Source organism: Euphorbia lathyris, chromosome 10 (genome assembly GCF_963576675.1).
Source record: "Euphorbia lathyris chromosome 10, ddEupLath1.1, whole genome shotgun sequence".
Classification (NCBI taxonomy): domain Eukaryota; kingdom Viridiplantae; phylum Streptophyta; class Magnoliopsida; order Malpighiales; family Euphorbiaceae; genus Euphorbia; species Euphorbia lathyris.
This window is the reverse complement of record NC_088919.1, coordinates 62,960,399-63,032,487: the sequence shown is the minus strand read 5'-3', so window position 1 is coordinate 63,032,487 and position 72,089 is coordinate 62,960,399. Positions and strand designations below refer to the sequence as shown.

Sequence of the window (72,089 nt, the reverse complement as noted above, 5' to 3'; positions counted from 1 at the left end):
TTATTTGTGAATTGTGATCATTATTTTCAGATATTTTTTGTTTAATTGTGTTATCTACTTATTTGCATGATATGGTTTAAGACTTTAAGAACATTGTTTTATAGCTTTTGGTGAATTATATTAGTTGTGAACATTTATATTTTATTTGTTTGATTTGTTTCGGTAATATTGTTAATGAAATGTTGATGTTTGCATAATTTTAAAGATATATGTTACAATTATACGTGTTTTTCTATATTAAATAATTTTATATTATTATTTGTAGATTGTATAATGCATATTTTAATTGAAATTTTATTAACAAATAAAAAATATAAAAATACAAATATGATTACTCTCTGCTTAATCTCCTACTAATCCACGATTAATCTTCGAGGGCTCTGCCCGTCCGACTAACGTCTTTTACAATCTTGATAGTTTTAATTATATAAAGTGCCATGCAAGTAAGCAAGAGAGTGTCATAGAGCGTCACCAGCCCTCATGCCCACCAAAAACCCTAAAAAGGGTGGTCTGACATGCTCCACCCCTATCTACTACCATGGTTGGGAGCCATGACATCTCATAACCCTGAAACAATATAATATAGGATGAAGATATGGAGGAAGAAGATTAGGATTTGGATCCAAAACAACCATATATGATATCGTATAAAATAAATTAGAACATGTGGCGCTCAATGGGCCCTTAGATCTAACTCCACGTGTAATAACACAAGCCTTCAGATCCATTGAAAACTTCCATAGAACGTTTCCCACAAAGGGAACCCTATGCCGCTGAAATAATGACATCTTCTAGTAGAAGACTTTTCCTAAAAGAAGACTTTGAACAGAAGAAGGATTCCTAATATAGCTAGGACTTCTATAAGAAGAGAGATCAGCAGAAACTCTATAAATAGACAGGCATGACCTCACTATAGGTACGTTAACATCATTATCTCACAAGAAACCCACTTTCATCAACCCTTCCAACACCCATTAACTTGGGCATCAGAGCATGTTCACCGTACTCTAGCCCCTCTCCGAGCTTTTGTTCTGTCTACATGTATCTCACTTGAAGGTTCGATAAGAAGTCCGGATATATAATTACAAGTTCAAATACCCAAATAACATTGGTGCAGTGAGCATAGACATCGAAAAAACACATACAATTTAGAAAAAGCATATGGCGGAAGGAAATCGTATCTAGTCGAAAATCTATGGAGAAAACAGAGAAGAATTTAATTTTGAATCTAGACGCCAGGAGAAACTAGAGCTATAATACCAACGATTAGTGGATGAAGTCACCAGTTGATTCTACCTAAACCTAGGATCAATCCAGAAAGAGATGGATGACATTAGGGCGGTGCATGGAATAGAGATGCCTGAGTTAAAAGAAAAACTAAAAAAGACTGAAGAGACCTTGTAAAACAATCAAAACAATATAGGAGAATCTAGTCATCGACCAGCACGAACACTGAGAAATTATGCATGAAGCCCATCCATAAAAAGAAGGTATTCTAGATCATAAAGTCCATCCAGATGAAGGGAAGATTCAGAAATCTCTAGGGAAAGGCCCAGACACCATTCAGAAAAAAGAAGCAAATGTGGAAGGCTATCCCCTCATAGACATCAGTCAACCCACAAGAAAAATGGTGAGAAAAATAAACCAAATAAAGAGAACGAAGATAAGCCCATTAGTAAAGTCATTAGGAAGGAGGTTTTGGAAAACAATTATAAAGTCGGTACATACATCGGACCTTCCGCCCTAACAGACACATGCACACCCTTTTCTAGAGAAATCCAACGCCAACCAATGCCCAATCGGTTTTGTATCCCTACTTTCAGTCAGTACGAAGGTAGTGGAGATTCGGTGAATCACGTCAAAAATTTCAGAAGGATCATGGAAGCAACAACAACTACAGATGTGGTCTTCTGTCGCCCATTTCCCACAACTATGAAGGATTTGATCGCCTTCTGGTACGAGCAACTCCCCCCGGCTCTATCCACAACTTCAACCAAATGGTGGAATCCTTTATAGATCACTTTGTAACTTTCATACCATAAGGGGGAAACAGTGCAAGACCTAAATAGAATGGTCCAAATTGAAGGAGAAACCTTAGCCCAATTCATCGAGCAGTTTCAAGCCCTGGCCATTCGGGTGAAAGAATTTAGTGTGGGAGGAGCTATCGACGCCATGACAAGCAATTGCAGAAGTCAAACATTTCAACAAAGCATCATTACCTCTAGAACTAGTGACTTTCAGGAGTTGATGAAAAAGGGCTTGAAATTACACTCATTAAGATGAACACAAGCCAAATCCTCTACTTAAAAAGGAACTAGGTTCAAATAATGACAAATCATCGAAGAACATGGAGCGAAAGGATAGAAATCCACAAAATCTTTGGGAGAAAAGTGACATCACCTTCAATGCCCTCGGGAAAGAAATGCTCTTCTGGGTAGAGGATAACAAAATGAGGATCAAATATCCACCCAAGCTTAAGAAGGGCAGAAGCAATGGAAAATATTTTCACTTTCATAAAGTGAAAGCCATGAAACTGAAGATTACATGCAATTAATCATAGAACTCGAAAAGATGGTCGAAAACGGTAAATTACTTTTCTACCTAGTTTCCGTGGCTACCCGGGGCTCCAGCCCCGGCTAGCCCACCCCTCATTTTGCCACTGGCCCCTTAATTATGGATTTTTGCCCACCTGACCTTTGATTATAACACTTATTTTTTCTCTTATCTATTATATATATTTATTAAGGGATAAGATGCAAAAATACCTTTAACATTTATAGTTAGAAGCAATTTTATCCTTAACATAATGTTAGCCATAACGTTGGCAGCGAAGAGCAATATCCGTAATTGATAAGCTGGGTCAATTTGAGAAATAATTCATCAAATTGTTTTCTTGGTCATTAATCTTGTCATCTACACTTCGCATGTGCATCATTTTATAACTAATTAGTAACATATTACAAACATATAGTTAGACGTGAAGTTTTTTTAAAAAAAATACACTGTATATTGTACGAGTTGAACAAAAAAAATAGAATTTTTTTAAGAACTAACATATATGCAATCGGTGTAGAATAAGAAACACAATATTTACCTGTGTTTTATAATAATATCTAAAATCGACCTAGCTTGTCAACGTGAGAGATAAAATTGTTCTTGACTATCAATGTTAAAGGTAAAATTACTTCTAACCGTAAACATTAATATATTCTTCACCTCTATCCCATTTGTTTATCTTTTTCTAATATTACTTCAATTAATATGTTTTTTTTTAATATGGTAGAAGTTAAAAGGTTTCTATAAGAGAAATTCTACATGGACTCTAACAACCATTTACAGAGCTTGATAAACTGCTGAGAAGGTTTTTTTTTTTTTTAATCTTTTCTTACTAAATTAAATCATCATGATTTTTTTTGTATTTAAATTGATGGTGCCGATCCAAACATGATTTTTCTCTACCTTACAGGGGTGGAGCCAGAGGGTGCGTGGAAGGTCAGCCGATCCTTCGATCCTGCTGGAAACCTCATATTTAATTTTTTGAAATAGTATTTAATTTTTTTTTTACACGGTCTAACCCCACGACGTTAGAGGTGCTAGTTCCACCATTGATACAAGGGCCGTAAACGAGCCGAGCCGAGCCGAGCTTTGACCTGCTCGAGCTCGGCTCGGCAGTTTCTTATCGAGCTCGAGTCAAGCTTCGAGCTCAATTTGTTGTTCGAGCTCGGCTCGTTTAGCAGCTCGATTGTTCACGAGCTGCTCACGAGCCGAGCTCGTTTATCGAGCTCACGAGCTTGCTCACAAACAGCTCGTTTTATTTGTTCGTGAGCAGCTCATTCGTTGTCTCGCGAGCTTTACTCATGAGCAGCTCGTTTATTTTTCTATGAAAAGCTCATTTCTTGTGCTCGTGAGCTTTGATCACAATCAACTCGTTTGTTTTGCTCACGAACGAGCTCGTTTATGGTGTTCACGAACAAAATAATACCAAATTCGGTACATCAAATAATATTAATTGTATACACATTAAAAGTGCCTAAATTAGCAAACTATGATTTATACACATTACTAAACTTTATTTTTAAATATATAAATATTATAATTGAGTTAGCTCACAAGCTTTTATCGAGCTTGTTCATGAAGTTGTTCACAAGCCTCTAATCGAGTTTGCTCGTGAGCTTTCGAGCTAAGCTTTTATCGAGCCGAACGAGCGGCTCGGCTCATTTACAGCCCTAATTGATACCTTTCCATGTCTATAAAGAAAAATAAAACATATAACTAGCATCAAATAACATAATCTGATGGCTCATTTGGTTTATTTACTGTTTGCTGTTTTTTTTGTTACGGTTTATTGTTTACTGTTGGAAAATGCTGTTTTTCCAAAAAGCATGGATTCCTGCTTCTAGAAAAAAGTACTTTTATAAAAGCTAAACATCTAAAACTCTATTTTTTAATATGAAATACAGACCGGAAGTAAAAATAAAGTAAACAAACACCCATGAGTTATATAACAATTTTACTTCAATAATAATTTGATAGGAAAATAAAATAAACTCCTTTTCATGTGCACAACTCCATAAAAAAAGGTCTAAAAAGCAATAATATAGAAAGTAAACAATAGACAATAATTTCAATTTCAAACAAAGTTTTCTGTGCTATTCTTTATCTATTTTTGACAATTTTTTCCAAAAAGAGAAGTACAAAATTATAGAAAACTTTGTTTGAAATTGAATTTGTCAAAAATAGATAAAAGAATAGTATAGAAAACTTTGTTTGAAATTGAAATTGTTGTATGTTGTTTATTCTCCTATATTTATTGATTCTAGACCTTTCTTTTCTATGGAGGTGTGCACACACAAAGGAGTTTATTTTATGGGATAAGGGTGAAATTTAATTCATGTATCGTACGGATTTAGTCATAACGTATGAAATAATGTAAATTTAATCCTAATGTTTTCAAGTAAGATCAATTTTAACCATTCGCTATCAAAATTTTGAAAAGTCTGGTTTAACTGTTATTTAACTGTCACATTGAACCTTCCAAATAAATTTATAGATAAATGGAAACAGTTTCTCGTTGATTTTTTTAACTATGTACACACTAAATATTTTAGACAGTTTGATAAAAAAAAAGTTTAAAGCATTTTTTGGCCCCTGATCTATCCAAAATTTATGCATTTGGCCCCTGATCTATTATTTGGTCACGTTTGGCCCATGACCTATCAAATTAGATAAAATTCAACCCATATTGAATGGAAAATTAACTTTGTTAGAAAATTAACAGCAGTCACCAATACAAAAACGACACATGATACATAAATAAATTTAATTTTCAACTAGAGATGACAATAGTAACTATTTTACACAGTAAAAAAAATCCTAAAAACTTTCTAGTGTTTCGATAGAGTGAAAATTAATTTTATTTATGTGTCATGTGTCATTTTTATATTGGTTACTGCCGTTAATTTTCCAACACAGTTAATTTTTCATTCAACATGGATTGGATTTTATCTAATTTGATAGATTAGGGGCCAAATATGACCAAATAATAGGTCAGGGACCAAATGCACAAATTTTGGATAGATCAGGGGCCAAAAAGTGCTTTAAGCCAAAAAAAAATTATTGTTAACTTATATAGCAGATTTAGTTTTTAGTATTTTAACAAAAAAAATTGTGATTTTATAGTAATGCACTAAATATCATAGACATAATTGATATTTGGAAGGTCTGAAGTGATAGTTAATTACCGGTTATAACAGTTTTTTTTCGATAATGTAGAACTAAAATTTATATTGTTTGAAAATGTTAGAATTAAATTTACACCAAGTTAAAGCTAAATCTGTATTTCCTTTAAAAAGTTAGAGTTAAATTTGTTTTTTTTTTTTGTCTCCAACTTTTAGATGCTTGAGAAGTATGTTTGTATGGCTATTTATAAGCATGCAACATCAATTTAGTAGTTGAATTTTGTGAGAGAAAAAATGCCTATACATGTCTAAATTTATAACCATAAAAATTTAATTATAATTTATATCATGTATATCATTAATAGAATTTGCAAGTCCCTTTTATATAATTAATAGAATTATTACGTGGACGGATTAGGACCACATATTCTACCTAATAACAACTTAGAAGTTCTCTATAAAAGAAAATCTGGAATTATCACCAGATATTTTTTTGATTTTGTACATCATAGTGGGAGGTCACGTATAAAATTGTAAATGTTAATGTGCAAAATTGAAAGTTATTGATGCGAGAAAAAAAGTTATACATCACGTATGTAATTAATTCAGACAATTGAAATTGAAATTGTCAAAAATATAAAAAGAATGGTATAGAAAACTTTGTTTGAAATTGAAATTGCTGTCAGCTGTTTATTTTTCTATATTATTGCTTTTAGACCATGTCTTTTCTATGAGTTATGCACACGCAAAGGAGTTTGATATAAACAATCTTACAGATGAGAATGCGGAATATATGATTGGTTCGTTGGAGTCAATTTTAAACGTGTAATATAGAAAAAATTGCTAAATCAAACTCGCTTATATATATATATATATATATATTATTTGAGTGGTTCTGAACCAATTTTTACGTTCCACTATAAAACTTATCAAAATTAAGCTAGATTAGAACTATAGATTGAGTTGTTTTGAACAAACTTAAGAAAATTTACCGTCTATCATATATTAAACAAGTTGGATTTTGTAATTAAATACAAACTTAATGAGTTAATTAACCAACTAAATCTTAATTTATCGGAAATAGGAGGACCAAAACTATCTATAATTGGAATACTTTCAACGGTCAGGGGAAAGGGGAGGAGGCGAAACCATCAATGGTGAGTGCTTCAGGCGGCCGGGCCTCTAGACCCTGCCTCTGTCTCCGACCTTGCGAGCCTCGTGAGCACAATTTTAAACAAACTCAACAAGGTGGCGATTTGTTGAGAAGATTTCTTTTAGGTTCATTTGGTTTTTTTTGTTTGTTGTTGCTCATAAAAAGTAGATCTTAATTGATTTTTTTTTTTTTTTTTTTGCTTAAACCGCTATTTGACTCTTGGTTTATCTAAAATTTTGACATTTGACTACTGACTTATTATTTAGTCACATTTGGCCATTTATCTATCTCAATTGCTGAAATTTTCTCAATTGAGATGGAGACTTAACAGAACTGTTATCCTATTAACACATAACGATATTTTGATACTTAGACTTAATAAATTTTAGTTTAGGGATTTGTTTTTATTTTTCTTTTCTTTTATAATCTAATTAATTATTTTCACACAAGAAAGTCTATGTGTAAATAAACTCTAAGACGTGCGACATGTTAAGTCAATAGGTTAAAATATCACCACATATCAAGAGAATAACAATTTATCAAGTCTTTGTCCAAATTGGGTGAAATTTCACCAATTGGAATAGTTCATGGGCCAAATATGACGATATAATAGGACCGAACCCAAATGACAAAATTTTAAATAAATCATGACTAAATAAGACTTTAAGCGTTGATTTTCCTAGGGGTGTGCATCGGTGCGGTTTAAATCGCATATCGAACCGAACCGATTGAATTTGGTTTTTCGGTTCGATTTCTTTGACAATTCGGTTTGGCGTCGGTTTTATTTTTTTGTGTATTTCGGTATTCGGTTCGGTTTGACAAAAAAAAATGTAAAAAAACCGAACCGCGTCGAATTACACATATTCCATATCATTTTATATATATAAACACACATATTTACAAGTTTAATTTTGTTTATTATTGTAGAGATAATAAGTTAATATGAATATATTTTGAAAGTATTTCAATTTTTTTTATTATTGAGGTAAATTTAATGATAAAATATAGTGATTTTTATTTATTGTTTTTATTTTTTAATTAAATTCGGTTTGTTCGGTTTAAAACCGAACCGCACCGAATATTTCGGTTCGGTTATATTTTGGTTTTATATGTTATTCGGTTCGGTATCGGTGTGAATTTTTTTGATAATTTTGATATTCGGTTTTTTCAGTTCGGTTCGGTTTTGAACCGATGCACACCTCTAGATTTTCCTAAGATATTTTATGAAACACTTTTCATCGCCTACTTAAAATTAAAAGGCAACAAATAGTTTCGAAAGTTGAAACCAAACAGACACAGGTGTGTTTGTTTTAGCTTTTCGGATGAATGTTTAGAGTTTCACTCTAAAACACAGGAAATATAACGTTTGGTTAGGTTTATATAACTGCAACGTCTAACATTTTCTCTGGAAACTGCAGCGTTTTAGAGTTTTTCACAAAAATCTTCTTCTTGAGGCTTTTCATGAACAACAATTTGTAGTTATTTGTTATTTACAAAATTATCTTTCTTATTTCCATAAAATATGTTTCTTCTTTAACATTATTTCTATTTCTATAACATAATTACCGAAAGAACAAAGTTTTGTTACGTTCAATTAAAAAAAAAGTATTTTTTTATTTTTTATTTAGATTATTTTTATTAATTTGTGTAATACATTTGTTTAATTTATAATTTATTTATTGATTAATTTAAAACATGTCCATATTAGACATTTTAAATACTAGGCCTAAACCATACGCAGCGCCCAGAACTTGTCACTTTTAGTCATTTTTCCCCCTGAACTTACGGGAACTCATTTGCCCCTTCAACTATTTAAAAGTGGTATTAACAACCCCCTGTTTTCATTATAACGGAAACAATTATGACATTTCTCATTGCAAGCACCAATATCATAATAAAAAGGGTTGTGCACTACTAAAACAAGCTGCAAATGAGGTTAGTATAGATAATATACAAGTTCTTTTGTAAAAATTGCATATATGGTTATGCACTACTAAAATAAGCTGCAAATGAGGTTACATATATGCAGGTTGGTTCCAATACTTCCATGAACACTTGTACTAATGTTGGAATTTCATTTTGTTTCCGTTATAACGAAAATAGGGGGTTGCTAATACCACTTTTAAATAGTTGAGGGGGCAAATAGGTCGTCCCGTAAGTTCAGGGGATAAAATGACTAAAATTGACAAGTTCAGGGGCTGCGTATGGTTTAAGCCTAAATACTAATAGCAACATTTTAATGTAATTTTACCAAACACTAATAATTAACGGTTAACAACAACAGTAAACAGGTTACTGTAACCACAAATATTTAACAGCAACATCAACAATTATTACCTAACAGTTGAACCAGATGAATCATTTATGTGATGGATTTCCTACGTGGCTGGAGTATAGTGTAGAAAAGGAAGATTCTACTGTCATAAGAATATCATTATGATTTTATTTGGGATTAGTGCAGAAATATGGAATATGTATTTTGGCTTGAAACGGGTAATGGATCTTTCGTCTGCAATTGGGACTCATCAGCCATCGGTGTCTTAGGTATTATCTTAACTAATGTTGTTCTTTTATTGTTTGTATTCTTGTTTACTTAGGTATCAAAATATAATGTCTATCCTAACTAATATTTTTTTTTTAGCGTTTTTACTGTTTGATACAGTTGTTAGCTGATAGTTGTTGTTGTTGCTGTCCCTTTTGGTGATAACTGTTATCTATTGTAATTAGTTGTTTGTTGTTACAGTTTTTTGAGTGAAACTGAGTTTCAAGGAGAGAAGGAAGAAGGTTAATCCCAACTAGGTTGGCACCAACCAATCGACTAAACCCCGACCAAGAAACCAATAAACTTTATTAAAAGGAAAAAAGAAAAATACAATATAATCAAGGCAAAGGTCTACTTAACAAAGCGAAAATACTCTGTCCGTTTGTTGTTACAGTTAACTGTTAGATGTTAGTTATTTGTTAGCAAATTAATTATTATTGCTTGATAAAATTACTATAAACTGTTGTTGTTAGTATGTAAAATGTTTAATATAGACCAACTTTAAATTAATTAATAAATAAATTATAAAAATAAAAAGATCAAATTCTAAATATAACTCAGTTGCCTATAATTTTGTAAATGTGGTACTAGACAAATTTAATTTTTGGAATTTTGTAATTTGAGGTAATCAACGGTCAAAACTGACAGTATCAATCTAAAAGTTTTTAGTTTTGCTAATGACGGTGACCTTAACCCCAAGGGCGAATCTAGGATTTCTCTCCCATGGGGACAAACAATACAACTAAAATCATTTTTATCCAAAAAACAATAATAATAACAATACAAATAAAGTATGTCAATTAAAATATATTAAAATAAATTACATAACTTAATATCCTTCATAATTGTCCTCTACTTTTCTTCATATTTTGAAAGTCGTTGAATAATTTTTTCATTATCAATGCTAGCAAATATATTTTTCTCAACATATGTAACTAAACAATCATTCAAAAGTTCATCCCCTAAACTGTTTCGTAGTGGTGTCTTTATCAATTTCATTGCCGAAAATACTCTTTCCACCAATGCAGTTGCAATTGGTAAAATTAGAGTTAACTTCACAAGTAAATAAACCAGAGTATACAAAACACTCTTCCTTATCTCAACTAAGCTTTTCCCGAATCTCCAATTCCTTTAAGCTCTAAAAACTGACCATCAAATCTCACATCAAAAATATAAATTTCCAATTGATCTTCAAGTATAACAATCCACACTGTAGAAAAATCAGAAGGATAAAGTTGAGCAAGTCTAATCAGCTTATGTTTATCAAATGCGGTAAAAGAGTCAATTAATTATAGAAAACCAGAGATCAAAGCTCAAGTTCAATTAATTATGCAAAAGACAAAATCATGCAATTTCAATTCAATTAATTATAGAAAACCAGAGATCAAAGCTCAAGTTCAAGTAAAATAGTAGTAGAAATATAAAATCAAAATTCAAGTAGCAACAAAAAAATACCAGAGCAGAGACGCAAAGATCGGAGATGGAGTGCCGGACCAACGATTAACGATCTGACTACGGAGGGATTAGCTGCCGATTTTGATTTAATCTTAGTTAGGATTACGGATTTCAATTTAGAAGGAGTTTGTTTCAGCTTTTCGGAGGAGCGTTTAGCGTTTCACTGCAAACCGCAGAAAATATAGCGTTTGGTTAGGTTTATATAACCGCAGCGTTTAGCATTTTCTTTGGAAACTGCAGCGTTTTGGAGCGTTTCACGAAAAGCTCATATTTGGAGCTTTTCATAAACAGTTGTTTGTAGTTAGTTGTTATTGACAGAATTATCCTTCTTATTTCCACAAAATATGTTTATTCTTTAATATTATTTATATTTCTACAACATAATTACCGGAAAAACAAGGTTTTGTTGCGTTCAATAAATTTTTTATTTTTTATATAGATTATTTTTATTAATTTGTGTAATATATTTTTTATTTTATAATAGGATAAGGTGCAAAAATACTCCCAACATTTATAGCTAGGAGCAATTTTACCCTTAATGTCTAAAATTGTGCAATTATACTCCTAATTTTGGCAGCCAAAAGCAATTTTACCCATAACATAGATAAGTTTGGTCAATTTGAGAAATAATTTATCAAACTGTCTTCTTGGTCATGAATATTGTCATCTACACTTCACATGTGCACAATTTTATCATCGTTAGTAACAGATCACAAACATATGATTAGACATGAATTTTTTTTAAGAAAATAAAAAATATATTGTCTTTTGTACGATTTGGACAAAAAAAATCCCAATATTTCATCGAGTTTATAAATATTTATTTTCAATTTTATTATTAAATCACTAAAAAAATATGAAATCTCTTTTTTAGAACCACTAGTATGTGCAATTAGTGTATAATAAGAAATAAAATATCTATATTTTCTAATAATATCTGAAATCGACCCAACTTGTCAATGTTAAGGGTAAAATTGCTCTTAGCTGCCAGAGTTATTGGTAAAATTATACCATTTTAGATATTAAGAGTAAAATTATTCCTAGTTGTAAACGTTATGGGCATTTTTTCACATTTATCTTTTTATAATTTCATTGTTGATTAATTTAAAACATGTCCATTTTAGATATTTTAAATCTGAACAGCAACAATTCAATATAATTTTACCAAACACTAGTAATTAAACAGCTAATAACAAACAACTAACAGCAACAGCTAACAGCTTGCTACAACTGCAAACAGCTAACAGCAACCGTAACAGCTATTAGCTAACAGCTGAACCAAACAGACCCTTAGGCTTAAGAAGAAAAGAGAATTGAGGAAGAAGAACTAAAGAGATTAAAGAAAGTAAGAGAGACTGATGGTTTGTTTTAGAACCTATTTAGTTTTACATTTAAATATTTACTTTTTATTTTTTTTATTTTTGTTGTAAGCAAAACGACGTAGTTCTAATTCAATAAAACGACGTCGTTTTGCTTTAAAGCATAATTAAAAAAATAAAAAGAAAATATTAAATTTAAAATCATTCTTCATCCTCAATTATAGAACGAGTAAACCCTAAACCTCCATTGATGAAGGGGGATAAAGGTCTGAAACTTCAAAATTAATACCTAGGTTTTTAAAAAAAAATACAAATATATTACTTCCGTTTCATATTACATGTCTTTCTAGACACTATTTTTTGTTTCATTATACATATCATTTTATATGATCAATACACGTTAAGTCATCTTTTTTCCTGCTATAAAATGTGGGTTTATAAAAATTAATTAGAATAATGAATTTATTATAGAATAAATAAATAGTGGAATCAATAAATAAGGTGCAACAATATCTTTTCTCTAATATCCTTAACTTCTATGCAACTCTCTAAAACGACGTGTAATAACAGAAGGAGTATTAATTTTGGTTTGATTTAATAAAATTAATACTGTTATTGTCTGTGACCCATAATCTAGTGACTTCTACGTAGGCTATATTTATAAAATTAATGCCGAATGTGTGTATATATAGTTGGAAAGAAACTCTAAATTTCATTATTTGAGCATTAATGACAGGATTCAACAACAAACTTTCTCCGGCTTCTTCACCTCCTGGAACTGCAAATCTTCCTTCTGGTGCGTGTTCTTCCTCTTCTCTATTAGCGTTTCGTGTTTCGTATCTGTTTCCATCACCGACTTCTAGATAACGTTTTCCGGTATCGATTCCCGTTTCAGTTTCAGAGCACAGAAAAGTAATTGTTTTTACGCTTTGTAGATTTAGTATATGATATATATTGGCTAGATTATGGTATTTGCAGATGTGCTGCTATTAGGGTTCGCAATTATCGGGTTAATGTCGTAATCGTATTATGTCAATTATCGGATTAATATCGTATTCGTATCTGCCTAATCAGATTAGTGTTGTGTCCTATCAATCTCGTATATACTCAGATGTAGTTTTATTATGTAAAAGTTTGTTATATGTCACCATGTTGGATTCGTATAACGTATCTACAATTCATATGTAATTTTAGGGTCCATTTGGTTACTTGTGGCTTGTTGTTACTATTTGCTGGTCGTTTTTAGAAAATGCTGTTTTTTCAAGAAGTAGAGATTTTTTTTTAAACTACCTAACCAAACACCTAAAACTCTGTCTTAAGTAGGTAAACAAACGCTCCCTTAGGGCCCGTTTGTTTCAGCTACTGATGTTTGCTATTTGATGTTGCTGTTAGTTGTTTGCTGCTACGGATAGACAGTAGATATTAGTTGATTTTTGTCTTAAAAACAGTTGTTTCGAATTTTTACCAAACGCTTTTTATCTCATGTTTAGACTTATAAAATGTCGTTGGTTGCTCATTTTTCTGCTTCTGTTACCTTTTCACTTTAAAAATAAGAGTTTTTATAACTGAAACGTAGATTTTTTATAACAGTTTTTTGGAAAAACAACATTTTTAAACAGCAAACGATAACAACAATAACAAACAACAACAATAAATAGTAGGTAAAACAAACGGACCTTTAAACTAACATGTAAAATATATATATAAATATTATATAATTTTGAATATACGTGTTACATGTAAACTCTAATACAAACACCGGTCAGAATATTTCTGTTAAAAGAAAAATCAATTCAAAGAAAATCAGGACTCCTTTTGAATCGAGATTCTTTGGAGCGGGTGTGACGGCGGCCGGCCACCCACTTGGACTCCACCCACAACTAATAATTTAACAAAAATTATTTTATTAACTACTATGTTTTTTCATAATTAAATTTTCATTTATGAAAAACATAAACTAGTGAAAAGTAATAAATCAGTCTTTCCAAAAAAGTAATAATTTTTTTTGAAAGCAATAATAGTATAAATCTATATTTATATATACATATTTAGTTAGTAATTTAACTTAGGTTAAAAAAAAACTTATGTGCTTTTATATTTTGTGAAAAAAGTATTTACATGTAATAATTACAGGGTTAAGGTACAAAAATATCTCTAATGTGCAATTTTATCCCTAACGTTAGTATCCAAGAGCAATTTTACTCCTAACATTGATAATTTGGATCCATTTTACTCCTATTTTTTTTTTTTGGTAAGAAGGGAAGAAAAAAAAACAAACAAACAAAAACCTAACCCGGGATCAGTCTAGGAAGACTGACCCCAATCCTATCCTCAAGAAGAGAAGGTAACAGAAAAGAAGGAGGAACGGAAAGGGTAGAAACACCTAACATCCCTCCATGCCCAGCAGCTGCCAAGCGATCCGCCACGCGGTTTTGCTCCCTATAAATATGGGAGAAGGTAAGAGAATCGAAGGCAGGACGAAGCCTCAAGATGGCTTTAATGAGATTCTGACTCTTAAGACAAACAGCCTGTCTATCCGAAATCCTGTTGATAGCCTCCAAATTGTCAGACTCCACCGAAAGTCTTTTAACACCCATGCGAATGGCGAGTTTAATGCCAGACAAGATCCCCCAGAGCTCTGCAGTAAAGGAGGAGCCCGTACCTAAGTTATGGGTAAACCCAGCCAGCCAGGCGCCACCAGCATCCCGAAGAACTCCACCAGCAGCAATTCTGCCATTACTAAGGCAGGAGCCATCCGTATTCAACTTGACAACCCCTTCCCTGGGCTTCCTCCAACCAACTAACTGGACCTCTTTAACCGGGGAGGGGTGAACCAGGGGCTCTCCTTCAAAACTCTTTGTAATAACAGAGAGTTTTTTCGAGAAGTAAAACCGGAGGTCAGGAATAAAGACAGTCTTCTCAGCAAATAACTCTTCATTCCTCCATTTCCACATTTGGTGACAAATAATAGCGAAGAGAATAGCCCCGTGCTTCATACTGGCCAACAAATTCCCATTAACGCCTTCAGAGAACCAGTCAATATCAGAGAACCCCATAAAGGAAGGAAGGATGTGGTGAGGAAGGACCCCTTCCCAAACCTTTCTACTATTCGGGCAATCCCTCAAAGCATGGCACAAGGTTTCCACATGGCCGCTGCATCTGCTACAGGCACCAGATACAGCCAAGTGCCTTCTGTGTCTATCTGCATTCGTGAGGAGCCTGTCTTTGACTCCCAGCCATAGGAAACTCCTAATGCGGTAGGGGACTTTGAGGGCCCAAATGGACTTCCAAATTTCCAAAGGAGGATCAGCCCTATTAGGGGTAAAAGCTTCATAGGCCGATTTGCAAGAATAAGAACCATTATTAGTCAAGGCCCAGCAGTGTTTGTCCTTATCCTCCTCCTGATTACTAATCTTCACACCTCTAATATTAAGGAGGGTCTCCAGGCTAAGAAAGGAGTCGAACTTAGACCAGATCCAGTCTCCCTCCGAGTCCACCACATCAGCAATTCTCCAGGAGAGGAGATCATTCGGCGGAGGGGCGATGCACACCTCAATCAACGGTTTGTCACCAATCCAGGTGTCATACCAGAAACTAATGGATCTCCCATTACCCACCTCCAAGCCAATCCCCGTACAGAACTCAGCAAAAACAGCACTAAGCCCTTTCCAGAGGAAGGAACAGCTGACAACCCTCTCCTTCGGGCCACCAAAGATTCTATCTTTCCTATACTTGCCGCACAGAAGACGAACCCAAAGGGAGGAGGGGGATTGCCACATTCTCCAAAGAAGCTTCATTAACAGGACTTTATTATTGTCCTTAGCTTGCCTTATACCAAGACCCCCCCTGCTCTTAGGCTGGCAGGCTTCCTTCCAAGGGACCAGGTGAATCTTCCTCCCATCCCCAGACTCTCCCCACAGAAAACGCCGATTAATTTTATCAAGGTCGTTGAGGACCGGCTCAGGGAGCTTACAGGCTTGCATGATGTGATTTGGAGCAGCGCAGTTGATAGACTGGATTAAAGTAAGGCGACCTGCAAGGGAAAGAGAATTAGCTTTCCAGCTAGCACACAAACCGTTAGATTTGTCCAAAATGTCTTTAAAAGAGGCTTTGGACACCCTGTCACTATGAAGAGGGACCCCAAGGTATTTCCCAAACGATTGAGTCAGGGGAATGCCAGACATCTCACTCAGTCTTCTACACAAGCTATTATCCATATTCTTGGAACAAAGCATACGGGATTTATGGATGTTAATCTTCTGGCCAGAAGCCTCACAAAAGCAGTCGAGGATATCCATCACAGCCTTAATTTGTTCCTCATTACCCTCCACAAAAAGCATGACATCATCAGCAAAGAGTAAATGGGTAACAGGGGGGCAATGTCTGTTGATGGAAACAGGGTGGAGAGTCCCTTTGCTCACCGCCTCTTGGATCAGGTGAGACAATCTTTCCATGGCAATAACAAAAAGGAAGGGGCTCATAGGATCCCCTTGACGAATACCCCTGGATGGAGAGAACTCATCCGACATATCCCCATTGATCATAACCTGGAAAACAGGAGAGGAGATACACTTTCCAATCAAATTCCTCCAGTTCTCCGGGATACCAGCTTTGGCTAAACTATCCAGAAGAAAGCTCCAGTTCAACCTATCATAGGCTTTCTCCAGATCCAGCTTGAGAGCCACGATCCCTTTCTTGCCTTTCTTAATCTTCATAGAATGGACAACCTCCTGGGCAATAACAACGTTATCCATCAATTGTCTTCCAGGAACAAAGCTCCCTTGATTTTGGCTGATAATATCCGGAAGGATCTTCCGGATTCTATTAGCCACAATCTTAGTAATAGCTTTATACAAGACATTACAAAGACTGATGGGTCTCATCTGGAGAAAGGAAGAAGGCTTGGCAACCTTAGGAATCAAGACAAGGAGGGTTTTATTAACCAAACTGATATCGTTCGAACCACCAAAGACACCTAACACAAAGCTGTATATACCCTCTTTAACAGTGTCCCAGTGTTTATGATAGAAACTAGTGGGGATACCATCAATACCAGGAGCCTTAGTGGAACCGATGCTGGAGAAGGCCAGATCAATCTCTTTAAGCTCAATGGGATGGAAAGCATTATTAATAGCATCCTCCCCCAAACGAGGAAAGGAAATGCCAGAGTGGGCACTCTCTAGGTCCACAGCTTCCTCTCTGAACAGGTCCTTGTAGAAATCAAGGGCAAGGCGCCGAATGTCCTCCTCCTCAAAAATCCACTCACCACTGGCGTCTTTAATAGCCTCGATCCTATTTCGCTGTCTCCTAATGATCGTTGAGAGGTGGAAAAACCTGGTATTCCGGTCCCCGTCTTGAATCCAAGCCTTCCTAGATTTCTGGAACCACATAAGCTCTTCCTGTCTAAGCACAGCTTCCAACTCTTTCTGAAGAGCTCTTAGGTGACCATTCAGGCTATGATCAAAACGAACCTCCAAGCAACGCTGAACACCTTCCATTCTCCTTAAGAGTTTGTTCTTCCTCCTGATAATATGACCAAAAGTATTTTTATTCCAAACAGCCACATTCCTCCTGAATTCCTTAGTAGCGAGGAGAACATCAGAGTGGGGATGCCAATTGCTTTTAACGAAATCCTTAAACTCGGGGTGAGACTCCCAAGCCACCAGATACCTAAAAGGTCTATTACCTTTCAGCCGATTTCCTTTGACCAAATTAATGAGGATAGGGCAATGGTCTGAGTGACGGAAAGGGAGATTAAGTACCTTGACCTCAGGAAACCTATAAATCGCTGCAACATTAGCGTACACCTTATCCAACCTAACAAACACACTATTCCTTTTCCAGGTAAATTTGTGGCCAGCAGCACCCAGGTCCGAAAGCCCGCACATATCCATACTTTGCTTATGATTAAGACACCGGTTCACATAATGATTACCCCCTCCTCTCTGATCACTCAAGAGGGCAATGTCATTAAAATCCCCGGCAACCAACCACGCCTCCACCATGTTAGAGCTAAAAGAATGAAGGATCTCCCACAGCCTTCTTCGATTAGTCGAAACAGGATCAGCATAGACGAAGGTAATAAAGAAGGGTTTATTACCCGGGTAACACACCTTACTATGGATGAATTGACTGTCCATAGTAACAATATCAATATTGACTTGACCTGGCTTCCAAAAGAGCCAAATCCCCCCTGCCCGGCCAGTAGCCTCCGACCTGACGCAATTCCAATTCTTAAACTTTCTAACCACCTCATCTGCTTTGGCTCCACTAACCTTGGTCTCAAGAAGGACAAAGCAGGAAGGGTTAAACTGTTTAATGAGATCATTGACATGAATGCGGGTAGCCTTGCTCGCCGCACCTCTAACATTCCAAACGAAGAAGTCCATCAGAGGGGGAGACTACAGACGCAGGCCCAAACCCTAGATCAGGTATTTGTTTGGGGCTCCGGAGAGCCTAGAGGCGGTCCCAGAAGGACCCCTTTTATCCAAAGAATTCAAACCATGAAGGTTCTTTTTAGGTTTCCCTTTGGGATTCTTCATGTTTAACTTACTCACTCCTATAGTCTTACCAATAGGAGCATCAACAGGAGGATGTAGAGTACTCGCCTCCCTACTCAAACCCTTCCCAGCTGACAGGATAGACTGGGGAATCTCTTTGCCTTTAGCAGAAGCATTAGAGACAAAGAGAGGATTAATAGAATTACCCAGACTAGAGGCATGCTCTACCGACTCCAGACCAGGCATGCTTAAATCAATCTGCTTATCAGAAGGATCCGAGTCTTGATCTTCCTCCATAGACAAAACACCGAACCTTGACCCGGAACCCGAAGTTGAGTCCACTCCAGTCTCAATCCCCTTCTTAATATCCGGGGGTCTGACCTTGATCTCAGGAGCAATCTGGAGAGTAGTCATCTTCGTATTGATATCTGGTGAATGATTAGCATTAACATTAGCCCGTGGCTTCCTTCTCACTGGCCTCTTGGCAAGCATCCATGGGCCAAAGCTCCTTACTTCCCCTTGACTCTTCTCAGCTTCGCCTATGATAGGTTGCACCAACTCCTCCACGTCCTTCCTCCTCTTAGGACAACCCTCAAGGGTATGGCCAAACATACCACATTCATAGCAGATGTTGTGTATACCTTCATATTCAATATGATAGACCTTGTTTTGAGTACAGAACTGAGAAAGAAGAGGCTTAGCGAGATCAATATCGATACAGACCCTAGCAAACTTGCCTTTTTTGGTGCGGTGAAGGTGGAACGAACACGAATATTTTTGTTCTTTATTATGCACCAATTGCATATCAATTCGTTATAAAAAATGATTTCATGTTTTTTATAATTTAATAATAGAATTAGAGATTAATATTTTTAAATTCGGTGAATTTTTTTAATTTTTTAGTCCAATTTGTAGAAAATGCAGTATTTTTTATATCCTAACATATGTTTGTGATTTGTTACTGGTAAAACGACGCACGTGTGAAGTGTAGATGACAAGATTCATGACCGATAAAGACAGTTTAATGAATTATTTCTCAAATTGATTCAATTTATCAACGTCGGGGTAAAATTGCTCTAGGCTTCCAACGTTAGGGGTCGAATTGCACAGTTTTAAACGTTAGGGGTATAATTGCTCCTGACAAAAAATGTTATGAGTATTTTTGCACCTTAATCCATACAACAACAACAACAAAGCCTTAGTCCCGAAATGATTCGGGGTCGGCTAACATGAACCATCATATAAAACCGTGAAATCAAGTCGTGTCAGCGACACAAATTCTCTCCTTCCACTATGTCCTATCCATTACCATATTTTCCTCAATCCCTAATAAACTCATATCACTCTCGATCACCCTCCTCCAAGTTTGCTTAGGTCTTCCCCTACCCCTCACCACTACATCTCTTTGCCACTCTTTGGTCCTCTTAACCGGCGCATCAAGCGCTCTTCGTCTTACATGGCCAAACCACCTTAGTCGGTTTTCCCTCATTTTATTCTCAATAGATGTAACCCCCTACTTTTGTCCTAATGATTTCATTACCCACCCGATCCTTTCTCGTATGACCACACATCCATCTCAATATACGCATCTCCGCCACCGACATCTTATGAAAAAATTATAATTATAACCATATAAAAAAAAATTACATGTACCTTTTTTTTTATAATTTACAGGTACCTATTTTGATAAAACATGAAAACACATCTATTTTTTATTTTTTAGACTACATCCTTTAATTTAATATTAAAGATGTATATTAAAAACTCTTTTGTGGATGAAGGCCACACAGATTCTTTTTGAAAGTTACTTTTTTCTTTCATAATTTTTTATTATTTTTAGAAATTTACCATTGGTTTGTCAGACCGGTGGATTTAAATTAAATTTTAGAAAGTACTTTTGGAGCTGCCACACGTATCATCACATCAGTTTTTGCAGTACGTGTCATAATTTTAAAGGGGGCTTAACGTACAATGGTCCTTTTCAGGGAGTAGGAGAATGGTGTACAACCAGTTCTTCCGTATAAGATCCTAAATTTAAGAAAACCTAATTTTTTTATTATAAAAATTTAAATAAATTATTATTATTAATTATTATATGAAAAATTAAGTGAATATTAATTTATCTTGAAAATTAACGTTCTAATAGTTTTAAGGGGTCATATTTTTTTTATTGCTATTTACAATATCTAATTTAATTATATATATAATGTTAAAAATAAAGTTAAAAGTATTTTGATGTTTCATTTTGTAGAAACATTAGTATTATATGAAAGTATTAATTTTTTTTAATGAATAGGGCCCAATTTTTTTTTTCATTTAGCAGAGAGCCCCAAAAATATTTAAGACGGCCCTGATCCTTCTAAAAAACCGGGATAAAGTGCGAATACTCTAACTAGTGATAATAATAATAAGAAATTTTACTACTAGTATAAAGTATCTTTGGAGCTGCCACACATATACTTAGACATCGCCATGGACCGATGAGCCCGCCCGTCCGGCCCGAGCCCAGGCCCATTTAGTCGGGTCTGGACACATAAAATTAGTGTCAGACCCGGTCCGGCCCAAGCCCGATTAGGCCCGCCTAGTAAATGGGTGGGCTTGGGCTATGTAAATACCCGGCGGGCCTGGCCCAGCCCGACCCGTTATATATATATATATATATATATATATATATATTTATAAATTTAATTATATAAATTAAATGAGTCTATAAAAACCCTACATATATAATTAAATAAGTAATCAGTATTTACAATTTACAATTAGTTTTCTAAGACTTATTAACTATTATGTTTATTATTTTTTATTAAAAAAAGTTAGTATTTTATTTTAATTGATTTTTTTTAAAATTTAGATATGGGCTTGGGCGGGCGGGCTTGTGATTTCTTTTTTAGGCCCGAGCGCGACTATATTAGTGTGGGCTTGGGCTGTGTTTGGGCTTATCAGATTTGATCACAAGCTCAACAGGTCCGGCCCGAGCCCGGCCCATACCGAGGTCTACATATAATCAATTTGAAGGTGCCTTCTATGCTTACTTTGTTTTTCACAAAGTAAGTTCTACTTTGTTTTTTCTATCATTGGATGAACTTACTTTGTTAAAGTTCATCACCATCCAATGATGAAAAAAACAAAATAACGCTTACTTTGTCAAAAACAAAGTAAACATAGTCCTAACTCTTAATTTGAAATAATCCGTCAAATTATTTTTTCATTCATAAACCGTATTATTTACACTTTATATATACAGTAAAATTTTAATAAATAAATATTAGTGGAATCTAAAAAATTATTATTTTAGACGAAATTATTAATTTATCAATAAATATTTATTTATTGATAAATTAATATTTATTAATTTATAGAATAGTTTTTGTTTTGTATATTATATTTCTCAAATTAAACGATTAATTCTTCGATAATTAAGAAAAGAAAATAAATAAATTAATTAATGATGATGTATTGTATCTAAGATTACTAAGCTTTGTCAAAAGATATTTTATTAATCTTAGATTGACGTGATATTGGAAATTGATTTAACTTGCTAATATTAGTGGTAAAATTACTTTTGGCTACCAACATCAATTGTAAAATTGCTCTTGGCTACCAACGCTAGTAGTAAAATTGCATCATTTTAGACCTTGTGAGTAAAAATTGCTTCTGATAATCAAAGTTATGGGTATTTTTTGCATCTTATTCCTAAAACCCGAACTAGATGCACCATAAATTCAAAAATAGCAATTCATCTCTGGCCTTCAATTAGAACCGCAACATGTATTATCACATCAGATTTTGTGACATGTATCACAAACTTAAAGAGGTATTGACAGTACCCGGTCCTCCTAAAAAGCCGAACCAAACACACCATTAATTCAAAAATAGCAATTCCATTATAAAATAAGAAATGGTTTGCGGTTTTATCTCATATGTGACAATAACTCATTACAACACGCATATGTTTTAGGGGTAACAACATGTACGTATTTTGAAAGTATTCGATACTTCCGACTCTAATAGAATTATCCAATATGATTTAAAAATATATATGTGACAAATATGAGACAGAAATGAGAACACCCCTAAAGTATCTGCTACTTATTACCCATCTCATATTTGTTAATTTGTATATTTTTTACTCTTATGGGAAGGAATGAAGAATTTCAATATTAAATATTTGATGATTTGGATTTTTTTTTGTATTGAATTGTATATTATGCTATTTAAGATTTTAAGTATTTGACTTTTTTTCGTTAAATTTGTGGAATATTAAGTTTTTATATATATATATATATATATATATTTTGTTAAATTTATGATTTATTTATTTGCTTTTTAATTTATATATTTAAACAAGTAAGGGTACCCATTAATTATATGGAATATGAATAAAATTAAGATTGTTGATTTGTTAGGGTAATGAGATATGACATGGAATTCATCGTATAAAAGGGTAAGGATATGAGAATGACATTATCCGAGGATATCCTACCCGTTGTATCCTCAATTTTAAAAAAGGATTAAAATATTATTTGACTCATTACCTGTAGAAATTGGTGTATTCATGTGTAAATTATTGGTCACTTATTTTGTAAATTACTACATATTTAGTTTTTATTTTTAGTCTGTTTTGTAATTTTCGATTCACCGTGTACAATCAAAAGCTCAATTTCACGTTTTATGCATATTATCCAAATTGGTTCACATTTTATTGATTTTAATATGTCAAAAAGTAAATATTAGCAAATTATAGGTCAGATTTTGAAAACACTGATAATATTTTATTAGCGTTGTAATATTCTTTTGTCTTTTCTCGATTATGATATTTCAGGACTCTTTCGGAAAGTATTTTTAGTATTGTTTGTGGGAATCTCAGTATGGGGTTATCAAGCGATACAACCTCCTCCAAACAAGCTACCTGGTTCTCCAGGTGGTCCACCTATTACAGGACCAAGAATAAAGCTCAGAGATGGGAGACATTTGGCTTACAAAGAACGTGGTGTCTCAAAAGATGCAGCCAAATATAAAATCATTTATCTCCATCCGTTTGGTTCTTCTAGACACGATCCTGTTGTTGACAATAAACTTTCACAGGTGCTAATTACTTGATGTCTGTGCTTCTTCATTTCGTTTTGATTTCCATCTGATGTCTATATATTTTAGAAATAACATTTTTCAGTGTCCATTTTCGTTTCCATGCAACAGTAGTAACTTTTTGTATATCATTTGATTCAATGGTGGGTACTTCTAGGAACTTATTGAAGAATTAAGTATCTACATTGTGAACTTTGATAGACCGGGTCATGGAGAGAGTGATCCCCATCCAAGTCGAACATTGAAAAGCTTGACATTGGATATTGAAGAGCTTGCAGATCAATTGGGACTTGGATCTAAGTTCTATATAATTGGGTATTCCATGGGTGGTAAGTTGACTTGGAGTTGCCTTAAATACATTCCTCACAGGTATAATTTAGTTCAACTATATAAATCATTGGCTCTTATTGTTTAAGATGGATTTGCGACATATTTGTTTTGTGCATTCAACAGGTTAGCAGGAGTATCGCTATTAACTCCAGCTATTAACTACTGGTGGCCTGGTTTTCCTTCTAATTTATCGGTTGAAGCCTACAACCAAATGTTGACACAAGATCAATGGGCATTTCGTGTTATCCATTATATTCCTTGGCTTGCCTTATGGTGGAGTAATCAAAAGTGGTTCCCGAGTTCTTCTATTGTTGCTAATGACCCTGTTCTTTCCCACCAAGACAAACAGATTGCTCTTAACATTGATTACTCAAATCTGGTAATTATCTTCATTTTGCTTTGATATATTGTTTATCTTGCATCATATTGATGAAAACACCCTCGCATGTAGCTTAGATATATTGTAAAATTATAATATATCTAAGACTGTGGTTCAATATATTGTAAAATTACCAGTCGAGTGTAGTACTCTAGGAGTGTACTAAAAGTTCTCTAAGATTAAGGTCAACCGTCTTTTATAATTGTTTCTTGTTGAGACCTTTCACTCTAATGCCACTCTCCAGGAGTGGGGCACTACATGCATATCTGGCAAAGTTATTCTTCTATTTTATCACTACTCGGTCATTTTTACAATTTTGGTGTATTGATTCTTTTACTTCATTCTTATGCTCTTTGTTTGTTATTAGTAATTTTCTTAAGAAGTTGTGCATCCTCATCTTAGGGATATGCAAGACAACAAGGAGAAAATGAATCCATTTTTCGTGAAGCTGCGATTGCATATGCGAATTGGGAATTTGATCCTATGGATATGGAGAATCCATTTCCAAATGATGAAGCTCGTGTTCATCTATGGCAAGGAGATGAAGATGGTGTTATCCCTGTTATATTGCAGCGATACATCGTGCATCGCCTTCCTTGGATTCATTATCATGAGCTTTCGGGTTCCGGTCACCTGTTTCCTTTCCTTGATGGATTGTTTGATAAAATAGTAAGGGTAATGTTAATTCGAGAATAGAAACCTTCCACGTTTTTTTATATACAAAAGCTCAAATTTTCTAAATACCAGTATGGTTCCGATTGACTAGATCTTACCAATAAAAATGTGACTATTTTACGGCATTTTTCTTTCAAATTTCATTATTGATTTTGTTCACATATCATATCCAATAATTATGCGTTTCAAATGATTTTTCCTCCATGCTTTGGCCTCATGTTGGTGTTGGAGATGCCCGCATTAGTACCACAACCCGAGATAAAACCGAGTTTTTGAGAGGAATCAATGCTCTATATTCTTTCATTTTAATTTGATTTATATTTCATCCGTTGCACATATTTTCTTATATTTTTGCTATTTTTTAGGGTGTCTCGGAGACTAACAAGACACGTTTTTCTTATAACTAACACCTTAAAATGACACCTTAAATCCACTATTTATTACTTATGCAAATATTATGTATAGATTCGGAAAAGAGGATACAGACTGTCCCAATATTTTTGGGTCACTCAGGTCTCATAGTTCCACCTATATTATGTAAATATTTTACCATATTTCTCATTTTAATTTCTTTTATCATATTTCAATTGTACATAAAAGGATGTAATTATAATGTTTTGGTAAGTTCAGTGTTGAAAAGGTAATTTTACATGATCATGTGTCCGGCTAGACTTATCGAGGTACTGCACACACCTATAGAGGTACTGCACCCAATCAGTGGCGAATACGTAATTACTCGGTTGGGAGGCCAATTTTACACGTGTGTTTGGGAATATATTTTTTTTTGCTAAATCGAACTTGCTTAATTTTTTTGTATATATGCGTGTTATAATTTGAATGGTCAAGAACCAATTTTAAGTATTAATGTACAATTTCTCAAAATTAAGTTAGATTTTGTTTAATAGTCCTAACATGTAAAAAAAAATTAGATTTAGGAAGGGCAGAACATGTAAAAAAAATGATTTCAGATGACCTACCAGGCCGAAAAAAAATTAATAATTTGGATTTAAGGAGACCTAAAGAGTTAAAAAATTAGAAATTTAGATTTATGGAGGCCTAACATGCCAAAAAATTAGAAATTTGGATTTAGAAAGGCCTAACAAGCAAAAAAAAAATTAGAAATTTTGATTTATATAGACCTGACAGGCTTTTAGGGAGTACCTAATAGATCCAAAATATTGAAATTTTGAATGTTGGACAAGTCTAACACGTAATGGGATATATTTAATTTTTTTATTAGTTCAATGCTAGTTTCTAAAAAAATTATAACATTTTTACATTTTTTTATTTTTAGTTTTAAAATTTTAAAATTTAATTTAGAAATTAAGTTGTTTGAGTTTTAAAAATAAGAAATTAATTTTATTTTAATGGAAAAGACATAATAAAAATGAGTTTAAAAGTGTTATGAAAATAAATAAATAAATTAATAATGATAATATAGTTTTATAATTATTGAAAAATAAAATTTAAATAAATAAACACTTTAAATTGAGATTAGGAGAATTGAACCTAAGACCTTTTAGAAAAAAGCAAGTGTTTTTAACCATCTCATATACCTTTAAATAATATAATATTACTACATAGAGTCTATATAGACTAATATTAGGGAGGCCGAAACTACTTGTGACCATGGTGGTTCCGGCGGCCGGAGGGCCCCTCCATGTCTCTGCCCCTGCCCAGACTTCTCTCATGACCTCCCAAGGGTAGTGGCTACTGCTCAGACCTCTCTCGTGATAGCCCAAAGGCAGTGGCTATCACCCAGACCATTTCGGCTACCGCCCAAACCCTCGCACTATCACCCATACTTCCCTCGTTACCGCCTAGAGTCACAAGGCTACAACTTAGAGGCTCGTTACAGTCTATAGGCTTGCTACAACTCAAAAGCACGCACCCAATTCCAGAATATGTAAAATTTGTATTTGTATTTATTTTATCATTTTTAACTCGTTTTTATATTTTATAAGATCAAATTGCTTATCAAATGAAAATACGGGAGTATGAAGCATGGAGTGGAGAACCGAAAATGTCTTGATGTAATATGTATTTTATTTATTTTCTTTTCGGGTCATGTGCTTTTGGAGATTTTATTCCGTCTTTATATCATTTGAACCGAAAACGTGACATGTCAAATGCTCGGTTAATAATGCTAATTGAGATACAATAATATGCATCTACTTTCACATAAATTTAAAAGGATTAAATAATGAATGAGATAGTACGCTAGAGTGTTAAGTAAAAAATCAACAGGTTCACCTCGCGTTTTGAGAAGCTTGATATTTCCTTTTGGATTATATTGATCTTCCACAAAAGTACCTCATTTCTTGACTCCGTGTAGATTATATTGAACTTCAAGAATATTCACATAGACATTAATGACCAAGTGAATTTGGTTATTCACCGTTAGATGTAGGCTTATTAAATCTAAGCCGCGGGATGCTTCGAATCTGCACCTTAGTATTCTAATAAACTTAGATCTAACGGTGAATGATCAAATATTGCATGATCAATAAGGTCCATGTGATCAAAACCGAACTTGAACTTAGCACAAATGACGGTTTTTTCTTGATATCCAAGATTGATGAGCATGTCAAACGTTCTAATTGAACCCGAGCCCAAATAATACCGTAGCACGTGGAGCTCAAATTAGTTGTGTTTTCTTAAGATTCTATGCATGGTTAATTAAGTAGTCCCTCTATTTCACAATAGATGTCTTTCTAGAATATTTTTTTTATTCCATAATATATAACGTTTTGTTTCAATCCATGCACATTAATTGACTTTTACTCAATATACCCCTATTTAAGTTGTCTTTACTTTAGAAATAGATAAAAATTAATTAATTAATGTAATTAATATAAAGCTAACAAAATCTTTTAGTTAAAATTAATTGCATTTCTTAAAGGGATAAAGTGCAAAAAAAGACTCTTAACGTTTATAGTCATGAGCAATTTTACCCCCTAGCGTCTAAAATTGTGTAATTTTAACCCCAACATTGGCAGTCAAGAACAATTTTACCCCTAACGTTGGCAAGTTGGGTCAATTTCATATATTATTGCAAAACGCAAATATTTTGTTCCTTATTCTGCACCAATTACATATCAGTTCGTTTAGAAAAAAAGATTTCACATTTTCTCTGATTTAATAATAGAATTAGAGGTTAATATTTATTAATTTGGTGAAATATTTTGAATTTTTTTTGGCCAACTCGTAAAATAGACAGTATATTATTTATTTTTTTAAAATTTTTTTCATGTCTAATTATATGTTTATGATATGTCACTAATGTAAATGACAAGATTCATGACCAAGAAGACAGTTTGATTGATGATTTCTAAAATTGACCCAACTTGACAATGTTAGGGGTAAAATAGTAGAGGTGGCAAAATGATGCACGACCCGATTACACGACACGAACTTTTAGTGTTAGTGTTGAGCTTAATATGTAATGGGTCATTTTTGGGTTGACACGAAATTGACACGCTAATTTTTGGGTTGAGTTAGTGTTGATATGTGAACCCACGAAATGACACGGATATTGAAAATTATTGTTATATTCTCTCGTGTTTTTTATGTCACTTTATTAACAAAGATAATAAAATTATAATTATTAATTGCAAATATTGATTTGAATTTCCTAAATTGTTATAAACACATTACATGACCCTCTAACATGATATTATCGAACTTTCGATAATTATTGTTAACATACTAATCTAAAAATGATATAAAATGTTTAAAAACAGTATCATATCTTCTTATATTTTTTTAAGAGTTATTATTAATATATATGCATAACAAAATTACATGTAACCTGAAAACACGATACGAAATCGACACTAACCCGAACAGGTTAACACAACTTTAACACGAAAGTTTTTGAGTTTGGTTTGGATTTACTCTTTTTGACACGAACCCGAAATGACACGACACGAATACGATAATTGTCAGGTCTATAAAATAGTACCATTTTAAACGTTAGAAGTAAAATTGCTCCTAATTATAAAAGAGTAATAATCTTTGCATAACTAAATTCAAAATCAACCACTTTGCAAATTCCATCATTACTCATTAACTCATTTTTCAACTCATTCTAGAATCTAATTCTATTTTATATATTATCCACACCCACCCATTAACTCAATATTAAAGCCTAATTCAACCACTTTCAATGCATTTGAGTACTCCTACAATTTTCGGGTAGTCCGTTGTAATCAACTTTGAAAATTTAACACATACCTCAATCCAACTATTATCTAATAGATGTGTTAATGGGTTGGGCCTTGTCAGGTCGAGCCTAATCAGGTTCAGTGGCGAATACAGGATTACTCGGTTGGAGGGTCGATTTTACATGTGTATTCGTAAAAAAAAAAATTTGCTAAATCGAACTTGTTTAATTTTTTTTTGTATATATGTGTGTTATAATTTGAATGGTCAAGAACCAATTTTAAGTATTAATGTGCAATTTCTCAAAATTAAGCTAGATTTCGTTTAATAGTCCTAACATGTAAAAAAAATTTGAATTTAGGGAGGGTTGAACATGTAAAAAATTAAAAAATCTGATTTCAGATGGCCTAGCAGACCTAAAAAAGTTAATAATTTGGATTTAAGGAGACCTAAGAGGTCAAAAAATTAGAAATTTGGATTTATTGAGGCCTAACAGGCCAAACAAATAGAAAGGGAAAATTACACAGAAATTCATCTTTAAAAAATTATTTACAATTATATCAATTCATAATTTTGAATTATGTCAAACTAGTAAAATCAGTACTTCTAATATGTTTTAAGGATTAAAATTTATAAATTACAAGTCTAGAATATATTTTCTAGGGTTTATGATTTATGAATTGGAGTCTAGATTTTTTAAATTATGGTGTAAAATCATAATATATAGAGAATAATGACATATTAAGTATTAAGTTTGGTGATATGACTTAGTTATAATTTTCTAGTTAATTATGATATTCATGTATTTGACCCCAAATAGAAATTTGGATTTATAAAGGCCTAACAGGCCAAAAAAAATTAGAGGGGGACCGAACTACTCGTGACTATGGTGGTTCCGGCGGCCGGAGGGGCCCGGGCCTCCCATACCCCTCCCTATCTCCGCGCCTGATCAGGCCTAATCTAATCGAATTTTACACTACACTATATTTTCCAAATCTAGCTCAATCCACATTATATTTATATTGAACTCGGATCAGGTTAATCAAAGATAAAAAAAAAAATTGGTTAACTAAGATATTTATATTAAGAAACTAATTAAAATTAAAATTAAAGTATGAACATGAACAATAAGAATACAAAAAAAAGATTAAAAATTTAGTTAATTAATTCAACAAAACTCAGTATAAATAATTTTATATGATTAAAAAATATTTAAATATAATTTCGGGAAACACAATTGAATTCCAATCAATTGTGATAATTAGAAAATCTGAATGATATGGAGAACTTGAGATATGTAACGATTTTAAATGACAACCCACTCATAAAGGTAAGATTATGAAAGTAGATATTTTAGAAATTTAAGAGAATTTATGAGAGAGAGTGGGTGGATTGAAAGAAAAATTTAGATGGTGCTTTATTTATGAGTATTTATAGGTTTATCTATTTTAATTTCGCAATGTAACGTTCCGGTCTGGAGTTGATAGCACCGTAGTAGACGACCTAAATAAGGAGCCGTCCTAAGGAGTGATGATGGGATATGAATGAACTGAATATCATATCGGAAATGGAGAGAAAGTGAGTAAGATTTATTAGTAAGATGTGTATTTAATACATGTAGACGTGTTTTAAAGTCTAGAGACCCAAGGTGTTGGATTTATACCAAATCAGACAATATCAACATGGTATTGAGCCAGGTTGTTACAATTGGTGTCAGAGCCGACTGCTCATGTACAATGTGTGGTTCGGAGAACCAGACAGAAGCTGGTGGGCCTGTAAGGACTCGATTCGGAGTGTGTGGCGCCATGGTAGACAACCTGAGTAGGGAGCAATATCAAGGGATGTCGATGTGGGTAGAAATGAATTGAATCTCATATCGGAAATGGAGAGTTGGTGACTACTGAGACTTATTAGTAAGGTGTGCGGTGGTTTTCAACTGGTAAGTAACTGGCCAAGTGAATTTGGTCAGTCAACATTAGATCTAAGAGGTGTGAATCTAAGTCTTACGATGATTTTAATCCCCACTATTGAATTTTTAATAAGCTTAAATCTAACATTGATTGATCAAATTCAATTGACCAATCAGTGACTAGGTGAAAATTAGAGTCAATACATGTACCATTTTAAAACCGTGAGATCCAAAGTGTTAGATTTGGGCTAAGCATGCAATATTTACATGATATTGGGTTAAGTTGTTATAATATACCTATTCAAAATTTTGTTATTTAGCCACTGATCTATTATTTGGTCTCTGATCTATAGAAATTTATGAAATTTCATATAATTTAGATGTAGACTTAACGTAATCATTATCTTATTGATACATGACGATATTTTAATACTTAGATTTGATAGATTTTAATTTAAAGATTTGTTTTTAATTTTTCTATTTTAATCTAATTAATTATTTCCACGTAATCCATGTGGCAAATAAAACTTTAGAACATGTCACTGAATAATAGTTATGTCAAGAGCTAAACATCACCAAATAATTGATAAGTTTAAATATTTGGTTCAAATTATATTGATGCGTGCTGTTTTTGTACCTTTTCATCTAATAAAATAATGTATCACATTTTATATATATATAAAAATTATATGCCGATCCCATAAAATAAAATGATGAATGAATTTGGCGGAAAAAACATGAACATCACCGGAAAGCAGTGCATTTCTCTCATTGACCCATTTCTTATTGAGAGAAATATACAAATAAACTTTGGTTTGTCCGATTTGTAAAAACAATCCTCGTGGTTTAAAAATTCATAATAAAAGTTTGCACTTTGTGAATTTTGCAGTTAAAAGGATATATGAATCAATTTTTCAGCCAAATAATATTTGTGGTTCAGTTAATTTGCAAAGTTAGATTTTGAATTTTGGACAATTTGCAATGTCGATCTTTTTAATTGCTCCAAATTGTCTCTTTTAAAGTAAATACTCACGATAATGATTTTTGAAGGAATGATTGAGTTTGTAAACTACAAAAAGCATAAACTCTTATTTGCAAACTTTTAAATCACATTGATCCTCTTTACAAATCTAGCAACTTATTAAAAAAAAAAAAAACCTAAAATTAATATAAGGGGTGTTTGATTGCTTCATTTCCTCATCTTGTTTGCCTTTTAACTTTAAAAGAGAGAGGTTTAAGCGTTTGGTAGACGCATCTTGTTTGCCTCTTATAACTGAAAAGTAGTTTTTTTTTACAAAAGCAGTGAATTCCTTTTTTTAAAGCAGTCTTTTTCAACAGCAAACAACAAAACGTAACAGCAAATAGTAAACAACAACAACAAACAACAGGTAAAACAAATGGACCCAAAACCATGTTTTTAGAGAATATCAATAAAGGAAAGACATATGATTTTAAATTGAAAACAATTTAATATGCTTATCTAAAATGTGCATTTTGGGATTGTTTCTATCTTTTGTCAATTAACGGTATTTGAGAGCGTGCTGGAGATTTTGGGTGTTTGTTTTAGCTTTTCGGACGAACGTTTATCGTTTTACTCGAAATCGTAGGAAATTTAGCATTTGGTTATGTTTATACAGCAACATTATTTAGATTTTTTATGGGAATAGCAACTTTTTGGAGCTTTTCATGAAAATCTCTAAAAATGAACTTTTCGTGAACAACTGTTTGTATTTATTTGATATTGATAAAATTATTATTTTTTATTTTCACAAAATACATTTCTCCTTTAATTTTTATTTCTATTTTTTTTAAAGATGTTTATTTCTATTTCTATAATATTATTGCCGAAACAATAAGGTTTTACTTCGTTCAATAAATAACTATTTTTAATTTTCATTTAGTTATTTAGATTATTTTTATTAATTTGCATATTACCTTATTTTTATAAATTATTTGTTGATTAATTTAAAATGTGTCCATATTAGATATTTGGGTAAATAATTTATTAGTCATTACATTTTTACCTAACACATTATTTAGTACTCGTGTTTTAATAATGCATTGTGTAGTCTTTAATTTTTATTCTATTCAACAGTTTAGTTCTTCATATATTTAAATTATTAAACAATTTAGTCCATATTTAAGGTACTAAACAAAATTGAATAGAATAAAAGTTAAAGACTAAACAATGTATTATTAATATGTGAGGACTAAACATTACGTTAGATAAAATTATAAGGACTAATAAATTATATTTATCCTAGACATTTTACATACTAACAGCAACAATTAATCACAATTTTATTAAATACTAATAATCAATCAGTTAATAATAAACAACTAATAGCTAACTGCAACAGTAAACAACTAATAACTAACTGTAACGATAAACAACTAACCAGGGGCGGAGCCAGCCCCGGCCACCGGCTCCGCCCTTGAGTATAGGTCGTTTCGTCCCCTGTAGCTCCCCCTAAAATTAATATATATTGACTTTATGTAGTATTATTTCAATGTTTAAATGTAGGTGAGATGGATAAGGATACATGCTCTTATTTTAGAGGTCCGGGGTTCAACTCTCCCTAACCTCATTTAATTTTAGAAAGTTTTTATTTATTTTAACTTTATTTTTGAATAATTATACCATTATTAATTAATTTGAATGGACTATTTATTTTGATAGCACTTTTGAATTCATTTTTATTATGTCTTTACCATTAAAAAAATTAATTTATCATTTTTGAGATTCAAATAATTTAGTTTCTCGTTCAATCATAGTTTCTAAAAAATTGTTACATTTTTATAGTTTTAACGTGTTGGAGGCTAAATTTTTTTTGCTCAGCCCTAATGGGCTGGACTTTGAAAATTTATCCTCAACTGCACGGTTAAAATTAGTTCCCCAAGTTTAAATTTCTGGCTCCGCCACTGCAACTAACTATAACAAAAAAAAATTTATTAGCTAACAGTTCAACCGAACAAATTGTAAAAAAAACATAAAAAATAATCACACACACATCATAAAGAAGACATATCATAACCACTAGTTGAAAACGACCTATTTTAGAATTGGGAATATCAACATTTTGAGAGACCGTAAGTTGTGATAAGTTAGACATATGAAGACAAATTTTGTCAAAGGAAAATTTTGAAATTGAAATCTGTTCCAATTCCAATTCAAATAAAACATCCGACTCATACAGACTACCGTCAGTACAGTATTTTAAAGAAAAAGACTATAAAGAGTAATAAAAACAATTAAAAATACAAACGCAACAAATATATAAATCATATCATTTTTGTAAGTTGAATCCTGTTAAAAAAAAACCTGATGTACTTCATTCTTCATCATTTAGACTCTTCCAAACATTTGGATTTGGATCATTTTTTTTTCTCAATCACGCAGATATATAGATCTACAAATAAAATAGACATTTTGCTCTCTTGCTAATACCGAAAAAAGAATAAATGAAAGAAATGTAGCTAACATGTGTAGACCTGTCGGAAAAAAATCGATAATGTATGTAGACTTCAAACCAATAAGAAAAAGTAAAACTGAAGCCAGGGCCGGTCCTGATAATTTATGGGCCCTAGGCGGAATAATAAATAAAGGCCCCTTTAATGTTTACGTAAAAAAAAATTAAAATTTATGTCAATACATGATAAATAGAAAAGTATTTCATTAATTCTTTATTTATCTTTATATTAAATCTATTTAGTAAAAAAATAAATCAATTTCCACGTGTATATATCACATGTCAAAAATTGTGTATTTTGTAAAAAAAAATAATAATAAAACAAATCGATTAATTTTTCGTCCAAAATGTGTTAGACATTTATGGAAATATTTGAAGGAGAAAATATTACCAAATGGTATGATAACACTTTGTATATCACATAGCCCAAATAAGAGTTTAATTCTTAAATTAACCTTCAATCTATATTCAAAAAATCAATTAGACCTATTTTAATTTTAAAATATTAATTATTTTGACTCTTTAAAACCTAAATAATTTTTAAGGCTTTTTACATAAATAACACAATTGGTTACAAAATTATAATTAAATTATATAATCAAAATTACTTTTCAATATGTTACTATTTTTCATATATATGAAAAAAAATATGAATTTATACTCTAATTAAAAAAAATTAGACTCCAATTCATAAATTTCAAAACTTAGTAAATATATTCTAGATTTTTAATTTATAAACCTTAATCTTAAAATATATTAATAATAATAATTTTATTAGTTTGATCTAATTTAAAACATCATTAATATAATTGTAAATAAATTTTTAAAAGTGGATTTCTACTTAAATTTTTTTATATACAAGCCAAATATTTATATAATTTCTTTTTTTTTTTTTGCAAAAAAATTAATTTGGAACTTGGGGGTTTCAAACCCAATCCCCTTCTATTGACAAGCACGTTCTTAGCCGCTGGGACACTTGCTAACTTCTGTGTATGTTGTGTTTTACGTCTTATATATTTAGATATATCTATGTAATAAAAAAAATTTGGGCCCCTAACAGTCATGGGCCCTAGGCCAGCGCACTCCTGGCCTAGGCCCAGGGCCGGCCCTGACTGAAGCTAAAATCTAGATCTAAAACATAGATGGGAGTGAGAAAAAGAAAGACAAGTTTCTTTATTCATCATCTAAGTAAACCTGATTAGAAGGCTAAACGGAGAAAAATATAAAAAGGTGAGAAGGGAGTAGTAGAGCGACAACGATGGTGACGGCAGCGGCAGGGAGCTGAAAAGAAGAACTCAGAAAGGGAGAAGAAAATGTAGAGAGAAGGGGAGCCTCTCTCTACTTTTTTTTCCAACTACCCTCATTCATTTTTAATTGTAATAAGGTGTAAAAACACCTAAAACGTTTACAACTATGAGCAATTTTACCCATAATGTCTAAAATGATATAATTTTACCTCTAACATTAGCAACTAAGAGCAATTTTATCCCTAAGGTGCTGTTTGATAAAACTGAAAATTAAGTGCTGAAAAAATAAGTACTGGATTTTAAGTGCTGAATTTTTTAAGTGCTGAAAATATGGAATGGTTTAATTTATATAAAAATATTAGTAGATAATGTTTAACTTAAAATGTTAAGTTAAATATTTTTACTTATCAAAATAAGTGGTTTTTAACTTAATTAACTAATTTAAGTGGTGGAGAAACAACCGCTATCAAACGCATTTAAATTAAATAAGTGCTTAATATTTTAATTTAAGCAATTAAGTGGTTTATCAAACAAGGCCTAACATTAGCAAATTCGGACATTATTACAAAACACATATATTTTGTTCCTTATTCTGCACCAATTGCATATTTGTTTATATTATAATTGAAGTAAAATTGATCTGGGTTAAACTAGACCTGGGTTAAACTAGACCTGTCTACGGGTCGGGTACCAGCCCAGCCCTGTGTTCTTTGGACTGGGTTTAGATAATAAAAATTGATCTTAAGCTCAATCTTGTCCAGATCCGTTAAAGCAGCAATTTTTTGGGCGGACTAAAAAATTATGTTTATATTTTAGGCGGGCTTATGATTTGATTTTTAAGCTCGAGTCAAGCCCGGTTTGAACCCGCCTAAATTAAGAGTGAGATGGACTGGATTTAGGGTAAGTTTTCACATAAAACCCCATTAGGTCTAGTTCAAACCTGTCCCAGCTTGACCCAGCTCATGAACAGGTCTAAGTTAAATAATCAATAGAGGTATTTTAAGGGAATTATTTCCAACCTGGTAATGGTTGGGAAATAATTCCCTTAAAGAGATTGTTTTTAACTCTACAGTTAAAAATAATCTCATTACATCAATAGACTCGCCATAATATCACTATTACGGCGGCGGAGCCGCCGTAATAGTACAAAAGACAATGTCTTTTGCATTATTATGGCAGGCTACTGTTGTAATGAGGTTGTTTCTAATTATAGAGTTAAAAACAATCACTTCAAGGGAATTATTTTCTAACCATTATCAGATTGTGAATAATTTTTTTAAAACGCCTCTTTTAGAGGTTTAAATTAATTGATTTTAGTTAGAAATGTTAGGAATGTTTTTTTTTTTTTTCAAAATTGTAAATAATGAAAAGATATATGTTGGGAATGTGGAATAAAGTTATATTTTTTTAACTTTAGTGTGTGACCCCATACTATAGTGTCTATATTATAAAAATTGTGGTGATGTCTTTATAGATGTAAAGATATTCTAAAAATTTCTTTGTCTCGGAGCAACCATGGAAGGTAGAGAAGGAGTGAACACCAATATTTCTGCTAGAGCTAACCAGAAAACATCTTCAGGTCTGCTTCCTCTTTCTCTAACTTTTCTCTTTTGTTATTCCGTTTTCGAGATCCGAACGAAGATATTTCAGGTTTCGATTCTCACTAAATTAGGAATTTCATAAATTTAATTTTGATCTTATCAATTTTTTGAAAAAAAAAATTTTGTAAGTTTGATAGTACAGTTATATCTTCATTGATTTTGGTAGGGGAATTCTTGACCTTTCATTTTCATATATCATATCCTCTCATCATTTTTTTTTTTTTTTGTGGTCACAATAAATCTCAGATAAGCTTTTAAACATAAAAATTAATTAATAGAGTTATTTTATTTATTTTTTTCATAAAATAGGGAGTATAATTAATTTAAGGTGCAGGCGAAACACCTATTTGAGCCCCTAAATTAAGACTAGAAAATCAATTAGATCGTTAAACTATCAAAATCATCAAGTAGGTCACTGAGCTAAGCAAAATTATTAATTGAGTCATCATCATATCCTAAAATCAGACATGGATTATAATGATCTTTATGTTGGCTCAAAATGAGTTTGGGGAAAATGGTTTGAAACTGTTCAACCGAATGATTTTTGCTTAGAATAGAGACTCAATTGATAATTTTTGTTTAATTTTAAGATCTAATTGATAATTTTAATAGTTTAAAATCCTAATTAACTTTGAAGCTTAAATTTAGGGAGCCAAATCAGTGTTTACCTTAATTTAATCTACCTTATGTCTTTAACAGTTCAAAATCATTTTTTATGCATCATTTTAACTGTAAAGATTATATTTTGAGCTCTAAATAGGGACGAGATACAAATAAAAATAAAAACCTCATGATACTTTTAATATTTACAAGTTTCTACAATTTTTAATTTTATAGTTAAATTATACTCATGGCCAGTGAATTTTACTCATTTTTACACTTTAGACATTAAACTTCAAAAATGTAATATAAAAATTCACTCAACTTTACACTTTCTAATATTATGATAATTAAAACTTAAATCAATATCTCCGAATTAACGTTTACGGCCTCAAAATAAAACATTCCAAGAATTGATTTAAAATTTTCGCTTTGAGATCATCTAGGTGTTATTTAGTTAGTAAAGAAAAAGTAAAGTTTTAGAGAGAGAGAGAGCTCCAGAAATGTGATTTTGGAAAATAAAAAATATGGTTTCATTCTAAATGTCATTCTAAACAATTTTAATTTTTGACATTTCATTTTGAGTTCGTCACTTTAGTTAAAATCTAATGACCATAATGTTAGAAATGATAAACTAAGTGACTTTTATATTACATTTTAAAATTTAGGCCGTGAAAATGAGTAAAGTTCAATAGTCATAGATGTAATTTACCCTAAAGTAGAGCACTCCGTTTGTACTTGATATAATATTTACAGCCTAAGTAATTTGGCAAGCAAACGGTAAATGACATCTTTTTTTACATCACTAGTTCCTTGAACTTGATTATTTCGTATCACCGGCTCCTTGAAAATCTACAATTATATTTTTCTCGTTATCTCCAGTTCACATATACTTCATGTTATCATTAATGAGTAACTGATGAAAGATATATATATATGTATACATGTGAAAAAAAAAATTAAAAAAGCTACAACAAATTATCTCGTGTTTTGCACTAGATCAAAGTCACACGAGTTTTTTTTATAACTTTAAACAAAAATTTATGTGCGTATATGTATTTGATCTTATACTGATGAGTAATAACATAACACACATATGGAATAGAGATAAAAAAGATTCATGAGTGTGTATTGTATAATTGTAGGTATGAGTAAAATTGATGCAACTTACAAATAGTAGGAATATAATTGTACTCCCTCCATTCCATTATATAGGTCATTCTAGCAAATTAGTTTTTTCCCTAAATATAAGTCATTCTAGGATTTCAATGCTTATTACCCAATAGTGACATGAGAGAGAATTATTTTTTGTATTGGTACATGTGGTTTTTGATATTCCAATACTTATTGCCCAATAGTGACATGAGAGGGAATTTTTTTTAGTTAACCAATATATTTCTTAATTTGTGTGAAATACCCTAGAATGACTTATATAATGGAATGGAGGGAGTATCATTTATGACGTTAGGGATAAAATTGTTCTAAGTTGCGAACGTAGGATGTACTTTTGTACATTACCCTTAAAAATATATGGTGTTTACAACTTAGTAATTTGACACGAAAGAGTTTAATATGATAAAATAAATAAATGATTATGATATCACGTCTTGAAATAAAAGATCAAGAGTTTAATCATCAGAATCGGAATCAGAATCACCGAGATGCTTTTTGCAAAGAATATATATTGCATTTTTTATTTTGATGTATTTGGTTAGATAATGCGTTTTAAAGTAAGATCACTATGAACTCGATTACATCTTGATTGTGTGTTAATCTTGTGGATGATATTTCAGGACTCGTCAGAAAAGTATTACCGATTTTGTTCATAGGACTAATTTCGGCATGGGTTTACCAAGCGATACAAGCTCCCCCACCTAAAATACCTGGCTTTCCAGGCGGTCCTCCTATTACAGGACCGAGAATAAAGCTCAGAGACGGGAGGCATTTGGCATATATAGAACGTGGTGTCTCAATAGACACGGCCAAATATAAAATCATATATCTTCATCCTTTTGGTTCTTGTAGGCGTGATGCTGCTTTTGAAAACCATCTTTCACAGGTACTAATTGCTTGTTGAAGTTGTTGAGTTTTACTTTGTTGCACGAAAACACTTTTTTATTGGCGTTTCTCTGTTTTCATGTTCATTTTCATTTGAAGACTATATGTATGTTTTATGCATATCATTTGATTCAATGTCGGGTCTTTTAGGAACTTCTGGAAGAATTAGGGATCTACATTGTAAGCTTTGATAGACCGGGTCATGGAGAGAGTGATCCTCATCCAAGTCGAACATTAAAAAGCTTGACTTTAGATATCGAAGAGCTTGCAGATCAATTGGGACTTGGATCTAAGTTCTACGTAATTGGGTATTCCATGGGTGGTGGGATGACTTGGAGCTGCCTTAAGTACATTCCTGACAGGTATAATTTAGCTCAGCTACACGATTATTATTGCTTGCGACAGATTTGACGAATGAGTGATAAGTGTTTGACCAAATTTGTTTTGTCGATGTTGAACAGGTTAGCAGGGGTAACGTTATTAACTCCAGTTATTAACTACTGGTGGCCTAGTTTTCCAACTAATTTATCGACCGAAGCCTACAACCAAATGATGGTACAAGATCAATGGACATTTCGGGTTATCCATTACGCTCCTTGGCTATTATATTGGTGGAATACTCAAAAGTGGTTCCCTAGCTCTTCTGTTATTGCTAATACCTTTCTTCTTTCCAAGCAAGATAAAGAGATTGCGCCGCGCATTGATTACTCAAATACAGTAATCTTCTATTTCCCTTTATACGGTTTTATTTTATCTTGCACCATAATGGAGAAAACGCCATCACATATAGTTTAGTTCAACAAGAATAGACTTATTGACTGTTGAAAATTTTACATGTCACACGAACACTCATCTTTAGTTGCACTTCTGTGTTTCATATCCGTTTCCAACTAATTTTAAAGAAGTTGTGTCTTCTCACTACAGGGACATGCAATACAACAAGGAAAAGCTGAATCGATTTTTCGTGAAGCCGCGATTGCTGTTGGAAATTGGGAATTCGATCCAATGGAAATAGAGAATCCATTTCCAAATGATAAAGCTTATGTTCATCTATGGCAAGGAGATGAAGATGGTGTTATCCCTGTTAAGTTGCAACGATACATTGTACAACGTCTTCCCTGGATTCGTTATCATGAACTTTCAGGTTCTGGGCACATGTTTCCTTTCCTTGATGGAATGTTTGACAAAATAGTTAAGGTAATGTTAATTGGTGAATAGAAATGTTGATTTTGTTCGCTTTCTATTCAACAAACAATTCCAATTTTCTCTTATACACTTGTTATACAAGTTGAATATTGTACCACTATGTTTTAATTGATTGTTGCTATTTAAAATATATATCTTATCATCAAGAAGTGAGTGAATATGATATTATATGTTGCTTTTACATATTGAGAATTTTTTTTTTTTTTTTTTGTTAATTAGAGTAGATGTTTGTGGTTACACGAATTTGTAGATGAATACATATAATATTTTTCATTACAAACACAATCATGTTGTTTGTAAAATTTTGTATTTTATTTTTACTTTGTAAAATTGGACCTATAATGATCTCAAAGTAAAAAATCCAAAAGTTAGATGATATTTTAAGAAACTTTAATTCTTCAATTTTTTAGGTTTGAGGTCATTTAGGTGGTGTTTATTTATGAGATAGAAAGTTAATGTTTAGAGAGAGAAAATTCCAAAAATGATGATTTTGAAAAATAAAAACTATTTTTTATAGTAAATATGATAATAAACAACTTTAATTCTTGAAAATTTTCATTTTGAGGTCGTTATTGGCTAAATTTAGTAAAGTAAAAAAAATACAAAATTTTGCAAACTACAAAATTGCGTTTGTAAAGAAAAATATCACAGGTACCCATCTACAAATCCGTGTAATCACAGACATCTACTTATAATTAACACTTCAATTAATTGAATTTAAAATTCTACTTTGTAAAAAATAGGGTAAATTACACACATGACCACTGAACTTTATTTTAACATTGTGGCCACTGAACTTCAATTCTTCACAATATAATTATTAAACTTTACACTTTATTATACCGATAACCACTATAACTATTGATCAGTCTTTTTTAACTGTTGACTCTTTTTAACCGGCTATTTTTTTCACCCTTCAAAAATTAATTATATTAATCAATGTTATATATTCATATCAATAATATCATAAAAAAAAGGGCGGTCCAGTGCATTACGCGTCCTCGCTAAACGAGGGTCCGGGAAGGGGTCCCACCACAAGAGTGTACTGGGAGCAAGCCTTCCCTTATCAATTTTTTTTGACAAGAGGCCGCTCCTAAAACTCGAACCCGTGACTTTCCCATATCAATAATATCATATTAAAAAAAAAATCTATTACGATTCGGGTCTTTGATCACTTTTTTTTTTTATTAGTACATGTGTTACGTATTTATCTATTTTTTTATATTCCTAGAATATAATATAATATCATCTGTTTATCTTATCTTATATTATCTTGATATTATTTTTCAAGTCACAATATATTGTTATCCATTATAGGGCTTGTACGCATCTAACATTTCTAAAATTCTCTATTGACTACAAATTTAATTAATAAATAGGGACTAAACTACAGGAGTCACAGATGGTCCGTCCCGACTCTGGGAAAAATAACGAAAAATTAGATTTATCGACAGAAATTTTTGCCGGGAATTTCATTCTCTACAGAGCTTGTGACAAGTTCGGTAGTATTGAAACTAGCGATGGAATATTCCGAACTGGTTCTTAATTCCAAAAAAAATCGGTATTTTATTCCTAATTTGTTATTTACTGATCCCGCCCGGGCCTCTCCGGTTGCCGGAACCACAATGATCACGAGTAGTCTCGGTGGTCCCTTGTCTCCAAAAAATTTAGATCGGTGTTGAATTAGCACTCTCAAAATTGGCACGGATCGTGTTAGGCCTCTCTAAATCTAAAATTCTATTTTTTAACCTATTAGATCATCTCTAAATCAAAATTCCAATTGTTTAGCCAGTTAGAGCATTTTCAACGCTCCCCATAAGGAGCATTGAAGATGCTGATATAAGGATGGTTGAAGTCGAACCCTCCCTTCTTTTAGGAAAGTTTAGAATTCTGCTCTAAAAGAAGGGAAGGAAAATGGTTCCCTATTTTAGGGGGAACCATTATTGTTAGTTTTTTTTATTAAATATATGTTTTAAATGTAAAATGTGTTATAATATTAATAGATATTATACGTGAAATGAAATAAGAAAGAGAATTATTTTTTTAGAGAAGAAATTTGATTAGTGGGTTGAAGAAAAAAATTGGTATTGGGGAAGAAAAAATTGAGAATTATGGATAGGGAAGGGAATTAAGGAGAATTGCGTTCGAGATGCTCTTAGGCCCTTAAATGCAAATTTCAAAAAAATTTAGTCTATTAGACCATTCTTAAATCTAAATTTCTAAATCTTTTTGGTCTATTAGACGCTCCCTAAATCTGAATTTTTCTATTAGACACAATTTTTTTACATGTTAAGAATCTTAAACACAATGTAGCTTAATTTTGAGAAGTTTTGTATTGGTACTTAAAAATTAATTTTTAACCATTCAGATTATAACACGTATATATACGAACAACGTTGGATTTAACAATTTTTTTTACATACTATGTCCAAAATTGACCCTCCAACCAAACAAAGAAAAAGAAGAAGAAAGTAGGTGGGTTTAGACTTAAAAATTCAAAAAGAAAGCAAAGAACTAAGAGACATTGCTTAAAAACAACCTTAGCCTACTTAGATCTAAACCTCAAACATTACCAACTCCTCTTATCTCTCTCTTACTTTTTCACCAAAATTAGAACTAAAAAAAAATGAAAAAGGAGAAAAGAGCAAGAGACAACCTAGGAGGGTAAAGTTATTTAAGAAAAAGAAAAAGTGATGATGGGCAATAATCAAAATTGTTAAAGATGCTAGACGCTAATCCAACCGATCGGTTTTGATCACATGTACCTTAATGATTATATAAAATTTTGTCATTTACTGTTGGATCTAAGCTTATTAAATCTAAGCCTTTGAAAGTTTTGAATCTCCACTTTAAAATTCTAATAAGTCAAAATGTAATGATAAATGATTAAATTCATTTGGTCATTAAAGTCGATAAAATATTTGGTGATTAATTAGATTTGTATGTTTTTTAAACAAATTATTATATAGATACAATTTAAGTATGTATTATGCTATCTAAATAATAATGTAAGATGATTTAATATAGAAATATATATATATATATTTATAACATATATCTTTAAAAACGCGCGAACAACAATATGATTGAAACAATTTAAATAAGTTATAAAAAAATTCAATAGCTAATGTAATTCGCCAAAAACTATAAAACAATGTTTAGAGTCTTAAACCATATCATGGAAACAATTAGAAAACACAATTAAACAAAAATATGTGGAAATATAAACACAATTCTCTTTTAATAATATTTTGGGCTCGGCTCCATTTGATTTGAAGTGTGCTAACCTTGTTAGGATGCTTTGGTTCTTTTGGGTTGACCTCCAAGCTTTCAATTAAAAAAATTATAAAAAAGGAAACAATAATAATAAACAATAATAAAAACAAATGCTTGTTGTTCCGATTACTGCCTTGGCAAGCGAAATAGACACTGCCTAGGCAATAGTTAGGCACTGTCCAAACGGTCTAGGCAAAGCATTGCATGGGCAATCTAAGCGACGCCAGACAGCCAAAATCTTAGCTCAAATGGAGGAAAATATATTTGATTGATAAAATTTGTGTTTCCTTACAAAAGACTAAATAACCCCCACCAGGTATTACATGTTTGGTTTAAACACTAGGGGAAAAATGGGAAGAAATATGGTAATAGCAAGCAAGTAAATATGCTCAAATGGTAAAACGGCAATTATAGAATGGCAAAATAGTAAATAACATTTGGCAGATTTGAAGAACTTGGTGAAGAAGTAAGGGTACATGACGTATGGTCCGAGTGACATACCATGTGGCTGAAATGAGAGTGCTCCACACGACAATTCTTCGTACAAGTTTGGGACTGACACTATTATTTCTCACACAGCATGTGGCATGAATGACAACCCGTGTAGAAAATGCAAAATCTAATAGAAACTTTCCAAAGAACCCACATGACGTGTGGGTAAGGTCACACGTCGTGTGGGCTCTCCTACTCAGCCTCCTCCTTCCTTTTATAGCTCACACGAAGTGTTGCAATCTCTACATAGTGTGAGCTCTGCTTCAAGGTCTCCCCAAATCCTTCATGATGATGCCCTCATCATTTGATGGCTATTGTACTTGACTTAAAACTTCAAATGTCCCCCTATCATTTTAAAAAGTTTCAAATGACCTCACATTCTTGTCTAATTGTTTTGAATAACTACATATTCTTGTCAAATTGTATTCAATAACCTCATATTCTCAATGCATTTAATAACCTTAAAACTTCAATTACCCCGTGAACTTTTAGAAGCTTTAAATTATTTGTCTATTTGACACTCTCTTTTTGACACAAGATGCACATTTTGACATGTGATGATGTGTATCTCTCATTTTCTGCCTCCAATAAATTCTATTGAAAAATAAAAGATCATTAAATGCAATTAAACATAAACAAGAGATGATTTGAAACTTTTGAGAATTTAAAAATATATTAAAAAAGTATTAGACAAATTTCATTAATTATTAACTTTGTAAACCACATGTCAATTTTTATAACAAAATGATCATATTATTTTGTTTGTACTTGATTGAGTAGTATATGATTTTATTTTGATAAATGGAATTTAAAGTTGGAATGATTATTCTTCTCTCAATTGGTGGGAAATATGATGACAAATTGCCATGACTATTTTTTATTCTCATCATTACTATGAACCTCACTTTACACCTCCCAAATGCTTTATGCACGGAATTCATGGTGGGGGAATAAATGAATTTGACACATTTACCGATCCATTTATAATCCGCTCATAATCTAATTAGTTAAGGTTAGGATTAGATCTTTAAGTTTATTCAGCTATAAATAGATAGTTATGGAGACTAAATCTAACACACTAGTTTACTCTAATAAGACAAGATACAAAGAATACTGTAAAAGACAATTCACTCTCTATGTTCTCCCTAGCCGTCGCCTATTCAAATGAATGAGCTAAGGAAACAAAGTTCTTGTATTTCTCATTAATTCAAAACATATTACTAACTATTACATTTTATATTAAATGATAGGAGTGCTAATGAAAAAAAAAAAGACTAGGCTAAGGAATCAAGCACAAGGACATGCAGTGAAATCACAGCCATTGATCATGGCCTTATGTGATGGATGGTGGTGATGCTTTTGGGCGAATGATAGGATAAGGTGGAGTGCATTGAAATGCAGTGGACTTGTTTCTAGAATGTGCTATAAGATAGAGAGAACTAAAAAAACATTGGGTCATTGAAACGTTTTGTCCGGCATAATATATATTTGGGACCTGTACTTGTCATCATTAAATCTTCTTGTTTCTTCCAAAGACTTTTCATCTTTAGGGAAACCTTTCGGTTACTGTAATACCGCCCCCTTCTGATTTCGGAGTTCATTCTTAGTTCATAGAACAATAATGATTGCTCATGTACTATAGCAGTCTCCTAGATCGGTGATACAAAATCAAGATCTAGATTTATCACCCATCCTTTTGGGATTAGAGATAATATGTATTGGCTGTTTAAAAGCCTTCAAATAGCAAAGCTCAATATATGTTTCTTTTAAAAAGTTTAATAATGACAAAAAAGAAAAAAAAAACTACAATTAAAGAACATTAGTTTTAGCGTTCGGGATTTAAATTTATCTTTGTATTTTAAACAATAAAAATTATTGTTTTGTTAACTTTATAAAACAAATGCTTTTAATTTTTTTTTGATAGAAAAAACATATCTTTCAAAAAAAATTAATTATATTATTTGATTTTCTTAATTATTTTTATTTTTATAAAATATATTAATTTAACATTATTTTGATCTTTTTAATATTGCTGATGAGAGCATGTTTTATTAATTTAAAATATACTTTCATTACAGATCTTAAAAGCATTTAAGCATTTAATGTAATAGAGATGATTGTTTTAAAAGTTCTAACTCTATATTTACTACGTATTCAACTTTTAAATACAACAAAATTTATTAATATAAATGTATAAAATATTTAATAAGTATTCATTAAATTGCTAAAATATCAAACAAGTATACGGAATAAAATATGTATTTAGAACTTTTTAAACAATAGTCTCTATTACATTAAATGCTTATATACAGCCTTTAGGACTGCATATATCAAAACCCAAATATATAATAATAATAATAATCAGTGTTCTAAAAATCGACCAAGACGGCCGTTTAGGCGGCGCCTAGGCAGGGATTTTTAGAACATCGTCCCGATTTTCACTAATCGGGCGGTATAAATTGGTTAACCGATTTTTGGCCTCCTAGGCGGTCTCAGGTGGTCCCAGGCGGCTTCCAGACGACTCCCAAGCGGCCGTTTTGAAAAAATTGGTCCTTAAATTTTATGTCAACTTTTTTAATTTTAAAAAAATATTAAATAACAAAAAAAATAAAAAAAAACTTAAACTATTAAATTTATTTTTAAGAATATTTATTTTATTTTATTTTATTTTGACACATTTTGTTATTGATCTATTTGTTATTTTTTTAAGGACATTAATATAAATAATATTAAAATATGTATGTTTTTCTATCCTAAATATTTTATATTATTATTTTTACATAGTATAATTCATATATTAATGGTATTTATATAATACTTTATTTAATAAAAAATAAATAAATATAAAAAATACAAATCCGATTAATCCCCGATTAATCAGTAAGGGCCCCCTCCGTCCGACTAGTGTCTAGCGTCTTTTACAACATTGATATTAATAATATAATTATATTTTGTATTCTAATTAGGCATAGAAAACAAAATAGCAATAATTATTGGCTTAATACATTATTTGCTCCCTGAATTTATTCAAAAAGCTTGATTGGTCCCTGAACTTTCAGAGTATCCCGATAGCCTCCTAAACTTGCATAAAATGTTTAGTTAGCTCACTGAATTTGCATAAAATGTAATCAATTAATCACTCGGTTGTAAAAAAAGTAAGTTAAATACGGAAGATATGTTGCACGTGTCTTAGAATATTATTATATAATGGAAAAATTACAAAACTGGGTCAAATGGGAAGCCCATTTACATATTTAACCCATTTACTCATCCTACTACATATCTAGACTGATTTTGTGTGACTTTCCCAAAATACCCTCAATATTTACGCGCGTCTGTCTCCATCCCGTCTGACTTCGCATATTCGACCATATGCTAAGCCTGCGAAGCTAACGTTTGGATTTACTTAATGAATTTAGTTCGCATATGCGAAGCCTGTGAAGCTGAAGTTTGTTTTGATTGATGAGTTTAGTTCGCATATGCGAATGCTGGAAAATGTTTTGAAGCTAATTCGCGAAGTGGTATATAACAAAAAAAATGGCAAACAACAACGAATTCTAACATTAAAATCATAACATTATCAAAATTTACAACAAGATTGCCACAATAACAACATTCAAATCATAACATTATCAAAATTTACAACAAGATTGTCACAATGAACTCTACTAACTAATCATTTCAAAGTGAACCTAACTAATCTGGTACCAATCTTGAAACGGATGAGTAATCTTGGTGTGCACCATGTGACACATCCATCCCAAAAGGTCTGGACTTTCATTTCTCATCCCAGAAGGTCTAGACTTCCAGACCTTTTGGGATGGACGTGTCCCACGGTGCACACCAAGATTACTCATCCGATTTAAAATTGGTACCGAATTAGTTAGGTTCACTTTGAAGATTGGCACCATGGGATGGACGTGTCCCATGGTGCACTCCAAGATTGACACAACCTCTCCTAACCAACCACTTTAGGAGTGAATGTGTCAATCTTAGGGAAGTTCATCCCTATACAGGAAGGAAAATCATCTCCCCTGCAGCCCAGTACACCGCCTTCCAGAAAAGGATGTTACGTATTCAACCATCTACAGAAAAAATTAATCGTATTAGGAAGGGAAAAAGACGATTTTGGCTTCGCGAAATGAAGATTAGCGAAGCATGCGAATGTAAATGTGCAGGGAAAGAGGTGATTTTACTTCGCATATCGATGCTTTCGCGAGGTCTGCGAGGTCTGAAACGTGACTATCTACGTCGCATATCGATGCTTTCGCGAAGTCTGCGAGGTCTGAAACGTGAGGATCTATTCGCAGACTTCGCGAACTAATCGATTCGTGAGGTAGATCCATACGTTTCAGACTCTTTCTCTTCGCAGATCTTCGCGAAATCATCGATTCACGAAGTAGATCGTCACTTTCCAGGCTCGTTCTCTTCGCAAAGCTTCGCGAAACCATAGATTGCGAAGTCAATTCATGAAAAAACGCAGAAAAAAATAGATACTTACATTTTTCACCCCCAAAAGCGACAATAACAATATGGTAACATGGGAAGAACGAAGGAAATAACGTAGAAAAACCATTTCTTTGATGGTAACAAGAAGAAAGAAACCAAGCAACGAACAGGAAGATGAAAAACCATGGTTTCGTTTCCTAGGGTTGGGAAGTTGCAGAATCAAGAGATGAAGAGAGGAAAAAGAGAAATTCATTGTGATTTTGATTAAATGGTGCAGATTTCGTGCAATTTAAAAGAAGAAAGGAAGATCAAAAGTCTTGAAATCATTAATGCAGGAGTAACTTTTCGCATAACCAAGGAGATAGGGGGAGCGGCGGTTCGCAAGTGGTGGAAGTGGGAAGGTTAGGGGTATTATGGGAAAGTCACATAAAATCAGTCTAGATATGTAGTAGGATGAGTAAATGGGTTAAATATGTAAATGAGCCTCCAATTTGATCCAGTTTTGTAATTTTCCCTTATATAATTCACAAAATAGATTAAAACATATTAAAAAACAGTTTTTACTTGTTCAACTATAAAACTTTTTCTTCTCTAATATTAGAATCGCTTAGTTTGACCTTGGTCATTTAACTTATTTTTTTTATAACCGAGTGATTAATTGATTACATTTTACATAAGTTTAGGGGGCTAACCGAACATTTTATGCAAGTTCATAAGGCTATCAAAACAGTTTAAAAGTTTAGTGGGTTAATCAAACTTTTTGGATAAGTTCAAGATAAATGATGTATTAAGCCATAATTATTGGAATTTTTAAAGGGCTAATTACAAATCTAGCCCAACTAAAAGGGTTCATTTACATATCTAACCCACTTTGCTTCAATCTCACCAAATTAGACACTTTCATCCACTTTGGACAAAATTACCCTAAGTTCTTCTTCTTCTTCATCTTCTCCTCCTCCTTTGTTTTAACTTCTTCTTTGGTTCATCTTTTTCAATTTCTAATACCAATTGTTAACGATTTTTGAGATTATTGAAGTATTATGTTCAATTTCCCGTAGAAATGGTATGTTTTTAGCTTATACGCCTGTGTTTCTCACTGGTCTTGCCTCTTTCTTCAATCGTTTCAATTTTCTCAATTTTCCTCCATTGTTGTCGCACTTATGACGAAATTTGTCGCATTTCGTCACAAATGCGACAAAAGTTGTCGCATTTCGTCACAAATGCGACAACTCTTGTCGCATTTGTGACGAATTCATCACAAATGCGACATCGCAGCAGTTGTTAGATATGTAAATGGTACTGCTCTTGCCACTTTTTTTTCTTTTCCTGTTCTATGCCTTTACTGCCCTCAAATAGTTTAGTTAGATTTTTATTTTATTTTATTTTTTTTTGTTAATCTTTTCTTGTCTATTTTGTTAGATGGTCTCTTTTTGTAGTAAGAATTTAAATTTTTGTTGTGTGTCTGACATGTTGATGAACGAATTTCTTGGGGGATCATGCTGGACCTTTCTAGATTCATACCTTTGCTGCTCTTCCTCTTAGTCTTAGTAATGCCCAAAGAAATGCTTTTGCCCAGGTTTAGAGGAAGAAATGAAAGGAAAATTACGACGGGAAAGCTACTGGAGGTTGTTAGATGACTGAGTAAATAAATGGGTAGTTCTAACAGAATTGACTACTTAGATTATTAGAAAATTACAGGAATTTTTGGTTTTTGAATTTGAAAGAGATGCGAAACTGAATTAGAATTGAATGAAGAAGACGTTGAGAGTATGAGGAAGAAGATGAATTGAAATAAGGGTATTTTTGTCCAAATAGGATGAAAGTATCTAATTTAGTGAGATGGAAGTAAAGTTGGTTAGATATGTAAATGGACCCTTTTAACTGGGTTAGATTTGTAATTAGCCCTTAATTGGCGTAATCATAATTTCAGGTGCCTAAAGAAGAGCTATGCGGTTTTTAATCAATACGAGCATATGGGAATTTTGTTTTTGCTTCATTTTCAAGGGATTAAATTGAATAATAATGTAAAATATTTGGAATGTTTAGAGAATGATGATTGTTTCCACTCATTAATTAGTAATGTAATTATTTTAGGGTAAATTACATCCATGGCCACTAATCTTTATCCATTTAACATTATAGCCACTGAACTTCAATTCTTAATAGTATGGCCACTGAACTTTACACCTTTTAACATCGGTGGCCACTCAACGCTTCAAAACTACCACTGGCGGTCTGAAAATAAAAAATTCGAAGAGTGAATGATATTCTAAGGAACTTTAATTATTGAAAATTTTCATTTTGAGGTCATTTAGGTGTTGTTTGGTTAGGAGAGAGAAAGAGAATTTTTAGAGAGAGTTAAAGCTCCAAAAAATGTGATTTTGAAAAATAAAAAATATGATTTCATGGTAAATGTCGTTCTGAACAATTTTACTTCTTGAATATTTTCATTTTGAGGTCGTTAACGGTCATTTTGAGGACTTGGTTAAAATTGATTAGCCACCAATGTTAAAAAGTGTAAAGTTTAATAACTATACTGTTAAGAATTGAAATTCAGTGGCCATAATGTTAAAATATGCAAAGTTCAGTGGCCATAGGTGTAATTTACCCAATTACTTTATGCAAAAGTATAGCTGATTTGATATACTATCTAAAACTATTTGAGTGTTCCCGTATTCGCAAGTTTTGTCTGTCTCGTTGAATTAGTAAATTTTCTTTGATTTTTCTAGTCTAATAGTCTAGAATTGCCGTAGACTGAGAGTAAAAGTTTTTATAGATCTTGTTCATCAATATAAGTCTGATATCATTTTTCTTTTCTAGACTCATGTATGTCTAAATCTTTTAGATGCAAGAATTGAGTTTGTTGAGTGTGTGAGTGTTTACTACGAAGAAATGAGTGACGTTTTGGTGTCCAGTTGGGATGAGTAAAATTCTAAATTCTAATCGGAATTTTGTAGAAGCGGAAGTCAATTCGGGGGATAAAAGTAAAAAAGAAATTAATTTCCAGTAGTTTCTTCCAAACTCGATATTCTCCTCTCCAATTTTGTTATTTCCAATATCAGAATCGCCAAATCGATCTTCTCCCATACCACCAGAATCTATTTCCAGCAGGTTCTTCGAAGCTCGATTTCCAGCTTAGAAAAACCTACTGGATAGTAGACGAGATCCCTTAATAACTCTTGTCGTCCAAACTCGATGGAAAAAGTTAAATAAGGGTTCATCTAAGAACAAAATAGACTGAAAAGTTTTGATTAGCATTTGATATTGTTTGGTTCGTAGAATTGACTATCAACGGAATAACTATTCTTGGAGAACTCATATTGCACAATTTGTTCATTATTTTTAATGGAATTTGTATTCTACAACTGGTGTAATAGGAATTTCTTAATTAAATCAATGAATAATTATTTTATAACTAATATTTTTTTATTCCAAAATCACCCCTCCCATATCTATCCATCACCTGTTTCACATCATAAAAGACGGTAAAAACGTGAAAAAATATAAAAAAGGTAAAAATACGAAAACTGAAAAAACATTAAAAATGGTAAAAATGTGGAAAATATAAAAAGTAGTAAAAACCGAAAAACATGAAACCCGAAAAAAGCGTGAAAACGCGAAAAACGATAAAAACATTAAAACCTAATAAAACTTGAAAAATGTTAAAAACGTGAAAAACGCAAAAAAAAAAAGGAGGGGGTAGGAAAATGGAAAAAATGTGAAAATAGTAAAATAGGAAAATATGAAAAGGCTTAATACATCATTTGCTCCCTGAACTTGTCCAAAATGGTTGATTGGCCCCCTGAACTTTCAAAGTGTCTCAATAGCTCCTTGAACTTACATAAAATATTCAGTTAGCCCCCTAAACTTGTGTAAAACGTAATCAATTGATCACTCGGTTGCAAAAAAGTAAGTTAAATACGGAAAATATATTGCACGCGTTTTAAAAAAAGTAAAACACTCAAGATTGGGGTATTGCGGTTGTAATAATAGAGAATACAAGGTTTGTAGTTGAGCAAGTAATAACTTCATTTTTACTCTATTTTTGAATTATGTAATAACATTCTAAGACACGTGGAATATATCTTCCGTATTTAACTTACTTTTTTTGCAACTGAGTGATCAATTGATTACGTTTTACGCAAGTTCAGGAGGCTAACTAAACATTTTATGCAAGTTCAGGGAGCTATCAAGACACTTTGAAAGTTCAGGGGACCAATCAACTATTTTGGACAAGTTAGGGGACAAATGATGTATTAAGCCATATGAAAAATAGTAAAAACATTTTAAAAAATGTAAAAAGTGGAAAACGCGAAAAACAAAAACACTATGAAAAACTGTAAAAATATGAAAAACGTAAAGAAAAAAACATAAAAAAAAAAACACAATTTGGAAGACACCACAAATTTTACAAAATTAAACCCAAAACATCCACAAAAGTTGTTGCTTTAAAATGATAAGAATGAAAAACTAATATCCGAATGAGAGAAAAAAAAAATAGTTAAAGGTCCAAAAATATCTCTAACATTTTGGATCATTAGCAATTTTATTTCTAACGTCTAAAATGATATAAATTTATCTCAAATGTTGGTACTTAAGAGTAATTTTACCCCTAATATTGATAATTTGAGTCGATTTCAGATACTATTATAAAATACAAATATTTTGTTTCTTATTTTGCACCAATTGCATATCAGTTAGTTCTAAAAAAAAGATTTCATGTTTTTTATAATTCAACAATAGAATTGGAGATTAATATTTATAAATTCGGTAAATTTTTTTATCCAATTCGTATAAAATACATTATATTTTTTTATTTTCTTCACATCTCAACATATGTTTGTGATTTGTTACTGATAAAATGAAGCACATGTGAAGTGTAGATGACAAGATTAATAACCAAGAAAACAGTTTGATGAATTATTTCTCAAATTATCAACGTTAGGGGTAAAATTGTTCTTGGCTTCCAACGTTAAAGGTAAAATTGCACCATTTTAGACATTAGAAATAAAATTGCTCTTGATCCAAAACCTTAGTAGTACTTTTGCGCCTTAACCCGAAAAAAAATTCAATTAGTTCCATTTTTAGTGTAATGTAAAAAAATTAAATTAAGAGAAATTATCATGTCATAATTAAACCTGTCCATACCCGACTCTGATTAGACTTTATCATTTATGTGGGCCGGGCTTCAGATCATTCTCAAAACTTGAGTTCGGCCCAGCAACCACAGCCTAACGCCTAAGTTAAATTCTAGGCTCAATACATCATTTGGCCCCTGAACTTGTCCAAAAAGATCAATTGGTTTTTGAAGTTTCAAAATGTTTCAATAGCCTCTTTAACTTGCATAAAATATTCAGTTAGCCTCCTGAACTTGCATAAAATATAATCAATTGATCACTCGGTTGTAAAAAAGTCAGTTAAAATACGGAAGATTTATTGTACGCATCTTAGAATGTTATTACATAATTAAAAAATAGATTAAAAATGAAGTTATTACTTGCTCAAATATAAAAGTTATCTTCTCTAATATTAGAACTGCATACCCTGATCTTGGTCGTTTTACTTTTTTTAAGACACGTGCAATCATTTTTTCGCATTTAACTCACTTTTTTACAACCGAGTGATCAACATTTTATGTAAATTCAGGAGGCTAACTGAACATTTTATGCAAATTGAAGAGACTATCGAGATATTTTGAAAGTTCAAAGGACCAATCAAGCTTTTTGGACAAAAAGGCAAGTGGTATTAAGCCTAAATTCTAAAAATAACTTAATATGCATAACAGAAAATTGGACATATAATCAATAAGAATAAAAGATTTATGTGATTAATATCAAAAACAAGAAAAACAAAATTTGTGTGGTTCTTCACTGTAAGTGAGAAGCACACAATTCTTTAATAATCTATAAATCGGTACAATAATAAGAAATTACATCTCTTACCGGTAGTTTAGTGGCAAAACCAGAACCTAAACATCGGGAGAGTTAAACCGTATAAAAAAAATGCTATAAAAAATTAAATGTGAGGTTTTCCAGTGAGACTGGAAGGTCGGTTAACCCTCCTCGTCGATGCCTTTGGCTCCGGCACTATCCTAGTTTTTATATTATATAGCTTGATCATAATATTATTTTACTAAAATATATTATCATCATTAAGATTTTAAATACAGAATCCTTCCAAAAATATTTTAAATATAGAATAAGTTTTGATTCTAGTATAATAATAATAAACATTAAGCAGACGAATTAATTTGGAAAAATAATAATCAAACACCTATTTATTTATACAGTTACTTAAGATTTCAGTTGTTAAAAGTCTAAAGTTGCTTAAGTAAGATTTCGAGTTTGAGTTCTAATATATGTATAAATTTTTATTTAGAAAAAAATTCATTTAAAGAGTATCTAACGAATCTCAAACCGAAAAACCTGTTTGGTTCAGCTGTTAGCTAATAGCTGTTGCGGTTGCTGTTAGCTGTTTGCAGTTGCAGTTGCAGTAAGCTGTTAGTTGTTACTGTTAGCTGTTTGTTATTAGCTGTTTAATTACTAGTGTTTGGTAAAATTATATTGAACTGTTGCTGTTCAAATTTAAAATGTCTAAAATGGACATGTTTTAAATTAATCAACGATGAAATTATAAAAGAAAAAATGTGAAAAAATGCACATAACGTTTACAACTAGAAATAATTTTACTCTTAATGTCTAAAATAGTGCAATTTTACCCATAACGCTGGCAGTTAAGAGCAATTTTACCTCTAACATTGGCAAGTTGGTTCGATTTCAGATATTATTAGAAAACATAAATATTTTATTTCTTATTATACACAAATTGCACATACCAGTAGTTCTAAAAAAGATATTTCATATTTTTTGTGATTTAATAATAAAATTGAAAATTAATATTTATAAATTCGATGAAATATCGGAATTTTTTTGTCCAACTTGTACAAAAGACAATATTGGGGTATTTTTGTATCTTATCCTATTATAAAATAAAAAAAATGTGTTACACAAATTAATAAAAATAATCTATATAAAAAATAAAAAATTTATTGAACGCAACAAAATCTTGTTTTCCGGTAATTATGTTGTAGAAATATAAATAATGTTAAAGAATAAACATATTTTGTGGAAATAAGAAGAATAATTCTGTCAATAACAACTAACTGCAAACAGCTGTTTATGAAAAGCTCCAAATAGGAGCTTTTCGTGAAACGCTCCAAAACGTTGTAGTTTCCAGAGAAAATGCTAAACGCTGCGATTATATAAACCTAACCAAACGCTATATTTCCTGCACTTTGGAGTGAAACGCTAAACGCTCCTCCGAAAAGCTAAAACAAACACCCTCTAAATATTGGAGTTGTAGTAGTTATTAATATGGGCTTCGTGGACCAAGTTACATTATAAGATAGTGTTATGTTGGGCCGATCTTAGCCCAATTTTATTATTTCAGTCCATTTCCTCCTAAATGGTAAATTACATAATAGTTATCAGTGAATTATTTATAAGTATTTCATACTCTAAAATAAATTTATCTAAATATCAAATTCTTGTAAGCTAAAACTGAAAATAATATGTACCATCACATATATTGATTTTTATAACTGAAAATTTGATAAAAGTAAAAATAAAGTTACGATATGCTGATATATTAAGATTTAAAATCATATTATGATAAAAAAAAAAAAAAAATTAGAATTCTTTTTCTGTTAAATGTAAATACAAGTTAATATCTGATTTTTAATGAAATTTTCTTATAAATAAACCGGTTAGTTACAGAAAAGTTAAGATTGACTTAAATAATTATATCGTATCTCGTATTTGTTAAATTAATTCTACTTATATTAAATAATCTTAAACTTATTTAATTAAATACTATTAACAGAAATGACACCTCCATTTAATTAGAAGATCTATTATAGATATGTAATAACTGAATAATAATCTAAGATTGACATATAATATATATTTTTTTATGAAGTGTAAAAAATACCATATAATTTGATTTTGCCTTGATTTCTCTATTATTTCAAACTAGTCTAATCCGCTGTTGCACGGGTATATTTAATGCTTTATTAATTTAAATTTGAATTAAAATTAATTTATAAATTGAAATAAGAAAATTAAAATAAGAGAGCTTATTTTGGATGGAAAAAAATATAATTTTTAATACACATTTTTAATTTATAAGGTCGTTTAATGGGATTCAGAATGTAAAAGAATGCAATTTACAATTCAAACAAACTAAAATGTATCCGAAAAAGAATCAAGCCCATAAACAAAGCAAGAAACTAAAACAAAGAAACTACTCTTTTTCCGTTGATCGTCCGGCACAATCCTCTTTAAGAATATCCTGGAGACCTATAGGAGGCTCATCACACTCGTGATAATTTAAAGAACAGGTTCCTGTGAAATTTGCTATCCAGACAGCTGCCTGATTTCCTTCTTGAAATGTATGTATAAAAACAACATCTCACTCCCTTTCTCGAAGAGCTTGGCATCTTCGAATAAGCCAAGTCTACGGGTGGCATTCCTCCATGTCTTCTTCCACTGCTTTCATAACATTTTTTGAATCAACTTCTTTAATAACTCGATAGTAACCCTTATCCCAAGCCATTAATAGTCTATAAAATATTCCCCATAGTTCCGCCACAAATGCTGAACAAATCTCCAAGTTTACCGCATATTGATAGCTCCCAATTATATAGGGTTTTTATGATTAATTTAGTTTGTTTTCCCTTTGTTTCTATTTAATTTCAGTATCGTTTTATTACTTTTTAGTTAAAATTAGTAATTTCCTTTATTTATGGTATTTTTGGTGTTTTCATGGATTTCTAGGGACCTTTCGTGCATTTTCGAACCAGATCCAAGCCTATTGGAGCATTTCCGGATTATTCAGGGACCGTCAGAGCACTTTTGGGATTCATCAGGGACCATTAGAGCACTTTTCGGAAGCCTAAGGACTTAAACAGATAACAGCGGGAGCAAAATCGCCCATTTTTGGACCTATCTCGGCGAGACAATACCTGTCTCGTTGAGACAGGCCCTCGTCTCGTCGAGACACTCCTTGTCTCGACGAGACGAGGTGGGGCAAGGCGCACCAGCGCCTTCCCCCTTGCTGAAATTCACGGATCAGGGCCCAGAAACCCATTTAAACACTTTGTAAATGCCTATTTTACCCTGGAGGCATTAGGGTTTCCTCCCTAACTCTATAAATAGGGAGCTAAACCTAATCTTCCAGGGGGGATTAGCCACTTAATAAATTAGAGAGCCGCTAGGGCTTTCTCTCCTCCACAATGTAGTTTTAGCTTTTAGTTTAGTTTTATTTTCCTGTTTCTAGATTAGATTTCTTTTCTATTTTGTTATTTCTTTCAAGAACAATTGATGGGAGAAGTTCTTCATCTTCTATTTCTGTAATTGGAATCGGCAAAACGGGTTTTGGATTTCTATCTCTCCCTCTTATCTTTTCCTTTTATATTTAATTGAAGCTTTTTCTATTATTCATATATGCCTATTGCTATGATTAATTTGTCTATGAATTAATCCCCATCCAATTTGGGATGGGGATGAAATTGATTGTATGAATATGTATGATTAGGGATTTAGGACCTTTGATTGATCAGTTTATGCATGCTTAATGCCTAGATATTGTTAGGAACAGGATTTATGCTAGAATGAACATTGATAATGATCAACTAGCCTGTTTATGTATATAATGTGCTTAATGCCTGTGACCCTGACATTAAATAGGATTATAGATAGATGAGAACCTGACCACGGAATCGTCTATACCGAATTTGTATTAACCTGACTTCGCTAGAGACCACTAGGAATGAGGCTTTGTGGCTGGGCTACGGCTTTAGTCTTAGTTGCCAATAAACCTAATGCTTTGCATGACCTAGGGTATATGCCTAATCAAGCCGTCACCCGAATGCATGTGAATAGGTTAGACAAATCTCGTACAAATTTGTCTTTCACTTAGGACAATTACCTTCAATCATTGGTAAAACACAAATCTGAACTCCCTAAACTCATACCTAGGATTTAATCAAAGGAATCCTCAACCTTTATTGTGCCATCCGTCAATTCACCTTCTACCCTGTCAATTGTTCACTTTGTTTTGTTATGTTTATTTCCTTTAATTCAATTAGTTAGTTATTAAAAACCCAAATCTTTATCCAACCCTCTAAACAATTGGATCATTCTAGGTAGATTTACTAGTTATAACGAATAGTCTTTGTGGTTCGATCTCGTGCTTAGCACAATATTACTTGTTGCGATAGGATACACTTGTCCTATTAAATGCTATATACTTTACGAGCATCAAGTTTTTGGCGCCGTTGCTGGGGACTATTTTGTTTATAATTAGATTAAATTTGCTTGGAACTATTTTATTTATAATTAGATTATATTTCGAAATACCCGACAACAACACCATCAAGTGTTGCCGATGACTATTTCGATTATAATCTATGTAAATTGAATAGGTTGAGATAATTGTTTAGATATGTATATATATATATATATATATAAAATAATAAAAATTTCGGGTTTATCAAAAAAAAAAAAAAAATCTCGTGTCGTCTCGCCGAGACACTGTTCATCTCGGCGAGACACAAAAAAAAAATTAAAAATTATTATTTTTTATTAATAAAAAAAAAAATTCTCATGTCGTCTCGCCGAGACACTGTTCATCTCGGCGAGACACACCAAAAAAAAAATTTATTTTTTATTTTTGTATTTTCTATTTAAAAAAAATTGAATTAACGTTTTTTTTCTTTTGCTTTTTCTACTCTTATTCTTTTGTTTTTTTCTATTCTTATGTTTGTTTTCTTTTTTTTTCTATTGGCAGAACCCTCTAATCGGAATACTCACCGACGCCGGATTGATTTTCAGGACTGCAGCTTGGAATTGAAAATTTAGCATCGGAAATTCGGGGTTGGATTGACAAGCCACCCCTGAGGGAGTTTTTCTATCTTATTTCTTTTCTGCACTTTATGTTTTACTTTTATGTAATGATGGAAGTAAATGCATGTTGTAAGTGTGAGGAGGAGATACTAGGATATGATGATTTTTGATTCTGCCATTTGCATGTTTTTAATTTTTTTGTTTTTAATTTTTTTCTATATTAGGTTGCATGTTTTAGTTTTAATTTTAGGATTTCATGATTTCTGTTTTTGTTTGCTTTTATTTTCATTCTAGGAATAAAAAGAATCCTAGGCAGTTGAATTTGATACATTTAGCTATCTCACAATACAGTTGACAATGCGCTTAAAATTTTGCACATTCTGAATGAAATTGATGCATGCGAAAAATCTTGAACAACGTTTGAGTCTCCAAAGAGTATTATTTGCCTAAAATTGACATGGAACGGAACGTTAGTTAAGGCTATGATTGATACAAATAACCCTAAAATTGTGAGTTAGAGCCAGAAAGATCAATTTTTAGACTCATATTTAGGAACAATTGATCTCTTAGGTGTGGGATTACATTTATTGTCATTGTGCTCATAGGAATTGCATCCAATACTGGTTGAATTTTGTGTTTTTATTAAACTTGATATGACTAGGCAACCTAGGTATAGCAATTTGTGAATTTAGCCTATTCTTTGTTTAGCCAAAATTCCTTAACAATTCCACTAGATAAGCCCCTTTGAGCCTTTTACCCCTTTCTTTGATCAACCCTGTTACAAACCTTAGCCTTTTTAAATATCCTTTCTCACCCAAGTTAATTGACTCAATTTAGTTTTGCTAAATCCTTAGACACACAATCCTTCAAATTCTCGCTAGCAATCATTAACAAGTTGTGCTTTTAATAGAAGAAGCAACCTTTACCCATTTGATTTTCACTCTTTATTCTCCTCTATTCAAAAAGAAAAAAATGGTTAAAAACCAAAAAAAAAAGTAGAGGAAAGGATAAAAGACGTGTTTATATTTTTCGTTGCTTCCCGAATACTTCATTGCCTCATAAACACAACCTTAAGCTTAAACTTTCTTATACATAGCGGATAACGTGTCCCTTTTGGATTCTGACTTGCTTGAGGACAAGCAAGATTTTAAGTGTGAGGAGGTGGTTTATAGCTCCCTAATGTGAAAAATGTGTCTTTTTTGTCCTTTTTGCAAAAAATTTAACTATTTGAGTCATTTAACTTTTTGCCTAAAATTCCCTTTTTCCTACCCCCAACCTTTAGCCAATGTTACAACCCTTTAAAGACCTGTGATTTTGTTTAATTTTAATGCATTAATTTTGACCGGATGGATGATGCAATCCCAATGTGACCACTTTGTGCAATTAAATGTAGAGCGTTTACAAAAAAATTTACACCCAAACACTTGAGCGCTAGAGTGACCACTTGTGAGCTATCAATTTTAGTTCTCTTCTTTCGTTTTCATGAAATGTTGATTGATAAAACCAATTAATCAGTTTTGGAGACTCGTCTGAGGTTCATTATGTTTTTAATTGCAAAATGAGTAGTCTGAACTGTTGTGAATAATAAAGTGTAGAAGATTCTTGTTTTTTTAAGGGAGCTATTTGTTGATTTTTCTCTGTTTTGACATATCCCGCAATCCAATCTCCTAACTGATCCTGTAGTAAACCCCCAACCATTGCAGTTGGGTTCCCCTTACTAACACCATCTGAATTAACCTTAATCCATGTTTATTTCGGCAGGTGCCACCGAACCTATTGATCCACCTAGGGGCGAATCCAGTATGGGGACACTGGGGCCCCCACTGACATTTGTATTTTTTTTTAAAACCCAGGTATTAATTTTGAAGTTTTAGAGCTTTGCCCCCCTTCATCAATGGAGGTTTAGGTTTTACTGGTTCTATAATTGAGGATGAAGAATGGTTTTAAATTTAATATTTTCTTTTTATTTTTTTAAATTATGTTTTAAAGCAAAACGACGTCGTTTTATTTAATTAGAACTACGTCGTTTTGCTTACAACAAAAAAAGTAAATATTTAAATGTAAAATTAAATAGGTCCTAAAACAAACCATCGGTCTCTCTTATTCTCTTTAATCTCTTTAGTTCTTCTTGCTCAATTCCTCTTTCTTTTTAAGCATAAATTGAAATCCCTAATCTTAACTAAGATTAAATCAAAATCGGCAGCCAATCCCTCCGTAGTTGGATCGTTGGTCCGACACTCCATCTCCGATCTTTGCCTCTCTATTTTGGTATTTTTTGCTCCTACTTAAATTTTGATTTGATATTTCTACTACTACTTTACTTGAACTTGAACTTTGATCTCTGGTTTTCTGTAATTATTATTTTTTGGATAAAAATTATTTTAGTCGTATTATTTGACCCCATGGTTGTGAAATCCACCCCTAGTGTAGCCTTGATAGTCGACCCCTCTACTAATGCTTTTCCCAATTCGAGCCCTCGGGCTAAAATAAACTAAAAAATAACTTTGAGAGCTTGCTTAAGTAGTAAATAACTTTTCCTTTTTATTTTAGTTTCTTATTAAAAAACCTAAAAATTACGAAAAGTTATATTTAGGGTGTTGTTATACCCAGTCTTGAATTCCCATCCCTAGTTCCATGAAAGGACGAAAATGCCCTTTCAGGGGTTTTGGGTGGAAGAAGGCTTTTTTTTCCTTCCCAACACGCGGGCGTGTGGCTATCATGCCCCACCTTGCAGCCGAGCATGATAACCACACGCCTCACCGTGTGGCCGGGCGTGATAGCCACACGCTCGACCATACGGTGAGGCGTGAGGCTATCACGTCCGACCGCAAGGTGGGGCGTGATAGCCACACGCCCGCGTGTCGGGAAGGCAAAAAAACCCGTTATCCATTTAAACCCGTAAATACTTGTTAACACTATACAATTTTAATTAAAACCCAGCCTCAATTTTAATTAAAATCCAGTCTCAATTAACAAATTAAATTAACAATATAAAAATTTAGTTAAACTCAAATTAAACAAAATAAAATTTACAACAACTAAATTTAATTAAAATTAACAAATTAAAATAACAATATAAAAATTTAGTTATACAAAATAAAATTAGGGAGAATTACTAAACTAGCACCTTTTAAGGGGTTAGTTTATATTTAGGGAAAAGTACAAAAATAAACCTTGTGGTTTGGCCCATTTTCGAAGTGCACCCCTGTGGTTTAAAAGTTTGCAAGTTGGTGCCTTGAACTTCATTCCGTTAGCAAAGAGGGATAAATCAGGGAAACGCCGTTAGAAGTGATGATCTGGCAAAAAAGTCACGTGACATGCCGGGGGCACTTTCGAAAGACAAAAGATTGAGTGGTAAATGAAAAGTCTTTATTCCTCTTACCTTTTTCATATTAACTGTCATCCCTAACCTTTTCATTAACCAGAAACCTTTCATCTTCAAGCTTCCATCACATTTAAAGGATCAAACGCATTTGAAAAAGGTAATTCTTTCAAACTCCACATCGCAGACGAACCATCTTTACGAAGAAGAACATGGTGGTTGTGTAAGAAAAGCGGGGATTGTTTTGCTACTGGTTCAGCTTACTCTGTTTTACAAGGTTCGAACGCATACTCTGTTTATTTTTTATTCTTTCTACTTGTAGTGATTGTTTTGCATGTTCGGTGTTATAGATACAAATGGGTTTCAAAAGGGGGGAAATGGGTTTTGCAGGGTGATACTATGGGTTTTGTACAATGATTAAGTGGGTTACGCAATAATTTTCATTATTGTCGATTGAACTCCTTTTGCTAAATGTTGTTTTTAACTATCGATTGAACCTGTATTAGCCGTTTCAATGGATTAATCGCTTTTTTTGTTTATTGTTTCAATCGCGATGTTGTTTTGTTTATCGTTTACCGCGATTATCGTTTCTATACTATTGCTTAATCGATTGAACCTGTGTTTATCATTTCAATACGTTTGATTATCGTTTCATACTTTTGTTTATAGTATAGCATGTTTATCGTTTACCATGTTTAATGTCTTGTTGGATAAGTGTTTCTTTGTTTCAAGCCAATGGGCACTCTGTTTAATGTTAGTTTATGTTTGTATAGTTGATGATGCTCTATTTGGATATGTGATTATTTGTTTATGTTTACTCATTTTGACCAACTGCTTGTTTGCCTGTTGCTGAGTAATGTGTACTCATATTGGACAATTGGTTATTGCTGAGTATGGACAATTGCTTGTTTACCTGTTGTTGATTAATGTTTACTCTTGTTGGACGATTGCTTATTACTGAGTATTGATGTTTACTCTGTCTATTGATGATTTATAGTTGGATATCTGTTGCTTTGTTAGTCTTGGTTAATGTTGGTCTTGGTTAATCTCTTTATGGATAATTGCAATTGTGGTTTAAAAATCATGTTTATTTCGTATAGGTGGTGATAATGTTTGAGTGTGTCAAGTTAATCATACATCATGGAGGCAAATGGGACATTACAGAGGATGATATGGTCTACAATGGGGGTAGTATCAAGATAATAGAGGAGACGGACGTGGACTACTTATCATTATTTGAACTACAAGCTATTGGGTTTGAGCTGGGTTATGCAAATTGCTGTCAGATATGATTTAAGATATTGGGACTGCGAGGTGAGATAGCGTATGAGGAAATAACATCAGACAAAGACATATTCAACATGTTTGATTACAATAAGCCGCTTAAGACGTATGATCTGTTCTACCAAGAAGTAGTGCCTGTTGCAGTTGTAAATGAAAACCAACCAGCCCCACAGCCAAACTATCCAGAGCAACATGTTGAGCCACAAACACCAATCCATCCAGAGCCACAACCCCAAGAAGCACAATCACCCCCACCTATGCAAACTGAACCACACTCACCACAACCTTTTGAAACTGAACCACAATCACCTATGCAAACTGAGCCACAAACATCAATCCATCCAGAGCCACAACCCCAAGATGCACAATCACCTCCACCTATGCAAACTGAACCACACTCACCACAACCTTTTGAAACTGAACCACAATCACCTATGCAAACTGAGCCACAAACATCAATCCATCCAGAGCCACAACCCCAAGATGCACAATCACCCCCACCTATGCAAACTGAGCCACAATCACCATTTCATCAACAGACACAAACTGAACCACAAACACCAATTGGGACTCAGCAATCACCACAACCTTTTGATGATCCACATGAAGATCCATCTGAGCAATCAAACAATGATGTTAGCACTGGGGAAGATGATTCCGATGATGGCGACTATGACTATACTAGGGATGAGGTTGATAGTGACACCACTGATGTTGAATTGGACTTGAGTGAAGAGTTTGTGGATCTAGAGGGGAGTGATGATGACATATTCCAAAACTACATAAGATATGTTGATGGAGCAGAGGGAGATCGACAAGAAGGTGAAAGTCAAGCTGGTGCTGAACCTGCCCTGAATGAAGAAGACTTTCAGGAATTCAATGAGAGCCCGTGTGATGAAGATGACTTGCACAGCTTGAGTGAGTCTTCTGATGATGGTAACCCTAAATTTGAAGAATTTAATGAAGTCACAGGGATGGCAGATCCTAAGTTGTCTTTGGGTATGAGGTTCTCGAACGTTTATGTGTATAGGAAGGCATTGAAGGAGTGGGCAGTGAAGCAAGGATTTGATTATAAGTTGAGCAGGAATACTAAAACAACTGTGACTGCCATATGCAAGCAGAAATGTGGTTTTAAGGTACATGCATCTTCAATGAGAAGGACAAGGACATTCCAGATAAAAAATTTCAAGCCAAAACACGAGTGTCCAAGGGACAATGTCAATCGATTGGTTGGGTCAGCTTACATTGCTGAAAAGTATAGGTCAGATTTGCGGGAAAATAAAGACTGGAGCGTGGAGGCAATACAGATGAAGATCCAGAGGGAGTTAGGAACTGAAGTTAAACCTTCTAAATGCTATAGGGCAAAGAGAAGGGCCGCAAAACACTTTGAAGGTGACCTTACATTGCAGTATAAGCAGTTGTATGATTACGCGGAAATGATCAAGGTATCAAATACTGGAAGCTTGATCAAAATTCAGACAGAGCTGCAGTTTTTGGAACACACGGGTGAAGCAAGTGCATCAAATGCTATACCTAGGGAGATTGTTGTTTTTCAGTACATGTATGTGCGGTTTACAGCTCAAAAACAAGGGTATTTTGCTGGAATGAGGCCATTAATTGGTCTGGATGGATGCTTTCTCAAATCACCAATGGGTGGCCAACTGTTATGTGTTGTTGCTAGAGATGGTAATGAGAACATGTTCCCATTAGCATTTGGATGTGTGGACATAGAGTGCAAAGCCTCTTGGCAATGGTTTTTGGAATTATTGGTTTCTGATTTTGGTACACCACATGAGACCAAATGGGTCTTCATGTCAGACCAGCAAAAGGTACGTCCTTAAATTTGATTGACTATTGTAATTAATTAGATATGAGTGTTTAATGTCATTCATTGAATCTAATTACTTTTGTTTGTTTATTGTTTGGTCAATATTAGGGGTTGGTAGAGGCAATGAACACAGTCATGCCAGGTATAGAGCACAGGTTTTGTGTAAGGCATATGTGGGAGAACATGAAGTTGCAATTCAAAGGGACAGAATACAAGAATCTATTGTGGAGGGCAGCAGGAGCTGGTACTGAACGTTCATGGGAATTCCATATGCAAGCAATTAAAAACCTTGACGAGTCTGCTTACAATTGGGTTATGAAGCAGGATCCAAAGACATGGGCACGATGTCATTTCTCTACTCACACGAAATCGGATGCGTTGCAGAATAACATATGTGAGTCATTCAATGCCTATATCAAGTTAGCTAGGAACTTACCTGTTCTTGCAATGTTTGAGTGGATAAGAAAAAGGATTATGAAGAGATACCATATTAAGTCAGAAGGGATGAAAAGGTACAAGGGGGATATTTGCCCTGCAATTCAAGAGCAATTGGAAAAGCTGAAGATTGAAGCTAGGAACTGTTTCTGTACTGCAGCGGGTCAAGATAAATACTCTGTGGATTGTTATGACACCACATCTGTTGTGGATTTGGGAGCCAGGACTTGCAGTTGTAGGTTGTGGCAATTGTCAGGAGTGCCTTGCAAGCATGCTATTTCTGCCATATACACTAACAGAGAGAAGCCTGAATCTTATGTTGATAGATACTTCTCCAAGGATGTGTACTTAGGAGTGTATAGTCATGTAATTAACCCTATCCCTAGTCCTGAAGAGTGGGTGAGGACTGAATTACCAGACATACATCCATGGGTTGTTAAGAAACCATCAGGGCGTCCCAAGAAGAAGAGGAACATGCAAGCAGATGAGCCACGCAACCCATTCAAAGTTACAAAGGCTGGTGGTAAAATTCTATGTGGTAGATGCAAGATGGAAGGGCATAATTCTAGGGGATGTAAGGCAGCCATTACTGGAGAGACAACTTGGCAGAGACGAATCCGAAAGGAGAGAAATAAACGTTTGGGTAATACCGGAGAGGTACGTGCATATAAATGTGTTTGTGTGGTTTATATGAAGTTGAAATTGTTGAATGTTTGTGGATTAAATGGTGAATTTATGAGTTGATTGCTTATGTTGTTTACATGTATATTTACAAGGTATCTCCATTAAGGAGGAGAGGCAGACCTAGGAGGAACCAAACTACAACTGGCCAATCTTCACATGCAGGGCAATCATCACAGCCAGCTCCAACTGCATCAGGTCATGCTTCACATCCAGTTCAAACTGCAACAGGCCAAACTTCACAGCCAGTTCAAACTTCAACATGCCAAACTTCACAGCCAGCTCCAACTGCAACAGGGCATGCTTCCCAGCCAGCTCCAAACGCAATGCAGTCTTCACAGCCAGCACGTACCACAAGGCATTCCTCACAACCAACTCCTACAACAAGTGTGTTCAGAAACTTCAGAAGGGCAAGTGAATTACTAGGCATTGCCAATGCTAGCGGACAGAAGAAACGGAAGACCAAGAAAAATTAGAATGTTATAGGATATGCTGTTTTGTTCGATTTTGTAGCTACTTTCTAGCTATTTTGGTTCCAATGTGAACAGTTTTTTGTTTTGTAACCCAAATGCATACTTTGTTATGTTTGGCATGCTTGAATTGTGGGAAAGTCGCATGTATTGCGTGGTACCCATTTTTTTATGTAGAATAGTTGTGTTGAAGTAATGCAAATGGTCATTTCATATCTTAATTGTGCTGGATATTTGCTCTGTTTTTGGACGAAGCTATGCACAAAGCTACTTGTCCGAATTGTAATTCCACAAACCTATACACAAAGCATCTAAATTGCAAAAAAATAAACCTATGCACAAAGCCATTACTCTCAAATGTAATTGCACAAATAAACCATATACCATGATCACAAGCTGGACATTAACCATTACCACTAAAGCCATTACTCACAAAAATAAACCTATGCATAAAGCCATTACTCTCAAATGTAATTGCACAAATAAACCATATACCATGATCACAAGCTGTACATTAACCATTACCACTAAAGCCATTACTCACAAAAATAAACCTATGCACAAAGCCATTACTCTCAAATGTAATTGCACAAATAAACCATATACCATGATCACAAGCTGGACATTAACCATTACCACTAAAGCCAATAGTCACAAATGTAATTGCACAAAGCTGAATCATAAATATTACCAAAATTCAGATTCAAAACACATTCATCTTGTTTAACACCCTAAACTTTTAGTCTGACAACTTCTTCATCACCTCTACCCTTTCAATATTAACACCCAACACAATTGCTAAAATGAATATCCACTAAACTTCAGGCTGTTAACTACATCAAATTTTCTTTTCCTGGTAAACTCCAACTTCAGTGCCTCTGTTTCCTCCATCTTCGTCTGCAGCTCTAACTCCATTTTATGATTTAGAACCTTACACCTATTGAGTTCCACCTCCATCTCCGCCACCCTTGCATAAGCTTCTTCCATCTGTTCCTCACAGTCCTTCATTTTTTGCTTCAGCTGCTGAATAACCTCCCTCCCTCTGTCACATATTGGATGATCTAACCATACGAAATAATCACATTTCGCTTGTTCTCTGTATCTGCCACAACCAACAAATCTTCGACCAAAATTAGCATTAGTTGAAGCTGTTCGAACAGGGGATATCAAGCCACATCGACATTTCATTAAATTCTTAGTGTCTGTTTTGCTACCCAAAGATGAGTCAACACTTGAAGCCATTGCAGACTATCGATTACACGCACCAATTCAAAGACCGTATCAATCGTAACCCAGAAGAAGTTGAGAAGAAATCACCAAGCAGTTAAATTAGGGTTGAGAAGAAATTACGAAGCAATTAAATTAGGGTTTAACAAACATACCAGTTCGTCCCACCTTCGCCAGATGATTTCAGCAGTAGAATCGACTCCGTTGTTTCGTGCTTTTTGCTTTTCAATTTAGGGATTTCACAGACTTGGATTTAGGGATTCGATTTTCATAAATTGGGGGTTTATTATTTGTAATCTCGTGTATTTATAAGAGTTACCCATATTTTGTCTTCCAAAAATGCCCCCAGCAGTCACATGCTTTTTTTTGCCAGATCATCACTTCTAACAGCGTTTCCCTGATTTACCCCTCTTTGCTAACGGAATGAAGTTCAAGGCACCAACTTGCAAACTTTTAAACCACATGGGTGCACTTCGAAAATGGGCCAAACCACTGGGGCCAAACCATCGGTCTCTCTTACTCTCTTTAACCTCTTTAGTTCTTCTTGCTCAATTCCTCTTTCTTTTTAAGCATAAATTGAAATCCCTAATCTTAACTAAGATTAAATCAAAATCGGCAGCCAATCCCTCCATAGTTGGATCATTGGTCCGGCACTCCATCTCCGATCTTTGCCTCTCTGTTTTGGTATTTTTTGCTCCTACTTAAATTTTGATTTGATATTTCTACTACTACTTTACTTGAACTTGAACTTTGATCTCTGGTTTTCTGTAATTATTATTTTTTGGATAAAAATTATTTTAGTCGTATTATTTGACCCCATGGTTGTGAAATCCACCCCTTGTGTAGCCTTGATAGTCGACCCCTCTACTAATGCTTTTCCCAATTCGAGCCCTCGGGCTAAAATAAACTAAAAAATAACTTTGAGAGCTTGCTTAAGTAGTAAATAACTTTTCCTTTTTATTTTAGTTTCTTATTAAAAAACCTAAAAATTACAAAAAGTTATATTTAGGGTGTTGTTATATCCAGCCTTGAATTCCCATTCCTAGCTCCATGAAAGGACAAAAATGCCCTTTCAGGGGTTTTGGGTGGAAGAAGGCTTTTTTTCCTTCCCGACACGCGGGCGTGTGGCTATCATGCCCCACCTTGCAGCCGAGCGTGATAACCACACGCCTCACCGTGTGGCCGGACGTGATAGCCACACGCTCGACCATACGGTGAGGCGTGAGGCTATCACGCTCGACTGCAAGGTGGGGCGTGATAGCCACACGCCCACGTGTCGGGAAGGCAAAAAAACCCTTTATCCGTTTAAACTCGTAAATACCTGTTAACACTATACAATTTTAATTAAAACCCAGCCTCAATTTTAATTAAAACCCAGCCTCAATTAACAAATTAAATTAATAATATAAAAATTTAGTTAAACTCAAATTAAATAAAATAAAATTTACAACAACTAAATTTAATTAAAATTAACAAATTAAAATAACAATATAAAAATTTAGTTAAACTCAAATTATACAAAATAAAATTAGGGAGAATTACTAAACTAGCACCTTTTAAGGGGTTAGTTTATATTTATAGCTCCTTTCAAATAAATTTTCAAAACTAACATATTTCAATAGATAACTTCCAAGTTTGCCCTCATCTTCTTCCTAATCATAACTTTGTGTCTTTGTCTTTCCCCCTCTCTCTCTTTCTCGCGCTCTCTCTCTCTCTCTCTAAAGAACAAAACAATTTACAGAACGACTACGAATACTACAAAAATCAATCCAACCCACAGTTCATACAACAAGATTTCTACAATCATATAAGTTTTTCATTGGTTTTTAGTTTCATTGAAAAGATTTAAAGTTTAGTCCATTCATCGTTAAGATCTAGCAGGTTGTTTCCCTACAACCCAATATATATTGTTTCTCTTCCTTTTTCATGTTTTTCCTGATCATGCGAACCCTAAAAATAGTGGCATTGTTGTCTGAAAATACATTTTGGTTGGAATATCAGTTTCAGATTTTTCCCCGATAGTGTCGATATCGACAAATACAATATCGATAGATCGACAGGATATCGACACGATATCGACAAATACAATATCGATAGATATCGACCAATACAATATCGATATTGTATTTGTCGATATTTGTCGATATCCTGTCGATATCATGTCGATATCATGTCGATATCCTGTCATTATTGACACTATCGGGGAAAAATCTGAAACTGATATTCCAACCAAAATGTATTTTCAGACAACAATGCCACTGTTTTTGGGGTTCGCACGATCAGGAAAAACATGAAAACGGAAGAGAAACAATATACATTGGGCTGTAGAGAAACAACCTGCTAGATC

At 32.9% G+C, this 72,089-nt stretch overlaps 2 protein-coding genes across 2 annotated transcripts; both read left to right on the top strand.

Moving 5' to 3' along the window:
- The first annotated feature begins 12,795 nt into the window (after positions 1-12,795).
- On the top strand, positions 12,796-25,309 carry LOC136208915 (uncharacterized). The gene is made up of 5 exons (XM_066000206.1): positions 12,796-12,943; positions 23,473-23,735; positions 23,893-24,104; positions 24,189-24,444; positions 24,847-25,309. The coding sequence occupies exons 1-5, from the start codon at positions 12,877-12,879 to the stop codon at positions 25,138-25,140; spliced, it is 1,092 nt and encodes a 363-aa protein (XP_065856278.1). The 5' UTR covers positions 12,796-12,876; the 3' UTR covers positions 25,141-25,309.
- A 12,021-nt stretch (positions 25,310-37,330) lies between these two features.
- LOC136208914 (uncharacterized) lies at positions 37,331-41,557 on the top strand. The gene is made up of 5 exons (XM_066000205.1): positions 37,331-37,488; positions 39,904-40,169; positions 40,319-40,530; positions 40,630-40,885; positions 41,093-41,557. The coding sequence occupies exons 1-5, from the start codon at positions 37,425-37,427 to the stop codon at positions 41,384-41,386; spliced, it is 1,092 nt and encodes a 363-aa protein (XP_065856277.1). The 5' UTR covers positions 37,331-37,424; the 3' UTR covers positions 41,387-41,557.
- The last annotated feature ends 30,532 nt before the right edge of the window (positions 41,558-72,089 follow it).

Coding starts and splice junctions, on each gene's coding strand:
- LOC136208915 (XM_066000206.1), top strand. CDS start 12,877: ATGACAGGATTCAACAACAAACTTTCTCCGGCTTCTTCACCTCCTGGA. Junction 12,944..23,472: donor AACTGCAAATCTTCCTTCTG/GTGCGTGTTCTT, acceptor ATGATATTTCAG/GACTCTTTCGGAAAGTATTT. Junction 24,445..24,846: donor ACATTGATTACTCAAATCTG/GTAATTATCTTC, acceptor TCCTCATCTTAG/GGATATGCAAGACAACAAGG.
- LOC136208914 (XM_066000205.1), top strand. CDS start 37,425: ATGGAAGGTAGAGAAGGAGTGAACACCAATATTTCTGCTAGAGCTAAC. Junction 37,489..39,903: donor TAACCAGAAAACATCTTCAG/GTCTGCTTCCTC, acceptor ATGATATTTCAG/GACTCGTCAGAAAAGTATTA. Junction 40,170..40,318: donor TTGAAAACCATCTTTCACAG/GTACTAATTGCT, acceptor CGGGTCTTTTAG/GAACTTCTGGAAGAATTAGG.